The following is a 72,089-nucleotide window of genomic DNA, read 5'->3' as shown; positions in this document are numbered from 1 at the left end:
GTTTTTCCATTCCGTTTTTCCATATGCCATGTACAGTATACAGTAATTACATAGAAAAAATTGGGCTGGGCATAACATTTTCAATAGATGGCTCAGAAAAAACGGAACGGATACGGAAGACATACGGATGCATTTCTTTGCGGACCCATTGACTTGAATGGAGCCACGGAATGTGATTTGCGGGCAATAATAGGACTGTTCTATCTTTCAACGGAATGGAAAAACGGAAATACGGAGTACATTCCGTTTTTTTTGCGGAACCATTGCAATGAATGAAAAGAGTAGATTGTCCAGCTTCACCTCGCAGTGTGTATTTTATTAGGAAACGTGCTTAAAAACCAAACATCAGGCTCATTTCATCAACATGTTTCGGATCAACATATATTACAGATCCTTCCTCATGACACAGAGAATAAGACTGACAAATCTTATATAAAGAGTAAAAGCAGTGATTTAGCTGTGGATTATTAATTGGCAATTAGACTGCTTTCACCCCACCCACAGCATATACCACTGAGACACAGGAACAGAACTGCATGAGAAGAAAAATAATTTAATTTTCTCTTTTCTCTTCCTTCCATGCAAGAACTGTTCCTAAAGGACAAGAGAAGAGGATACATCTAATGCAATATTCAACCTTGTCTATGGTTAAGGCCCAAAGGTATACAGGACTGAAATCTAAAAATCCAATAAGCTTCTCTATTAAGAAGAGCTTTCCTATGGTCTCCGCCCCGTTTAGGAAAATTAACTTGTTCAATGCCCTGAACTTTCATGCCAGCAATATTGCCCTGATGGCAAGAGGCAAAATGCTGGCTGACTGCTGACACATTTTTTACAAAAGCATGAGATATATCTGAGATATGTCTGCATATCCGAACTTTGAGGGCATTGGACGTACATCCCACATATTGCAATTGACATGTAGAACAAGACACACAATACACCACATGTGTGGTATTACAGTTGATGTATTGTTGTATCTCAAATGACTGCTGGACTGCAACAGAGGCCACAAACCTTCCTGTTTGTACGACACTGCAACAAGTACAAATGCGGTGTCCGCATTTGAACATCCCTTTGGACCTAAGCCAACATTGTTCTGGTACCGTACCATCTGAAAACCGACTCGGACTGAGTTTTTGAGAAAGTGTTGGTGCCTTGCGGGCAACACATTTTATTTCCTTGTCCACAATCGGTTTCCAGGCGGCATCTGTTCGCAAAACTGTCAGATTCTTGCTGACAATCTTGCAGACATCCAGATATTCAAGACTATAGTTAGTTATAAAGAATGGCATTGCAGTCTGGCCCCCTTTTTAAACCTCTGTATTTTTAATGTTTAGGAAAAACCAAGTCTCGCTTGGGTAATGCAAGAGCTGTTTTTTTTTTTTTTTGCTGTGTCTATTAAAGACTGGCCGCAACCTCTGATCTGCAGCCGAGCAGTCAACTTTTCTGCCTCTCTAAGGAAGGTGGAATCATCTGAGCAGTTCCTCCTTCCTCCGACTGTGACAGATGCCACTGGAATGAACAAGGAGACTCCATTCCACTGGGAGAGGAAGTTGTCCCACATCAGTAAATCAGAAATGGCATTCTGATCCAGATGAACTGGGCTATCTTGGCATGGTGCTTGAGGAAGGAGCACCAGCAGTCTTTAAATAAATGATCTGCCCTGCGGAATGATCCGCATGGCAAAATTCAGCATGCCGAGAAGTGACTGAAGATCTGCCTTGGTGGTGACCCTAACTTGGGCTAGCTTGTGAACGACTGCCTTGATTCTGGCCAACTTGTCCTGTGGAAGACAGGCTTGCATGTCTACTGTGTCTAGGTGAATGCCTAGAAACGTGATCCCTGTGCTAGGGCCTTCACCCTTGTGTGGGGCTACTGGAACTTTGAGATCTTCAAATGCGTACTTCAATGTACTACAGGACCTGTAAATCTTGAGGCTCTTGATTTGGGGATTCTAACAGGAGAAAGTCGTCCAGGTAATGGATAACGTGATTCACCCTGAAGGTATTGGACAAGACCCAATGCAGTGCGCTGGCAAACTGGTCAAATAACCAGGGGCTGGATTTGGACCCGAAAGTCAATTTGTTCGCAAAATAATAAGATTCCTGCCATTTCATGCCATGCCACTGCCATAACTCTGGTTGGATGGGCAGTAACTTAAATGCGTCAGTAATATCTGCTTTTGACAACCAAGTACCCCTCCCCAATTTAATTATGACCTGGATAGCCTTGTCTATGGATTCATATCTCATGGAGAAGTCCTCTGAAGGAATTAACGAGTTCAAGCTTGGTGTTTGTAATGAATGTGGGGCCGACAAGTCATACATTTTTTATTATTGAACTTTCCAGTCACAATGCCTACTGAATTAACCCTCCAGCATGCAAAGGAAGGTTGGCTAAAAAGAACCTATTAGATAACCCCTCTCTAACTCTGTGCTGATTAGTTGTGTAACTGCCTCCGGGTCTCAGGCTGCTGACTGCTGACTGCAAATTTCTGCACTAGAATGTGGTCTGATTAATCAAAAAACACTGTGCCGCCATACTTATAACCTAATTCGACTACTTTGTACATGTATAAGTCTAGCTCAGCCCTCCTATGCGGGCTGTCTGTGCAAATGATGTCCCGGTACAAGCTGAATGCTAGCACGAACTTGGTGATATTAAGCTTCCTGTTTACCCTGGCATCCTTAGACTTCAGGATGACAGAAACCTCACTGCATGCTATGGTCTTATTGTCTGGGGCCTCATCTGTGGCAATAAGCAGGGATGCCAGATTGACGTCCCAACCCTCCAATATATCCTGCCTGATATTAGCAGGAATGAAGTGGGATGGATCGATTTTGGGAATCTGAGAAGACCCACCAGAAACGCTGGACTTCACCACCGCAGCTACCTCTGGTGTTGGTGCCACCAATGTTGCAGCAGACGAATTGGCTTCAAATGACTGCATCCTGGCCTGTAAGTCAGTCATGGATGATGCCATGCTGTTTATGACGACGTGTAGCTATGTGAGAGACATCAGTATGGTACCCATAGACACCTCATCTTGGCTCACAGGTGGTGCATCTGTCATAAGGAGACAATATAGCTCTGCTTTCCTTGCAGAGGCGGGAAAGGAGATGCCCCTCCTCCGCAGCTCGACGGATAATTTAGGAATAGTCCAGGATCGTAAGAATCGCCCCATGCTTTGCTTAGACTGTGTGTCCCCACTGTCCCGAGATGCGGATGAGCCTCCTGGAATGAATTCTTGCGACATCTTCCTACCGGCCAGTAAAAGAGAGCCATTAGTACCCCCCTAACCCGAACTATGAACTGCAAACATTATGCCCATGTGCCCGACAGCCATGACCACCAGAGGATCCCAACCAACTTGAACGATTTGCTGTGGCGGACCTTACTGTGCAACCGCCACCTGCTACCAAACTTGTAGGCGGGACGGAACTCATTTTCTTTTTGCCTGTTAAGTGTTGCCTACCACATAACTTGGGCTTCAATCTGCGACCTGATCGTAGTGGTCGTCTAGCCGTGTCCGTGACTGACGTGCCTGAAGACGTGACAGGACTTGGTGTCGAGTCTGTAGTTTTTGTTTTTTTAACAGAATGTGGAACGTAGCACCACCCACATGCAATTAGCAGCTAACCCATGCATAGGGCAGACAACAGCCCCCTATGACAACCTCAGGGAACCATCAGCTGCTATGTTTGTGACCAGCAGAGGGCGTCCTCACCCCATGCCGACCGCAGCAGCGATCTGATAGTTGGCGGGCATGCGAGTACCCCTGCTGTCATCAGGTGTGAGTGGCTTCGTTTCGCCACCTACACCCCCATCACGACCGCAGCCTGCCGTGGTCAGGTGTCCCCGGAAGTCTGCCCCTCATAATAACAAATACACTGTAGCCAGGTAAGTTTGTGTGCAACAACCCTAAGAAGGCCAAGACAACAGCCACGGAATGCTACATTAGAATATATTTGTAACCAGCTCAAATGTTAACTCCGTGCTATGGAACATATGCAAGTTAAGGACTGATAGAAGTTAATTTATTAGCAACATGTTCAACATGACCACTGACAAATATGCTCATTCACAGTGCCCTAACATATGACTTCTTACATAACGACGCATCGTTCCATTCCCACCAGACACCGGAGACCATAAGGCATGATCCTGCCAGTAACCACTAGGTGGCACTGTGCAGTGGAGCATGCCCACAGGACCAAGCGGCAGCGCCTGGACACCAGCTGACGTGGGCAACCAGCTCGTTCATGAGAGCCACCGTCGCCATGAGGATCGAAGTTGGGACCCGCTGCCCTCCCCTCTCATTGTGCTTGGCGCACCCCACGACCGCAGACCCCACCAGGGTCCCATGTAACAGCCCCCGTCTTACTTGAAGTCGAAGTGAAGAGCTCTATCACGCAAGACGCCCGACCTATGGAGCCGAAATAACCCGGAAGTGCTGGACTGACTGTCGACCCCAGAACTGACGTCGACCGTGCAGCAGGTAAAGGCTGCTGCCTTTGAACCGTACATAGTCCCGCCTCCCCTCGCACAAATACGGCAATGTTAACCATTGCATAACACATATTTCCATTAAACCCTAATTGTGTAATTTGTGTGAAATTGCAGCCTGATACTACATATTTTAGGGTGCTCAAATTCTCTTATATATAAGTATATCCATTTGTCCTGGTTTCGGGGTTGAAAAGGCTGCTAAATACTACAGATTTTAGGGTGCTCCAGTTCTATTATGCAAAAATATATCAGTTTTTCCCAAATTTTGTAATTGAAGTTAAATTGTAGCCTGATACTACAAATTTTAGGTTGCTCAGACTCTCTTATATATAAGTACATCCTTTTGTCCTTGTTTTGGGTTGATATTGCAGCTTGATACTACAAATTTTAGGCTGTTTATGTTTTTTTAATACATAAATATATTCATTAATTTCCTAATTGTGTAATTGGGGGGAAACTGCCGCCTGATACTACAGATTTTAGGGTGCTCACCTTCTATAATATACAAGTATATCCGTTAATCCCTAATTGTGTAATTGGGGTGAAATTGCAGCCTCATACAACAGGTTTTATGGTGCTCACATTCTCCTATATATAAGTACATCCATTCATCCTTGTTTCGGGGGTGAAATTGCGCACTGACACTACTGCTATTTTACCCTTACAGTTACTGATACAGTACAGTATGTTTGACAGACAGGTGTCAGGTAGTGTTGAGCGAACTTGGTTTCAAGTTCAGCGTACACGGTAGTTGGAATGGCCTTGGAACAAACTCTGTGGCCCCACCTGTCCTGAACCTGCTGCTTTCATTTTCTGCTCCTTCTGCTCGAGAAATATTGTATGCCATCGGCTTGGCTCCACTTTTCAGCGAGGACAAGCTGCTACAAGACAGTCAGCAGCTACTGCCCAACCAAGATATGAAGGAGAGATCCACTGCTTCCTCCAGTACGGGGCAAGTAACCTCGATGAGAATCGCATGAGAGCTGTTGTTGCGAGCGGTCAGGCACGCGGCCCTGAGACTGGTGAGGGTGTCATCAGTGACGTGCAGACAGTAGTGGATAATCATGTAGCCGATCGCATTTGGGAGCCGGGTGAACAGGGAGCTTCATCATCACCGTCAGACACATGAGGCAGCGCTGAGCCAGCAGGGTGGTAGCATGGCTGTGAGTCAACAGGGTGGCAGCAGTGTGAGGTCTGGAGCCAAATGTGCCCGGGTTAGACTGTTGGCTACTCAGGACCCTACCTGTCTGGAAAGAAGAACTAGGGGTGCACATGTTCATGGAGGCAGCGGCAACACGCAGTCAGCACGGAGTGGTGGGGGAAAAATGCCATACTGCTGGAGGACGTTAGTGTGGCTATTTGTAGAATCTGTGGCCAGAAATTAAAGCATTGCCAGGGTGCCAATATTAGCATGACAGCCCTGCGTCAACAAATGCAGCGTCACCATAAAGTAGCCGATGAAAACTGTGGCACTAATGCAGTGGTACAGTCTGAAGCACCAATTTCCCAGTGGCCCGCACCCCTTTTCCAGCAGTCAAGGCTCCACCACCTCAGCAAAACAGAGCTATGCTTCTGTCACGCTTCGGTGTGGGAGGGAAACACCACACCAAGCATAGTAGGGAAGAGGTAAACAGTGAATCAGGCCTGGAAACTAGGGAAGGAAGATGGACACCTCCTAGTGAAAACCCTAACCAAAAGGTGAATTGATACGACAGAATACCTACAGTCCTATCAAGCCCTATAGGACCCTAGTACTAATGGCAGGGGCAAGACTACCTGTTCCTCCAAAAGGAAGGACGAACAAGAGTCTCCTACAATCTTCTAATTTCTTTCAATGCAAAAACCGCGATGTAAAATTTGCTTACTGCGTATGCAAAAAAGGGACGTGGCCTGGTTTAGTAACTGTTTTCAAACTACCAGAATTTTGAGGAGATTGGAAAATATGTTTGGAAGCAATTTTTGCATGAGGAAGAACTCCTGATCACTGTAACTAATTTGACATTATAGCAGTGTATTTAATTACATTTCACATACATGTCAGAACAATCGCTTTATATGGATATAGAAATATTCGCAATTGCGAAAATCTCCACTTATGATGCAAATGTTTTTTTCGCAATACAGGCACTTTTACAGACACATTTTATCAGGTCTACGTAGGTAATACTGATTAGTGCATGAAATATTGTTGTATCATCACAGCACTATGTCTGTAGCATGTATGTATGGACAGCATAGAAATATCTCTCACATGCACATTGCACATCCATTTTCCTGCCACAACTATATACCCCCCCACACACACACACACACACAAACAGAGTCTATAGATTAGAGTTTGCGTCCTGTTGGTCAGGACTCAGGAGAAGCTTTCTTTGCATTACCACCAGTATTTGCTGGTTCATTTTGAGTTACCCAAGGTGCACCACAGGTAGGCGAACCAGTTTTACACCCCATACCGTACCATCACTTCACTAGACAGGTACATCTCTGTTCAGCTGGCTAATATCCGATTGCTCAGACCCCACACACATACAATCGCAATACAATCTGATCTTATAACGGTAACATTAAATTTAATATTTCCCCTTCAAAGACTTAAATACTTTTTGATGTTTTGTTGAGTACATTATTTTCAATACTTGTATTAAAAAATAATTGGGATTATATGCTTGCGTCTTTATCCTGCAGGCACCCTAGGATGGCCATATTAAAGAAATGGTCAGATTTGAAGAGGAGGAACTCTGAGGAGATCAGAGAGATGTTTGACAGAATATGCCCAGGTACAATGCTTACATTACTATTGTATCTCTCGCTAACACTCTGTAATGTGTATATACAGTTATGAAAATAAGTATTTCATCCCTTTACAAAGGATTACTTAGTACCTGATGTGACACATAGCAAATCAGCAGGTTACATCATACATCTCTACCTCGCCATGAGTGTATATATATATATGTATATATATATATATATATACACATATATATATATATATATATATATATATATATAAACGATGAAAAGAGGGCAGCACTCCGGTCTTGTGATGAAAATAAGGTGGAATTTATTACACCCAAACGCAATGCAGCATTTCAGCTCTGTCAATGTAGCCTTTGTCAAGCTAGTGAATACAGCGCTCTCAGCATATTTAAACAGGTAGATCTCATCAGTGTTACATAATTGGTCATCAATAAAAAAAATACAAATATACAGTGGAAAACCTGATTAAAAACATTGTTTCAATATGGTACATGTGCACAAAATGCAGTATTATAACATAGTGTTCATGTTTACAATGAATAATTATTCCATATCCATGATTCAGTGTTACATTCATAATAACCACTAATTCATACATAAAGTACATCTGTGCTAAATCATAAATCAATTAAAAAAGAGAGGACAAACCCACGTCATGAATTCTCACATGTGTAGCCAAACTTCAGCATCTCATGTCAGGTACTGTGCAGGCAACGGCATACATCCTAGGTACACATGAATCCCTCACGTCCCACGCATGTGCACCGCACACCCGCACTGGATATGTTGGCTTGTGTGGTATTCAGCCACTGCGCATGATCAGCAGATTGGGATCTGACGTTATTGTCATCCTGTGACCATAGTAACCATTATTGTGTGTGGCAAAAGAAAACAAGAGTCATATGAGACCGGAGGGTTTCCATAACGGGACACACACTAAGCGTCAACTTAAGTGCATAAACCCCACGTACCCTGAGCCAAGTTCACATAACATTGCCATACCAAATAATAGAAAATGTATATATCAATGTCAAATCCCCTTTTTCTCTGTGCATATTTTTAATATAGAGACAATAAATATAAGGAGAATAAAAAGAAACCTTGCAATGATTTCCATCAAGATATCCTGAAAAAAAAAAAAAAAAAAAAAAAAAGGGGGAGGAGGATGTTGTAGATAGGCTGACAGAGATGGGGACAAAATTTATTAGGAGATGTTACCCTAGGAAGCGTATACAACAACATACAGTGAGGGCCATGATGCAATCTAGAAAGTCTCTACTGGAAAAAGAGGTAGCTAAGGTGGATGATATGAAACGCATTCCCTTTGTTACACGGTTTTCACCTTTGAGTAATAGGATCAGTGGCATCCTGAAGAGACACTGGCCCATTCTGGGCAGTAATTTTAGACATATCCCCGAGTTTGTCAATCCTCCAATGATGTCCTATAGAGGCACATGTACAAACCGGATTCCCCAAAAATTGGGACACTATACAAATTGCCAACTTCGAATATTTTATTGAGAATAGAACATAAATCACGGAACAAAAGTTTAAATTGAGAAAATGTACCATTTTAAGGGAAAAATATGTTGAATCAGAATTTCATGGTGTCAACAAATCCCCAAAAAGTTGGGACAAGGCCAACAGACGTCTGGGGACCGAGGAGACCAGTTTCTCAAGTTTAGAAATAGGAATGCTCTCCCATTCTTGTCTAATACAGGCCTCTAACTATTCAATCGTCTTGGGCCTTCTTTGTTGCACCTTCCTCTTTATGATGCGCCAAATGTTCTCTATAGGTGAAAGATCTGGACTGCAGACTGGCCATTTCAGTACCCGGATCCTTCTCCTACGCAGCCATGATGTTGTGATTGATGCAGAATGTGGTCTGGCATTATCTTGTTGAAAAATGCAGGGTCTTCCCTGAAAGAGATGACGTCTGGATGGGAGCATATGTTGTTCTAGAACCTGAATATATTTTTCTGCATTGATGGTGCCTTTCCAGACATGTAAGCTGCCCATGCCACACGCACTCATGCAACCCCATACCCTCAGAGATGCAGGCTTCTGAACTGAGCGTTGATAACAACTTGGGTTGTCCTTGTCCTCTTTGGTCCGGATGACATGGCGTCCCAAGTTTCCAAAAAGAACTTCAAATCATGACTCGTCTGACCACAGAACAGTCTTCCATTTTGCCACACTCAATTTTAAATGATCCCTGGCCCAGTGAAAACGCCTGCGCTTGTGGATCTTGCTTAGAAATGGCTTCTTCTTTGCACTGTAGAGTTTCAGCTGGCAACGGCGGATGGCACGTGGATTGTGTTCACTGACAATGGTTTCTGGAAGTATTCCTGAGCCCATTCTGTGATTTCCTTTACAGTAGCATTCCTGTTTGTGGTGCAGTGTCGTTTAAGGGCCCGGAGATCACGGGCATCCAGTATGGTTATTACGGCCTTGAACCTTACGTACAGAGATTGTTCCAGATTCTCTGAATCTTTGGATGATGTTATGCACAGTTGATGATGATAGATGCAAAGTCTTTGCAATTTTTCGCTGGGTAGCACCTTTCTGATATTGCTCCACTATCTTTCTGCGCAACATTGTGGGAATTGGTGATCCTCTACCCATCTTGGCTTCTGAGAGACACTGCCACTCTGAGAAGCTCTTTTTATACCCAATCATGTTGCCAATTGACCTAATTAGTGTTAATTGGTCTTCCAGCTCTTCGTTATGCTCAAATTTACTTTTTCCAGCCTCTTATTGCTACTTGTCCCAACTTTTTGGGGATTTGTTGACACCGTGAAAATTTGAATCAACGTATTTTTCCTTTAAAATTATACATTTACTCGGATTAAAAGTTTGATCTGTCATCTACGTTCTATTACAAATAAAATATTGACATTTGCCATCTCCACATCATTGCATTCAGTTTTTATTCACAATTTGCTTAGTGTCCCAACTTTTTTGGAATACGGTTTGTAACATCAAGGACCAGTTGGTGCGAGCGGACATTGGTACAAATAAGATCTTGTTTAGTACATATTGTGGTGCGTTGATGAAAGGTTGCTTTCCCTGCCATGGATGTGTGAACTGCCCATTGATGTTAAGGGTGCCACTTTCTCACATCCACGGACAGGGGACGAATATATGATCAAACATTACCGGACTTGTGACTCCTTATACGTTGTGTATTTAATTAAATGCCTGTGTCATCTCTTCTATGTGGGCGAAACCACATGGGATGTTAAAACAAGATTGAACCAACATAGATATACTATTAGAAAAAAAAGATTAGACTTACCAGTGTTGAAACACTTTATGGAAGCGAAACACACTGTGAGAGATTTACGTTTCAGGATCATTGACCAGGTCGCCATGCCACGCCGGGGTAGTGACAGCTGCAGACTTTAAAACCCAATGGATTAAATGTTGAGGTGGTATGATCATGTGCTTGTGGGGTCCCAGACTCATATCTGGGTGTATATGTTAAGATTGGTGCTCTTTATTAACTGTTCTTTTTATTTCAGGATATCTTGATGGAAATCATTGTCTTGATCATGAGGACATCGCCCGACATTAAACCTCCATGTGATTATGTACCCATGCCATGTTTATTTTTTATTCTCCTTATATCTATTGTCTCTATATTAAAAATATGCAATTGACCACAGAACAAGGGGACACCTCAAATTTTTTTCCATGGAGACCAGATAGCCAGGAAGGAAGAACGTGAATGGACTTTCCAGTGGGAGAGTTCTTCTAACCTGTAGATCCACTTTTAGGATCCATTTGGCTTCCTCTGGGACTTCAGTGGAGAGCAAGGAGGATGCTACTAGAATTCTGGCTGCTGCGAGAAGTATGAGAAATAATGATCTTCTCCATTTGTTTAATTTTATTAAACCTAAACTAAGAAGGGTTAGGTCTGGGCAGCATAGGAGGGTTGTATTGCATATGTGGTTGCATTTTTTTTTATTATGTTGCACCACCAGTCATTAATAGACTGGCAACTCCACCATATATGGAAGAAGGTGCCTTCAGAGGCTTTGCATCTCCAGCATAAATCAGAATTACTTGGGAAATAAATAGCAATGGGTATCTGGTGTTTTGTACCACCTCGTCATGATTTTGTAACCATTTTCTTGAATTCGGACACATCTGGATTGAAAAGACCATCTTGATCTCTGTTTTCCCAGGTTCCAATTATTTCTGGTTTGATAAGTGATAAGGGAGTTTGCAACCGGTTGTATAGGGATGAAATGATTCTTCTTTGGGGTGGTTGTTTTGGCCCAATTAATGTGTCAAACCAAGAGGACAGGTGTTGCAAGGGGGATGTCTTGAACAGAGATGTAACCTCCAGATTGAGTAATTTTTGTATGAAAGAGAGAACTATGGATTTCCCCAGATCTCCAAAGAGGTATGGCAGGGGATGTACATTGCCCTCCTCAGTCAGTATATTTGAGATAGGTATATCTGAGTATTTAATCTGGGAAGGACACATCTCCTTCAAGTCTGTGGGAGCCAAGTCTATTAGATACTTAAGGGTAAAAAGGGGTAGGGGAGAGGTTAGCACTTTATTGTGTGAGGAGAACCAATCCCAGATTGTTAAAATGCATTTTATCAAAGGATTCGGAATTTGGTGGGGTAAGGGGAGGGGTTTGCCCGCTAATAATAGGGCTCTAGGTGAGGAAGGGAGGAAGAATTTTTCCATATGAACCCATACCTTCTGTGGAGGGGCTCTGATCCAGTCCACTACTCTGGCTAGATGTATGGCTCTCATATACATTTCTGGGTCAGGGAGATTAATTCCTCCTAGATGTTTGGGCTTAGTTAGGGTCTCAAAGAAGATTCTAGAATGTCATCCTTTCCAGATGAATTTGTGAACTGCTTTATTGAATTTATTAAAAAAGGATTTTGGTATTTTGATAGGGAGAGTTTGCATGACATAAGTCAGTCTGGGTAAGACCAATGCAGAGACCAAGTTTTTTCTGCCAAACCATGAGAGGTAAGGGAGGTCCAATGAGTCCATATGAGCAATTATAGAGTGCAGGAGCGGAATGAAGTTGAGCTTATATAGGTCTGTAATATTAGGGGAGATTTTTACACCCAGGTAGGTTAATAATTGGTGTGGACCAATTAAATGGTGATTGGGATTTGAGGGATTTAATTGCTGACAGGGAGAAGCCTCTATGAAGGAGTTGGGATTTGGCAGAATTTACTTTAAAGTTAGACAGGGAGCCAAAAACTTCTAATAGAGATAAAATGGATGGGAGGGATTTTTTCGGGTTAGTTGTGAGAATCAAAAGATCGTCAGCAAAGGCAGCCAATTTGATTTCTTGGTCCCCAACCCTGAGTCCCATAAAATCTATTTTTTTGGTCTAAGGGCCTGCAGTAGCGTTTCCATAATTTATATAAAGATAAGGGTGGAAAGTGGACAACCCCGTCTAGTGCCATTTTTAATGTGAAAGCTAGGGGATAAAGTGCCAAATACTGATGCCGAAGAAGAGTGGTACATAGCTGTGATCGCATTAGCAATTGTTCTGGGATGTTAAATTTAGTGAGTGTGAGGTTGATATAATACCAGTCAATTCTGTCAAAAGCTTTTTCAGCATCAGTACCTAGTAAGACTAGAGGAATATCTTTGAGAGAAGAGAAATATAAAGCATTTAATATTTTCATGACATTGTCCTTCCCCTCTCTACCTTTTACAAATCCCACCTGATCTGAATGAATTAAAGAGGGCAGGAATTTTTGTAGTCTGTTAGCTAACATTTTAGCTAATAATTTAAGGTTGGCGTTTAGTAAAGAGATGGGGCGGTAGTTTGAACATATTGAAGGGTCTTTGCCAGGTTTGGGGATGATCGTTATTGCGGCTCTAGACATATCAGTTGAAATAGGGGTGTTGAGGAGGGCATTATTGCATATTGGGAGAAATTGGGGAAGGAGGATATCAGAAAAAGATCTGTAGTAGGACAGAGGTAGGCCATCTGGGCCAGGGCATTTCCCTGTTGGAGAGGATTTTAGTGGATCTTGAATGTCAGACAGGGTGAAGGGAGCAGCAAGTGAATCATGTTATGAAGCTGAGAGGGTTGGGAGATCTAGTGTATTAACCCCTTAGGGACACAGCTTTATTTCACCTTAGGACCAGGCCATTTTTTGCAAATCTGATCAGTGTCACTTTAAGTGGTGATAACTTTAAAACGCTTTGACTTATCCAGGCCATTCTGAGATTGTTTTTCGTCACATATTGTACTTGATGACACTGGTAAAATGAAGTAAAAAATATATTTTTTTTTTGCATTAAAAAATACCTAATTTATAAAAAAATTTGCAAATTTCAAAGTTTCAGTTTCTCTACTTCTGTAATACATAGTAATACCCCTAAAAATCGTGATGACTTTACATTCCCCATATGTCTACTTCATGTTTAAATTATTTTGGGAATGATATTTTATTTTTTGGGGATTTTACAAGGCTTAGAAGTTTAGAAGCAAATCTTGAAATTTTTCAGAAATTTACAAAAACCCAATTTCTAGGGACCACTACAGCTCTGAAGTCACTTTGCGAGGCTTACATAATAGAAACCACCCAAACCACCCCATTCTATAAACTACACCCCTCAAGGTATTCAAAACTGATTTTACAAACTTTGTTAACCCTTTAGGTGTTGCACAAGACTTATTGGCAAATGGGGATGAAATTTGAGAATTCATTTTTTTGCCTAATTGTCCATTTTAACCAATTTTTTCCACTAACAAAGCAAGAGTTAACAACCAAAAAAGACTGTATCTTTATTGCCCTGACTCTGACGTTTATCGAAACACCCCATATGTGGCCGTAAACTACTGTACGGCCACACAGCGGGGCGTAGAGTGAAAGGTGCGCAGTTTGGTTTTTGAAAGGCAGGTTTTGCTGGACTGGTTTTTTGACACCATGTCCCATTTGAAGCCCCCCTGATGCAACCCTAGAGTAGAAACTCCATAAAAGTGACCCCATCTAAGAAACTACACCCCTCAAGGTATTCAAAGCTGATTTTACAAACTTTGTTAACCCTTTAGGTGTTGCACAATATTTAATGGAAAATAGAGATACAATTTCAAAATTTCACTTTTTGGCAAATTTTCCATTTTAATATTTTTTTTCCAGTTGCAAAGCACGGGTTAACAGCCAAACAAAACTCATTATTTATGGCCCTGATTCTGTAGTTTACAGAAACACCCCATATGTGGTCGTAAACTGCTGTACGGGCACACGGCAGGGCGCAGAAGGAAAGGAATGCCATACTGTTTTTGGAATGCAGATTTTGCTGGACTGGTTTATTTACACCATTGTGCCATTTGAAGCCCTCCTGATGCACCCCTAGAGTAGAAACTCCAAAAAAGTTACCCCATTTTAGAAACTACGGGATAGGGTGGCAGTTTTGTTGGTAGTAGTTTAGGTTACATATGATTTTTGATTGCTCTATATTACACTTTTTGTGTGGCAAGGTAACAAGAAATAGCTTTTTGGAACCATTTTTTTTGTTATTTACAACATTTATCTGACAGGTTACATAATGTGGTAATTTTATAGAGCAGGTTGTCACGGACACGGCGATACCTAATATGTATACAATTTGTTTTTATTTATGTAAGTTTTACACAATGAATTCATTTTTAAAACAAAAAAAGTTTTAGTGTCTCCATAGTCTAAGAGCCATAGTTTTTTCAGTTTTTGGGCGATTATCTTAAGTAGGGTCTAATTTTTTGCGGGATGAGATGACGGTTTGATTGGCACTATTTTGGGGTGCATATGAATTTTTGATTGCTTGCTATTACACTTTTTGAGATGCAAGATGACAAAAAATGGCTTTTTTTACACAGTTTTTATTTTTATTTTTTTACGGTGGTCATCTGAGGGGTTATGTCATGTGATATTTTTATGTCATGTGATACCTAATATGTATACTTTTTATTTTATTTATGTAAGTTTTATACAATGATTTCATTTTTGAATCAAAAAAAATCATGTTTTAGTGTTTCCATAGTTTTTTCAGTTTTTGGGCGATTATCTTGGGTAGGGTAAGATTTTTGCGGGATGAGATGACGGTTTGATTGTTAAAATTTTGGCGTACATGCAACTTTTTAATCACTTTTATTACCTTTTTTGGGAAGTAAGGTGGGTAATATTTAAATTTCATCATAGTTTTTTATTTTTTATTTTGATGGCGTTCACCGTTTAAGTAAAGTAACATGACCGTTTTATAGATCAGGTCGTTACAGACACGGCGATACTAAACATGTGTAGGGAATTTTATTTTTTTCATTTTTAATCAGTGATAAATGTGTTTTTTTATTTTTACCCAGACCTACTTGGTTCTTGAAGATCCAGTGGGTCTGATGTCTGTATAATACAGTACAGTACACTATAGAGGGTACTGTACTGTATTTTACTTACACTTTGTCTGAACAGATCTATGCCTTTAGCACAGATCTGTTCAGAACCATGGACAGCAGGATGCCTGAGAAGGCGTCCTGTTGCCATGGGAACCTTCCCCGTCTGCTCAGTAGTGGCCAGAACTGCGCAGACGGGGGAAGGGTAAGGATGGGGCTGTCGGGGGGCTGTCTGGGGGCTCTATCCCTCTTCATCGGGGGGCTGCAAAGGCACAGCAGCCCCCCGATGGGAGAGGGAGGGAGCTCCCTGAGCTGTTAACCTTTTCCATACAGCGGTCCATACGTACCGCGGTATGAAAAGGGTTAAACGGCTGACATCGCGGCACAGATGTCAGCCATTTATACCAGGGTGTCAGCAATGTGCTGACACCCTGGTATACCCACTGTCCACCAACGATTATTCAATGGGAGGCGGGCGGGGGATCGCGATCCTGCATGCCGCACCGCCCGCCTCCCGCACCGCCCACAACCCTCCCCCTGTACCCCCCACCAGGCTCAAATCACTCAGGGGTGCAGGGGAGGAGATACAGGAATATTTTTGGAATGCTGAAGTTTCTGATCAAAAGTTTCTGATCAGAAACTGCAGAAATCGTAGCAAACCGCAGGTCTGAATTGACCTGCGGTTTGCTGCCATCACCGACATGGGGGGTCATGGGACCCCTCCGCGCATTTAGCCTAGGTGCCTTTACCGGGTTCCGATCACTGCCAGCCGCACGGCAGTGATCGAAAATACACAGGGCGTACATGTACGCCCTGTGTCCTTAAGTACCAGGACACAAGGGCGTACCTGTACGCCCTATGTCCTTAAAAGGTTAAGGAAGGAGGATATATTATACTTTTTGTCGTATTGAGGGTTTGGGAGGGGTGGGGAGGGGAGGTTGTAAAGGGATTCATAGTAAAGTTTAAATTGTTCTGCTATCTCTTCGGTTCGAAATTGTGTGGAACCAGAAGGGGAAGTGATGTTTTGCACATAACTTGCCATCTTTCTACGTTTAATTCTCTGCATTTGGTACTTTGTAGCTTTATCACCATGGGCGAAAAATGTTTGTTGTGAGGATAAGAAAAACTTAGCAGAGCGTTTTTTAATATCTGATAACAACTCAGATAAGTGAAGTTGTAGCAAGGATATTTTGTGGGTTTTTTCTAAGGAGTTGATCTTGGACAGGAGGGAATTTAGCTTTTTATCAGATTCTTTTCTCAGGTATGAGCCAAGACTGATTAATTGACCCCTTATATATGCTTTGTGAGCATCCCACAAGGTGTTAGGAGAGGTATCAGGTGTTTGGTTAATGAGGGTTACTATGCGGTTTTTATGAGTAACATTATTCAGAATGGACTCATTGAACCTCCAGACAGATTTCTTACCCGATTCCTGAGGAAGGCGGAGAGTGCAGAAGACTGGTGAATGATCAGAGAGCGTCATAGACCCTATTCGTGCTGAGGAACAGAATTGTAGGTGTAAACCAAAACAAACAAGTGGAAGTAATGTATCAAAATGTCATTTATTAATAAAATACAACATATGGGGAGACGACAGGATGGTGTACAGTATACGGAGAAGCACAGGGCCAATAGCACCAAAAAACCACCAAGATGTCTGTGCAATATAAAGCACAGATAAGTACAGCCTATAAATCGAAGCGTGAAGCTCAAGGGTGACCGAGGCAGTGTGACACAAAAAGGTCGCCCTCATAAGGCTATGTACACAAGGTACAAAAAGACTGTGCCAGGTAACCCATGAGTATTCTTTGTACTATGGATGTTGCTATGGAAATATTTTGCTTTCTCCCTGTTGGGGTTTTTGGGGGGACTTCCCGCCGCCCTGATGTTGCCCCGTTATTTTTAACTTATATTTCTGTCATTTTGGACAGTGCCATTTATATCAGTTCTTGGGGTACTTACCATGTGATTTTTACAAGCACAGTGATATTGTCTTCACTTACGTAGTAGGACGAATGTCCTTACACTTTATGAATTGTCACTTCACCCATCACTTTTTATGTCCATATGATACGCCTTTTTTCCATCATGAATACATGATTTGGGGTTTCTCTAAAACTATAGAGACCATGTTTGGCTGAACAGTTATACCATTATGTCCCTTTCTAGCATTATACGTATGTCCAATTATTGATCCATTTATTATGTTTAACTATGTGGACACCACTATATTGAGGGTATTTCCATTATAGATGGTAAGATTTTATCTATTGTAGATTGATATAGATTGCGCCTTAATCATGTGTTAAATTGTTCTGTAATAGACATTATACTGTTAATTATGAACATTCTAATTATGTCCTATTGATCATGGATTTTATTGATTATATACATATTATTTGATTATGTGGAGATTTCTGTATTGAGTATATACCTATTATAACTAAAATCCAGGTAAGGGCGAGCACTCAACACTTGGACTCCAAGTAGTAGTGAATTAAAAATTTAATTAAATCACAATGTATCACACATGTAAATTTATACCATAAAATCTAAAATCTGAAAATAAAATGAGTAAAATACATAAAAATCAATACCACATATGGGGATGGTTGAGTAATAACAGTCTTTTGTATTCAGAACCACTAATAATAACTGAAACCAAGAGGTTATTAGTGATAATGCGCTTGACTGTCCCGTGCGCACACTTGAATAGTCAGTAAGTTAGCCGACTCATAAGCGCTTGATCCAATGCTAGTAGCGCAATTGAGTAGGTAAGCCGAACACTTCCTGCTCTCATGTAGGTACGTGTCTCCATGTCCTTAGGTATCAGTGTTATAGTAAGGTTTCCGTACACATTCAGATGGTTTACTGATGGTTTACTGGATTAAATCTCGGCAACAAGGAATCGCATTCCTTGTTGCCGAGATTTAATCCAGTAATCCAGTGATGCAGGATTTTGTGTAAGTTGTGGATATAAAAGGCGGAGGAAGACAGGTGTTGCTGTACCACTGGCGAAGGGAAGGAGTTCCCGAAACACGTCTGGGCCGCACACCTGTGAAAGAAGCACCTCCGCACCATATGCATGGCCATGCAAATATCACTATAACGGAAGAATTTGGATTTCCAGGACGCTGAGTACAGAATCAGCCAAGCAGCACTAACTATCAGTCCGGAGACACATCACTTCCGAAATCCTGCGAGATCCGGTATCAGCAAGCTACAGGAGCTACAAGCCGGACGCCGGAATTGTTCCACGCTGCCTATCTACCGCACACGTCCATAGAGGCGTCCACGAGATACACTGGGTGGAAGGTAGGAACATTGTTTATATGAACCGCATATGATGAGGTTCACCATCTGAATGTGTACGGAAACCTTACTATAACACTGATACCTAAGGACACGGAGACACGTACCTACATGAGAGCAGGAAGTGTTCGGCTTACCTACTCAATTGCGCTACTAGCATTGGATCAAGCGCTTATGAGTCGGCTAACTCACTGACTATTCAAGTGTGCGCACGGGACAGTCAAGCGCATTATCACTAATAACCACTTGGTTTCAGTTATTATTAGTGGTTCTGAATACAAAAGACTGTTATTACTCAACCATCCCCATATGTGGTATTGATTTTTATGTATTTTACTCATTTTATTTTCAGATTTTAGATTTTATGGTATAAATTTACACGTGTGATACATTGTGATTTAATTGTGCTCGCCCTTACCTGGATTTTAGTTACATTTATTACTTGAGGAGGGGTGTTCCTCTATACTGGGCTAGAAGCACCTAATCCAGAAGCCCGCCTGAGGTGAGCCACCATTTTGAGTCTTTAGATATATACCTATTATAGATGGTAGTATTTTATCTATTGTAGATTGATTTGGATTGCTCTGTAATCATGTGTTAAATTGTTCGGCAGTATAAATTGTTTGGCAGTATATATTATATTGTTAATCATGTACATTGTAATCATGTCCTGTTGATCATGGACTTTATCAATCATATACATATCATAGATGGTACATATTTTTAAAGGGGTATTCCCATCTTCATGATCAGGTTTCAAATGTTTACACTGATCCCATACTTCATTTTTCTAAATTGCTTCTATTATTTATAATGCACCCATTTAGCTAAATTGCCTTCCCACCGATCCATTGTTTACACTTGGCAACCCATAGATACGGCCACCGCTCCAGGGCCGCATCTATGTGCCGAGCTGGCGCAGACCGCACTTACTTTTCACCCAGGCAGCCGATCATTCCCACGAGAGCGTGCACGTCTGCTACAGAGCCACGCATGCGCTCCCCATCTTTCTTCAGGGGAGAGAATTGAGAAAAATTAGCGGAGGAGCAGGGGCTTTGTGATCTATTGGCAGCTCCCAGCGCAGCCCTGATGTCCTCTGTGAGTGGTGAAGAGATCGGAGGTGCGCTCCTGTTTATAACTAGGAACTTTGTATGGGGTGAGGCGGGGGAGGGTAGTGCAGAGAGGAGATCCCGGGGAGAGAAGTCGTGCTGCTGCCGCTGCTGCCACAGTCCAGGATTTTGACCCTGAAACACAGGTGTCAGTGACAAACAATCATGATAATGGGCAGGAGAGGCTGTGAGTAATGGACTGTTTATATTTATGAGGTCTCCGTACAGATAGCGAACTCAGTCAATGCAGCAAGAACCCCCCCCCCCCCCATAAGGATTATAAAAGTGCAGTTTAACCCCTTAAAGGGTTTCTACCACCTCATTTGGACCTGCTAGTGTCTGCTCTACCTAACCATGCTATTCTAAGACCTCTGTTTTCCGCCCCGCTCGTCCGTCAAGCCCGTCCATCTCCTTTAGATTGCCAGCCTCCATCTCATTCGTTCGCCGAATTCTCGCGCCTGCGTCTGTATTCAGCGCAGGCGCAGTGACTGTCTGAACGCTCCATGCACCGACATCTCCACTGCGCCGATTACGTCCGAGTGCTCCGAGGAACAGACGGCGCAGACGCAGTGGAGATGCTGGCGCAGGGAGCATTCAGACAGTCACTGCGCCTGCGCTGAATACAGACGCACACGGCGCAGGCGCGAGAATTCGGCGAATGAATGAGATGGAGGCTGGCAAACTAAAGGAGATGGGCGGCTTGACGGACGAGCGGGGCGGAATACAGGGTGAGTAGACAGAGCCTCTAGGTGCTGAAAAGACGCCCCCATAGCACCCAGAGGCTCAATTGCATAGCAATAAAAGTAGTTTTTTTTTTGTGTAACGGCTGCACACAAAGGTCTTAGAATAGCATGGTTAGGCCCCATGCACACGGCCGTTGTTCACAGCCGTGTGCGGGCCGTGGAACCGCGGCCTGGATCCCTCCTGAGAGCAGGAGCGCACGGCGTCACTGGTTGCTATGACGCCGTGCGCTCCCTGCTGCCGGCACAGTACAGTAATACACTGGTATAGATCATACCAGTGTATTGCTGTATAGCGGCGGCAGCAGGGAGCGCACGGCGTCATAGCAACCAGTGACGCCGTGCGCTCCTGCTCTCAGGAGGGATCCAGGCCGCGGTTCCACGGCCCGCACACGGCTGTGAACAACGGCCGTGTGCATGGGGCCTTAGGTAGAGCAGACATAGGTCCAAATGAGGTGGTAGAAACCCTTTAACCACCGACACGCCAGTGAAGACTAGAACCAGTAATAATTAATCGGGCCCAACAGTGCGGCTATAGGCTGAACACTGTGTATAGGGGAGGCCGCAGGATCCTCGCCATGGGATCCAACTACAGATTAGGGGATTGCATTCTAAGCAATTTCCTTGTATAATAAGGGTGGAGGAGTAATAGCAGAGCAGCTGGCAGAGCCGTCCTGCCGGCCATTTACAGAATACAGGCTGCCCTAAACAGCACTCGCTAGACGGTGAAGGGCACAATGCCACCCGGTTCTGTGCTGGTATTATTCCTGCGTGTAAAGGGGCCACTCTGATAATAATGTTCTATGAGGCAACTACTCAGAAACAGGTTTTTTTTTTTATTTGGGTTGGGGGGGAGGCATTTTTATAATTCTTGGTGCGTTTTTTTGAGTCCATGCCATTTTTTTCAAGCCTTTTCCCATAAACTTTCCTACTAGAATAAAATGACTAAAAGAAAAGTATAAAAAAAATGTGAACAAAAACTGCGGCAACAATAAGCTGCTGTTCAGCCACAGTACTAATGGTGAAGGAAATGGACGGAATTAGCAGAGATGTGTATGTGGCGGTTTAGAATCAATGCATGTGAAAGATAGAATCAGATGTAGCAGAGCTGAATGAGCTGCTGTTCAGCCACAGTACTAATGGTGAAGGAAATAGACGGAATTAGCAGAGATGTGTATGTGGCGGTTTAGAATCAATGCTGGTGAAAGAGACACAGATGAAGCAGAGCTGTATATGTCGCAGGTCAGCATCAATGCTGGTGAAAGAGAAACAGATGTAGCAGAGCTGAATATGCGGGTGTTCTGACATAGTGCTGTTTGAAGAGAGAAACAGATGTAGTAGAGCTGAATATGCTGCTGTTCTAACGCAGTGCTGGTTGAATAGAAAAACAGATGTAACAAAGCTGTATATGTGGCAGGTCAGCATCAATGCTGGTGAAAGAGAAACAGATGTAGTAGAGCTGAATATTCGGCTGTTCTGATACAGTGCTGTTTGAAGAGAGAAACAGATGTAGTAGAGCTGAATATGCGGCTGTTCTGATACAGTGCTGTTTGAAGAGAGAAACAGATGTAGTAGAGCTGAATATGCGGCTGTTCTGATACAGTGCTGTTTGAAGAGAGAAACAGATGTAGTAGAGCTGAATATGCGGCTGTTCTGATACAGTGCTGTTTGAAGAGAGAAACAGATGTAGTAGAGCTGAATATGCGGCTGTTCTGATACAGTGCTGTTTGAAGAGAGAAACAGATGTAGTAGAGCTGAATATGCGACTGTTCTGATACAGTGCTGTTTGAAGAGAGAAACAGATGTAGTAGAGCTGAATATGCGGCTGTTCTGATACAGTGCTGTTTGAAGAGAGAAACAGATGTAGTAGAGCTGAATATGCGGCTGTTCTGATACAGTGCTGTTTGAAGAGAGAAACAGATGTAGTAGAGCTGACTATGCGGCTGTTCTGATACAGTGCTGTTTGAAGAGAGAAACAGATGTAGTAGAGCTGACTATGCGGCTGTTCTGATACAGTGCTGGTTGAAGAGATAAACAGACAGATGTAGCAGAGCTGTATATGAAGCTTTTCAGACACTGGAGAAGACACATGTAGCTGAGCTGTATATGCATCTATAAAGATACATAGTGTGAGGTTTATACACAACTGGAGCACAGCTGTAATGGAAACAAATCTGCATCAGTGCTGGTGGCAGGGCCGTTTGAAGGAATTTGGGGGCCCCAAGCAAAATAGACATGGAGGCCCCCCCTCCCCCTCCACACCTTACGCACGCAAAGCCTACAGGAACCACAGTATAGCCATACAGTTTAAGTTCACCCACACTTTATATAAATAAAAAAGGAGGTTTACAGTGCAAATACTGCTGTTGCATTTAATGTGCATGAAATTTGAACAGTGCCATCCACAGATCCCCCTCCCCTAAACAGTGCCATCCACAGATCCCCCTCCCCTAAACAGTGCCATCCACAGATCCCCCCTAAACAGTGCCATCCACAGATCTCCCCTCCCCTAAACAGTGCCATCCACAGATCCCCCTCCCCTAAACAGTGCCATCCACAGATCTCCCCCTAAACAGTGCCATCCACAGATCCCCCCTAAACAGTGCCTTCCACAGATCCCCCCCTCCCCTAAACAGTGCCTTCCACAGATCCCCCCTCCCCTAAACAGTGCCATCCACAGATCCCTCCTCCCCTAAACAGTGCCATCCACAGATCCCTCCTCCCCTAAACAGTGCCATCCACAGATCCCCCTCCCCTAAACAGTGCCATCCACAGATCTCCCCCCTAAACAGTGCCATCCACAGATCCCCCCTAAACAATGCCACCCACAGATCCCCCCTAAACAGTGCCTTCCACAGATCCCCCTCCCCTAAACAGTGCCATCCACAGATCCCCCCTAAACAGTGCCATCCACAGATCTCCCCCCCCCCCTAAACAGTGCCATCCACAGATCCCCCCTCACCTAAACAGTGCCATCCACAGATCTCCCCCTAAACAGTGCCATCCACAGATCCCCCCTAAATAGTGCCTTCCACAGATCCCCCTCCCCTAAACAGTGCCTTCCACAGATCCCCCCTCCCCTAAACAGTGCCATCCACAGATCCCTCCTCCCCTAAACAGTGCCATCCACAGATCCCTCCTCCCCTAAACAGTGCCATCCACAGATCCCCCCTCCCCTAAAAGTGCCATCCACAGATCTCCCCCCTAAACAGTGCCATCCACAGATCCCCCCTAAACAATGCCACCCACAGATCCCCCCTAAACAGTGCCTTCCACAGATCCCCCTCCCCTAAACAGTGCCATCCACAGATCCCCCCTCACCTAAACAGTGCCATCCACAGATCTCCCCTCCCCTAAACAGGGCCATCCACAGATCCCCCCTCACCTAAACAGTGCCATCCACAGATCTCCCCCTAAACAGTGCCTTCCACAGATCCCCCCTCCCCTAAACAGTGCCTTCCACAGATCCCCCCTCCCCTAAACAGTGCCACCCACAGATCCCTCCACCCCTAAACAGTGCCATCCACAGATCCCTCCTCCCCTAAACAGTGCCATCCACAGATCCCTCCTCCCCTAAACAGTGCCATCCACAGATCCCCCCTCCCCTAAACAGTGCCATCCACAGATCTCCCCCCTAAACAGTGCCATCCACAGATCCCCCCTAAACAATGCCACCCACAGATCCCCCCCTAAACAATGCCACCCACAGATCCCCCTCCCCTAAACAGTGCCATCCACAGATCTCCCCCCTAAACAGTGCCATCCACAGATCCCTCCTCCCCTAAACAGTGCCATCCACAGATCTCCCCCCTAAACAGTGCCATCCACAGACCCCCCCTAAACAATGCCATCCACAGATCCCCCTAAACAGTGCCATCCACAGATCTCCCCCCTCCCCTAAACAGTGCCATCCACAGATCTCCCCCTAAACAGTGCCATCCACAGATCTCCCCCCTAAACAGTGCCATCCACAGATCTCCCCCCTAAACAGTGCCATCCACAGATCTCCCCCTCCTAAACAGGGCCATCCACAGATCTCCCCCCTAAACAGTGCCATCCACAGATCTCCCCCCTAAACAGTGCCATCCACAGATCCCCCCTAAACAGTGCCATCCACAGATCCCCCTAAACAGTGCCTTCCACAGATCCCCCCTCCCCTAAACAGTGCCATGATGGGGGGGATCTGTGGATGGCACTGTTTAGGGGAGGGTGGATCTGTGGATGGCACTGTTTAGGGGGGATCTGTGGATGGCACTGTTTAGGGGAGGGGGAATCTGTGGATGGCACTGTAGGGGGATCTGTGGATGGCACTGTAGGGGGATCTGTGGATGGCACTGTAGGGGGATCTGTGGATGGCACTGTTTAGGGGGGGATCTGTGGATGGCACTGTTTAGGGGAGGGGGATCTGTGGATGGCACTGTAGGGGGATCTGTGGATGGCACTGTAGGGGGATCTGTGGATGGCACTGTAGGGGGATCTGTGGATGGCACGGTAGGGGGATCTGTGGATGGCACTGTAGGGGGATCTGTGGATGGCACTGTAGGGGGATCTGTGGATGGCACTGTTTAGGGGAGGGGGGATCTGTGGATGGCACTGTAGGGGGATCTGTGGATGGCACTGCCATCCACAGATCTCCCTACAGTGCCATCCACAGATCCCCCTCCCCGACGCTCACAGCAGTATATTTATAAACTAATCATTAACTACTTTAACTTTAATCATTGCTCATTGCTGAGCTCTTTACTTGGATTATTTGGATATCTTACTTTGTCTTAGCTCCGGTAACACAGCAGGCAGTGCAGGTGGCGCTCACTCACTGACGTCACGCACCTGCGCCGCCTAGTGGGAGGAGCAGGCGCGTGACGTCGGTCAGTGAGTGAGCGCCGCCCCCCGCACTGCCTGCTATTACCGGAGCTAAGACAAAGTAAGAGATATCCAAATAATCCAAGTAAAGAGCTCAGCAATGAGCAATGATTAAAGTTAAAGTAGTTACTGATTAGTTTATAAATATACTGCTGTGAGCGGCGTGGCCCTGTATATTCTAACCCCCAGGCAAGCATCCCCGTCACCATGGGAACGCCCGGGGGTTAGAATATACCATCGGATTTGAGCTTTTACGATCTCACTGAGCTCGTAAAACTCAGATCCGATGGTATATCCTGGGGGTTAGAATATACCATTCGATCTTCTGAGTTACTCTGCTCTGCTTGGCCCCGGGCCAGCTCGGGGCCCCAAGCAATTGCTTGTTTTGCCTGTTGGGTAGCGACGGGCCTGGCTGGTGGGTGGGGGTTGGTCAAGCTTTTGGGCTAATGTATAATATGGAATTATAGTTTTTAATGCACAGAATGGGTTTGTAAAAGATCAGACAGATATTTTATGTGTAAAACTGTGCACTGAGCTCACTTCACATGGCTCTCTGAGTGACCATTCCCCTCAGACACTGCAGACTGATGAGTCATACTCTTCACATGAACTAGTACGCAGGACTCAGCTCTCAGTGTGATGTCATAAGGAGGCGTGGCCGTCCTTCGCTGTAGCTGCCTAAGCCCGCCCAGCCTTATCAGCACAAAAGCAGGAAGTTACCAGCTAGCTGGCAGCAATTGAGAATGAAGTAGCAAGATGGGAATACCCCTTTAATCACTCTATTCACTTAGGATGGTTATTATGTACTTTATATATATATATTTTTATAGATTCAAGTCTTAGCACTTTGTTTTTATCTTTTTATTTTTATGGTTTCTCTTTATATTAATTTTTGTAACATCGCCTTCCTTTCAGGGGATGGCCCACTATGTGGACGGGCTTTAGCCCCATCTGATATATAGTGATATAAAGGGAGTCATTCCATACATATATATATATATATATATATATATATAGACAACTTATTTCACATTTGCACTTTTTTATCACTGATGTCATGCGCTCCGGATCACAGGGGACCCAATGTGGAGATGGAGAATATCTTCTGCTGTAGTATTGAGCAGGTCCTTCCAAAGTGTTCCATCTATTGCTGTGAGGTGCGGGTCACCTGCGTTCCACGAGGTCGCGGGGTGCACATGTGCTGCACGACGTCATCTCGATGCGCTCCGTGACGTCGGCAAGTCCGCGCATGCGCGGTATGCGGGCGTGGATGCACTGATAGATGACGCCGTGGATCATGGTGCTCTCCGCGCCCGAGTGTGTGGACCGCAGGTGAGTCGTATCCTGATAATATTTCTCCATCATCCCTCCCCTTCTCTAGCCTATTTATACCCTGCTGACTTATCACTCAGTACCTCCTGACGAAGCCGTGTAGGTAAAACGCGCGTCGAGGTCTCGCGCTCAGGGTCTGACATCCACCTCACCACCATGTCTTCAGATACGTTCTGTCATTAGTACAGCCCCACATTCCTTATAGGGTACCCCCATATATATCCACAGTGGGTCCCTTTGATCCAGGCGCATGACATCTTGGTGATTTAGATAGTGATTCTTACTTGGGACTGTTTATTATATCTGTACTCCAGGCGCTTAGACATTTCGGTATGTGGGTGATTGCTCATGGGTTACCTGGCACGGTCTTTTTGTACCTTGTGTACATAGCCTTATGAGGGCGACCTTTTTGTGTCACACTGCCTCGGTCACCCTTGAGCTTCACGCTTCGATTTATAGGCTGTACTTATCTGTGCTTTATATTGCACAGACATCTTGGTGGTTTTTTGGTGCTATTGTGTCACAACCAGACAGCTGAGAAGCTCTGACAGAAGCCTTTCAGAACCTCCTCCTTGAGTTTTCTTTGTGCTGTTCAGTTCCTCATCTCGTTAACCTCTCTCAGCTGTCATGTAGTTGGACTGATTGCTTCCCTTTAAATTCCTCCTCATAATGCATTACTGGGCGGCTTATACTACTTCCTGGAGTGTGTGTGTATGCTGATCCTGTTTTCCAGTCTGCTACAAAGTTAAGTGCTGAACATTTATCTGTTATTTTCTGTTTGCTGGATCCTAGGTGACCTTGACTCCCTCCGTGTCTGGTGTAGGGAGCCGGTGGTCGTGTCCCCTCACTATTGTAGGGTGTTCAGGGGTTATATAGTCGAGGTACGTGGATATGCAACCATCCACCTCTGGGATCTTTGCATAGGCTGAGCAGCCAGGGAAAGTCTCAGGTCTTGTGCAGGGGTCTCCCTTTTGGTTCCTTAGCTTTGGATGCAGTGAGTCATATATGCATGTTGCTTTGTCTTGTTTCCTGTACACCGTCCGTGACATTATAAGCCGCCAAAACCGTCTCAAGCATGGATCCGGTTTCACTTTTGGCTGAACGCTTCCAGGGTCTTTCATTGGAGGTAGCTGATCTCCATAAGACTTTTTCTCAGCTTCAAGTGACCAGTTCAGCTTGCGTTCATGGAGTTTGTTCTGAGCCTAAGATCTCGCTCCCAGATACGTTCTCCGGGGGTAGTGAGAATTTTGTGCGTTTTAGAGAGGCTTTCAAACTCCATTTTCGCCTTCTTCCCCATTCCTCTGGTGATGAGGAACGGAGGGTGGGGATCATTATATCGCTGCTCAGGGGTAACGCTCAGTCTTGGGCCTTTTCGCTGCCGGTGGGGGCACGGCCTCTCCGTTCAGTGGATGAATTCTTTTTAGCCCTGGGTCAGATATATGATGATCTGGACTACGTCTATTATGCCAGGGTAAACAATCCGCAGAAATATACTGTTCAGAATTTCGGAGATTGGCAGCTGATACTGGTTGGAATGATGCTGCACTCCGAAGTCAATTTTGCCATGGTCTTTCAGAGGGATTGAAAGATGCATTTGCCTTTCATGAGAGGCTTATTTCTTTGGACTCTGCTATGTCTCAGGCCGTTCGTATTGACAGGCGTCTTAGAGAGAGAGGAGAGATGTCCCCTTCCTGTCATACTCAGTCCCAGGACAGTGCAGCGGTCTCATTCTGTGCGCAGGGGTCTCGGTCGCTGTCAGCCCCTTCTAAGCAGGAGCCCATGCAGCTGGGGTTGATTGCTTCTGACAATAGAAGATTCAGCTCGCATGGGAGGGTTTGTTTTTGTTGTGGAGGTATAAATCATTTGGCAAATATTTGTCCCTCTAGGAGATCCAGGCAGTTTTCTGGGAGTAATAAAGAAACAAACAGGAAAAAATCTTTTAAAAATGTACCATCTGTTACTATTGGCAGGGTTGAGGCGGAAATAGAAGGTTTTCCGTTTGCTTGTAGTTCCCATTTTGTCCTGCCGCTAGAGAGCAAGAACATTTTTTGTGAGATTTTTGGGGATAGTCGAGGAGCTGTCAATTTCATTGATAATCATTTTGCAATAACTCATGGTTTCCAGGTGCGCATTTTGGGAAAGGATATTCCTGTTTTTGCTATTGATTCCGCTCCACTTTCTCAGAAATCATTAAAGGGCATAGTTCACAATATCCGTTTAATTGTGAGTGATGCTCATGTTGAGGATGTGTCATGTTTCGTCCTTAGCGGTTTGCCTACTCCTCTAGTGTTGGGGCTACCCTGGCTCACTAAACATAACCCCACCATTGATTGGCAAGCGAGGCAAATAAATGGTTGGAGTGACTTTTGCAGAGAGAATTGCCTCACGACATCTGTTTCTGAGGTTTCTACTAAGACTGTACCATCTTTTCTCTCTGAATTTTCGGATGTCTTCTCTGAGAGTGGAGTTCAGGATTTGCCCCCGCACAGGGAGTATGATTGCCCTATTAATCTCATCCCAGGCGCCAAACTGCCTAAATCTCGTTTATACAATCTTTCCCAACCTGAGAGGATCGCTATGCGTGCTTATATCTCTGAGAGTCTGAGAAAAGGACACATACGACCCTCGAAGTTACCTGTTGCTGCTGGTTTTTTCTTTGTTAAGAAAAAAGATGGTTCTTTAAGACCTTGTCTGGATTTCAGGGAGCTGAACAGTATCACTATTTGTGACCCTTATCCGCTTCCTCTGTTCCCGGACCTGTTTAACCAGGTTGTTGGGGCTAAAGTATTTTCCAAATTAGATCTAAGAGGGGCATACAACCTGGTCAGGGTCAGAGAGGAAGACGAATGGAAGACGGCCTTCAATACCCCTGAGGGCCATTTTGAGAATTTGGTTATGCCTTTTGGTTTGATGTATGCCCCAGCCGTTTTTCAGCATTTCGTGAACAGCATTTTTTATCATTTGATGGGAAAATTTGTATTAGTGTATTTGGATGACATTTTGATTTTTTCTCCTCATTTCAAAACTCATAAGGAACATTTACGTCAGGTCTTGCTCATCCTGCGGGAGAATAAATTATATGCGAAACTGGAAAAATGTGTGTTTGCGGTTCCAGAAATTCTTTTTCTGGGGTTTCTTCTCTCCGCTTCTGGTTTTCGCATGGACCCCGAGAAGGTCCGCGCTGTGCTTGAGTGGGAGCTTCCTGAGAATCAGAAGGCGCTGATGCGTTTTTTGGACTTTGCCAATTATTACAGGAAGTTTATTTTGAATTATTCCTCTATTGTTAAACCACTCACTGATATGACCAGAAAGGGGGTAGATTTTTCTTCTTGGTCAGTAGAGGCGCATAAGGCTTTTTCTAATATCAAGGAGAGTTTTGCTTCCTCTCCCATCTTGGTGCAACCTGATATTTCTTTACCCTTCATAGTTGAGGTTGATGCTTCTGAGGTGGGTGTGGGGGCGGTCTTGTCTCAGGGTTCCTCTCCTGCCAAATGGCGACCGTGTGCCTTTTTCTCGAAAAAACTGTCCTCCGCAGAGAGAAATTACGATGTGGGAGATAGGGAATTGTTGGCCATCAAGTTGGCTTTAGAGGAATGGCGCCATTGGCTAGAGGGAGCCAGACACCCTATTACTGTATTTACTGACCATAAAAATCTGGCCTACTTGGAGTCAGCCAAGCGTCTGAACCCGAGACAGGCCAGATGGTCTTTGTTCTTTTCTAGGTTTAATTTTGTTGTCACGTTCCGCCCTGGAGTTAAGAATGTGAAGGAAGATGCCCTGTCACGTTGTTTTCCGGGAGGCGGGAATTTTGAAGACACGGGTGCCATATTGGCTGAAGGTGTGGTGGTCTCTGCTCTTTTTTCTGAATTGGAGGCAGAGGTGCAGGCAGCCCAGTCAGAGGCTCCTGATGTTTGTCCTCCTGGGAGGTTGTTTGTGCCTCTCGCTTTAAGACACAAGATTTTTAAGGAACACCACGATACGGTCCTTGCTGGGCACCCGGGGGCAAGAGCCATACTGGATCTCATCGCTCGGAGATTCTGGTGGCCTGCGCTTCGTAAGTCGGTTGAGGGTTTTGTGGCAGCCTGTGAGACTTGCGCTTGTGCCAAAGTCCCTCATTCACGGCCATCAGGTCCTCTCCTTCCCTTACCCATTCCTTCCCGTCCTTGGACACATCTGTCCATGGACTTTATAACGGACCTGCCTCGTTCCTCGGGGAAGACTGTGATTCTGGTGGTGGTGGACCGTTTTAGCAAAATGGTGCATTTCATCCCTTTTCCTGGTTTGCCCAATGCTAAGACGCTGGCGCAGGCATTTATTGATCAGATTGTCAAATTGCACGGTATTCCTTCAGACATAGTCTCTGATAGGGGCACGCAGTTTGTTTCCAGATTCTGGAAGGCTTTCTGTTCTCGCTTGGGGGTTCGGTGTAATTCTCTTCTGCTTTCCACTGGCAGTCAAATGGCCAGACAGAGCGCGTCAATCAGAATCTGGAGACATATCTGCGCTGTTTTGTGGCGGAGAATCAAAAGGATTGGTGTTCTTTTTTGTCCCTTGCTGAGTTTGTTTTAAATAACCGTCGTCAGGAGTCCTCTGATAAGTCACCATTTTTTGGTGCATATGGGTTTCATCCGCAGTTTGGGACTTTCTCGGGAGAGGGGTCTTCTGGTTTACCTGATGAGGACAGATTCTCTTAGTCTTTGTCATCTATTTGGCAAAAGATTCAGGATAATGTAAAGAGCATGAGTGAGAGATATAAGCGTGTGGCAGATAAGAGACGTGTGCTTGGTCCGGACCTGAATGTTGGTGATCTGGTGTGGTTGTCTACCAAGAATATCAAATTGAAGGTACCCTCCTGGAAGTTGGGTCCTAGGTTTATTGGGCCTTACAAAATCCTGTCTGTCATCAATCCTGTTGCCTACTGTCTTGATCTTCCTCAGACTTGGAAGATCCATAATGTTTTTCATAAGTACTTATTGATACCTTATGTTCAACCCATTGTACCCTCGCCTTTGCCTCCTTCTCCGATTATGGTTGATGGGAATCTTGAATTTCAGGTCTCTAGGATTGTGGATTCTCGTCTTGTCCGCGGTTCTCTTCAGTATATTGTTCATTGGGAGGGTTATGGTCCTGAGGAGAGGATGTGGGTCCCAGTGACGGACATTAAGGCCTCTCGTCTCATCAGGGCTTTCCATAGGTCCCATCCTGAGAAGGGGTCCACTCGTAGAGGGAGGGGTACTGTCACAACCAGACAGCTGAAAAGCTCTGACAGAAGCCTTTCAGAACCTCCTCCTTGAGTTTTCTTTGTGCTGTTCAGTTCCTCATCTCGTTAACCTCTCTCAGCTGTCATGTAGTTGGACTGATTGCTTCCCTTTAAAGTCCTCCCCATAATGCATTACTGGGCGGCTTATACTACTTCCTGGAGTGTGTGTGCATGCTGATCCTGTTTTCCAGTCTGCTACAAAGTTAAGTGCTGAACATTTATCTGTTATTTTCTGTTTGCTGGATCCCAGGTGACCCTGACTCCCTCCGTGTCTGGTGTAGGGAGCCGGTGGTCGTGTCCCCTCACTATTGTAGGGTGTTCAGGGGTTATATAGTCGAGGTACGTGGATATGCAACCATCCACCTCTGGGATCTTTGCATAGGCTGAGCAGCCAGGGAAAGTCTCAGGTCTTGTGCAGGGGTCACCCTTTTGGTTCCTTAGCTTTGGATCCAGTGAGTCATATATGCATGTTGCTTTGTCTTGTTTCCTGTACACCGTCTGTGACATATTGGCCCTGTGCTTCTCCGTATACTGTACACCATCCTGTCGTCTCCCCATATGTTGTATTTTATTAATAAATGACATTTTGATACATTACTTCCACTAGTTTGTTTTGGTCTATTCTGGTTGTTGTACTAGTGGAAATTGTAGCTGTCTAGTTGACAGAACAGCCTTTGTGTAGGTAATAGAATTGTAGGTGTTCCTTTGAGATTAGTATATATTCTGCTGTAAGAATTGTTGGCTGAGGAAAAAAATGAGTAGTCAATTACATTGGGGTTCAGGTATCTCCAAACATCAATAAGCCCTAAATTAAACAATCTAGCCAGAGTAGCTCGGATTGCCCTAGATGATAAAGCAGATTTTTTTGAGGAGGTATCTATCAGGGGGTTGAAAGTCATGTTTAAATCACCAGCTAAAATTAGTATGCCTTTACTGTGTGTCTCCACTAGGGAAAGAAGTTTAGCAATCCATCTAGATTGGTCAGCATTGGGGGCATAGGCGTTAACGAAGGTATACAGCATTTGCCCTATTTTACCTTTCAGGATGATGTAGCGACCCTCTGGGTCTTGAATATGTTTTAAATAAGTGAAGGGGTACCTCTGTGGAAACCAATGCTGACCCCTCTAGAGGCCGCTCCATTAGCGCCACTGTGGTACCATATTGGAAATTTAGAGAAGGAGACATTAGGGTAGTTATTATGCTGGTAATGGGTCTCTTGCAGGAATACCACTGAACTTCTTTCCTTCCATAGAAGAGAGATGATTTGGTTGTGTTTAGAGGGGGATCTTAGACCCTTTACATTGTAGGAAACGATATTCAAGTCTGACATGACTTGGTTTCATTAAAGCTGAGGATGAAGCTAAGAGTAGTTAATGTGGCAATTGCAGAGAGCCCAACAGTAAAACAATGGAAAATAAGAACTAAAACTTGAAACCACAATGAGTAGATAAACATCATACTGTATGGTTTGTATGGTTAGTAACCAAGGACAGTTAGGGGGAGTGTGAATATTAATTCACTTGTAGCCTGCAGCAAGGTGGGGGGAGGCAAGAATAAAAATAAAGAGGCAAAAGACACTAGAGCACAAAATGGGGGTTAGCAAGAAAAGCAATAATAATAAAAATAAAGGTGAGGGAGAGCTTATTGGGAGGGGACAGATGTAAAGATGGGGTGAGGGGAGGAATGAAGATTATAGTAGGAAGACCCCTAGTATATCTATTTGCGGCATATAGGGGAAGTGAACAGAGCTAAAGATAGGACAGATAAGAGAGTCCTGATACTGAAGATTATTTGCTCTTATGAAGGATCTTCAGGAGCCATCTTGGGAAGAGTGTAATTTCTTAGGCGTTGTTGAATCTTTGCTCTTCTTGGATCTTTGTTTCTTTGGTGTTGTAGAAAGTTCTCAAGGTTGAAGGATTAATAGAGGAGGTAGAGATGATATATCCTGTACTTTGTGCCAGTCAGGAATGTTCAATGGAGGAGTGTCCAGAGCAATGTAGGCCTCTGACAGATCTGAAAAAAGAGGATATGGTGATCCTTTTTCCAGAGACCATAAAAGAGATCCCAAACGGGAAGGCCCATCTGTATAGGATCTTCTTTTCCTTAAGGAGTGATGTGAGAGGCTTTAAATATCTGCAATTTTGCAGAGTGAATGGAGATAGGTCCTGATATATTTGAATAGGGGCCTCATCCAGGAGAATAGACGGCGCAATCCTAGCCGCTTTTAGGATCGCTTCTTTGTCCTGGAAATTCAGGAAACAGCATATAATGTCTCTTGGAGGATCGTTTTCTTTAAGACGAGGGCGTAATGCTCTATGAGCCCGTTCAATTATAAGCATAGAAGGATCAAAGTCTCCTAAAAGAGAGGCAACTATCTTCATGATAGCGCTTAGAATGTCAGATGCAGAGACCGATTCTGGGATCCCTCTAAACCGGAGGTTGTAACGCCTGCCACGATTCTCCTGGTCTTCCAGGGATGCATGAAGTTGATTTATATGAGTCTGGCAAATTGATAGGGATTGCGTGACTGCAGCGCTGTGATCTAAGGCCACCACCTGTGTGGTTTCCAACGAGTTCACTCTGTGGCCTATCTGTTGGACTTCATGGGCTACCTCCTGTAACTTGGAGTAAATGGGGTGTGAAGCGTTCTCCAGGGCTTGTTTGATGAAGCGACGGGAGATCGGGAGGTTTTGTGACTCACCAGCTTCACCCAGTTCATCTTCACAGTCGGATTGGCTCGATGCGCGGCAGCTTGCAATGCTGTTAGGAGCCGCGGCCATCTTGGGATCTTTGGCCAGACCGACTACTTGCTGTTTTTTAAAATATTTAGTCATATCTGACACAGCGGAGGATGGTTGAGTTTGCGGAGCAGGGTCCCCATGCTTTGGTCCACCGTATTTGACCATTTTGCGACTTTTAGGCTCAAGATTGCCGTCTCCACAGCAGGTTGTAAGCAGGAGCTTCAGCTGGATGCAGCCATTCAGCACAGGCGCTAGCTCCTTTCTTTTTTAATAGATTTATGATTTAGCACAGATGCACTTTATGTATGAATTAGTGGTAATTATGAATGTAACACTGAATCATGGATATGGAATAATTATTCATTGTAATCACAAACACTATGTTATAATACTGCGTTTTTTGCACACATACCATATTGAAACAATGTTTTTAATCATGTTTTCCACTGTATATTTGTATTTATTTATTGATGACCAATTATGTAACACTGATGAGATCTACCTGTTTAAATACGTTGAGAGCGCTGTATTCACTAGCTAGACCAAGGCTCCATTGAGAGAGTGTAATAAATTCCACCTTATTTTAACCACTTGGCGCCGCGCTAACGCCGAAAGGCGTCATTGCGGCGGCTCTCCCAGGCTACGCTAACGCCAATTGGCGTCATCTCGCGTGAGCCGAGATTTCCTGTGAACGCGCGCACACAGGCGCGCGCGCTCACAGGAACGGAAGGTAAGCGAGTGGATCTCCAGCCTGCCAGCGGTGATCGCTCGCTGGCAGGCTGGAGATGTGATTTTTTTAACCCCTAACAGGTATATTAGACGCTGTTTTGATAACAGCGTCTAATATACCTGCTACCTGGTCCTCTGGTGGTCCCTTTTGTTAGGATCGACCACCAGAGGACTCAGGTAGGTCAGTAAAGTAGCACCAAACACCACTACACTACACCCCCCCCTGTCACTTATTAACCCTTTATAAACCACTGATCAGCCCATATAGACTCCCTGATCACCCCCCTGTCATTGATCACCCCCATGTCATTGATCACCCCCCTGTAAGGCTCCATTCAGAGGTCCGTATGATTTTTACGGATCCACGGATACTTGGATCGGATCCGCAAAACGCATACGGACGTCTGAATGGAGCCTTACAGGGGGGTGATCAATGACAAGGGGGTGATCACGCATATAGATTTCCTGATCACTTCCCTGTCATTGATCACCCCCCTGTCATTGATCGCCCCCCAGTAAGGCTCCATTCAGACGTCCGTATGATTTTTACGGATCCACTGATACATGGATCGGATCCGCAAAACACATGCGGACGTCTGAATGGAGCCTTACAGGGGGGTGATCAATGACAGGAGTGATCACCAATATAGACTCCCTGATCACCTCCGTCATTGATCACCCCCCTGTAAGGCTCCATTCAGACGTCCGTATGATTTTTACGGATCCACGGATGCATGGATCGGATCCGCAAAACACATACGGACGTCTGAATGGAGCCTTACAGGGGGGGAATCAATGACAGGCGGGTGATCACCCATATACACTCCCTGATCACCCCCTGTCATTGATCACCCCACTGTAAGGCTCCATTCAGATGTCCGTATGTGTTTTACGGATCCACGCATCTATGAATCGGATCCGCAAAACACATACGGACGTCTGAATGGAGCCTTACAGAGGGGTGATCAGTGACAGGGGGGTGATCACCCCATATAGACTTCCTGATCACCCCCCGGTCATTGATCACCCCCTGTCAGGCTCCATTCAGACGTCTGCATGTGTTTTACGGATCCACGCATCCATGGATCAGATCCGTAAAACGCATACGGACGTCTGAATGGAGCCTTACAGGGGGGTGATCAGGGAGTCTATATGGGATGATCACCCCCGTGTAAGGCTCCATTCAGACGTCTGCATGTGTTTTACGGATTCACGCATCCATGGATCGGATCCGCAAAACGCATACGGACGTCTGGATGTGTTTTACGGATTCACGCATCCATGGATCGGATCCGCAAAACGCAAACGGACGTCTGAATGGAGCCTTACAGGGGGGTGATCAGTGACAGGGGGGTGATCACCCCATATACACTCCCTGATCACTCCCCTGTCATTGATCGCCCCCCTGTAAGGCTCCATTCAGACATTTTTTTGGCCCAAGTTAGCGGAAATATATATATTTTTTGTTAGTTTTTTCTTACAAAGTCTCATATTCCACTAACTTGTGTCAAAAAATAAACTCTCACATGAACTCACCATACCCCTCACGGAATCCAAATGCGTAAACATTTTTAGACATTTATATTCCAGACTTCTTCTCACTCTTTAGGGCCCCTAAAAAGCCAGGGCAGTATAAATACCCCACATGTGACCCCATTTCGGAAAGAAAACACCCCAAGGTATTCCGTGAGGGGCATATTGAGTCCATGAAAAATTGAAATTTTTGTCCCAAGTTAGGCCCCATGCACACGGCCGTTGTTCACAGCCGTGTGCGGGCCGTGGAACCGCGGCCTGGATCCCTTCCTGTGAGCTGGAGCGCACGGCGTCACTGGTTGCTATGACGCCGTGCGCTCCCTGCTGCCGCCGCAATACAGGTCTACACTGGTATGATCTATACCAGTGTATTACTGTACTGTGCCGGCAGCAGGGGGCGCACGGCGTCATAGCAACCAGTGACGCCGTGCGCTCCAGCTCACAGGAAGGGATCCAGGCCGCGGTTCCACGGCCCGCACACGGCTGTGAACAACGGCCGTGTGCATGGGGCCTTAGCGGAAAGGGAGACTTTGTGAGAAAAAAAAATAAAAAATAAATTTCCGCTAACTTGTGCCCAAAAATTTTTTGGGGATGATCTCGCCATGCCCCTCATTGAATACCTTGGGGTGTCTTCTTTCCAAAATGGGGTCACATGTGGGGTATTTATACTGCCCTGGCTTTTTAGGGGCCTGAAACCGTGAGAAGAAGTCTGGGATCCAAATGTCTAAAAATGCCCCCCTAAAAGGAATTTGGGCCCCTTTGCGCATCTAGGCTGCAAAAAAGTGTCACACATCTGGTATCGCCGTACTCAGGAGAAGTTGGGGAATGTGTTTTGGGGTGTCATTTTACATATACCCATGCTGGGTGAGAAAAATATCTTGGTCAAATGCCAACTTTGTATAAAAAAAAATGGGAAAAGTTGTCTTTTGCAGAGATATTTCTCTCACCCAGCATGGTTATATGTAAAATGACACCCCAAAACACATTCCCCAACTTCTCCTGAGTATGGCGATACCACATGTGTGACACTTTTTTGCAGCCAAGGTGGGCAAAGGGGCACATATTCCAAAGAGCACCTTTCGGATTTCACAGGTCCTTTTTACACATTTTGATTTCAAACTACTTACCACACATTAGGGCCCCTAGAATGCCAGGGCAGTATAACTACCCCACAAGTGACCCCATTTTGGAAAGAAGACACCCCAAGGTATTCCGTGAGGGGCAAGGCGAGTTCCTAGAATTTTTTATTTTTTGTCACAAGTTAGCGGAAAATTATGATTTTTTTTTTTTTTTTTTTTTTCTTACAAAGTCTCATATTCCACTAACTTGTGACAAAAAATTAAAAATTCCAGGAACTCGCCATGCCCCTCATGGAATACCTTGGGGTGTCTTCTTTCCAAAATGGGGTCACTTGTGGGGTAGTTATACTGCCCTGGCAATTTAGAGGCCCTAATGTGTGCGAAGTAGTTTGAAATCAAAATCTGTAAAAAATGGCCCTGTGAAATCCTAAAGGTGCATTTTGGAATATGTGCCCCTTTGCCCACCTAGGCTGCAAAAAAGTGTGACACATCTGGTATCGCCGTACTCAGGAGAAGTTGGGCTAACTTGTGACAAAAAATAAAAAGTTCTGTGAACTCACTATGCCCATCAGCGAATACCTTAGGGTGTCTACTTTCCGAAATGGGGTCATTTGTGGGGTTTTTCTACTGTTTGGGCATTGTAGAACCTCAGGAATCATGACAGGTGCTCAGAAAGTCAGAGCTGCTTCAAAAAGCGGAAATTCACATTTTTGTACCATAGTTTGTAAACGCTATAACTTTTACCCAAACCATTTTTTTTTTTACCCAAACATTTTTTTTTAAATCAAAGACATGTAGAACTATAAATTTAGCGAAAAATTTATATATGGATGTCGTTTTTTTTGCAAAATTTTACAACTGAAAGTGAAAAATTTCATTTTTTTGCAAAAAAATCGTTAAATTTCGATTAATAACAAAAAAAGTAAAAGAAAAAATTAAATACCACCAAATGAAAGCTCTATTAGTGAGAAGAAAAGGAGGTAAAATTCATTTGGGTGGTAAGTTGCATGACCGAGCAATAAACCGCTAAAGTTGTGGAGTGCCGAAGTGTAAAAAAGGGCCTGGTCACTAGGGGGGTATAAACCTGTGGTCCTTAAGTGGTTAATCACAAGACCAGAGTGCTGCCCTCTTTTCATTGTTTCTAGTCTACTGTTCCTGGTCTAGGAATTATTGTGGGGTTTGCACCTGGCCAGGAGCGTAGCTATAGACTCATGGGCCCTGGTGCAAGAGTTTAATTCGGGCCCACCCTACCCTCAATACCGTTTCCTACACCACCAGACCCCTGCACGCCCACCATGCCCAATGGCAGAACTAAAATCTCACAGACAAAATACATTTTAATCCAATAAGTGCATCATAATAATGATGATAAGGATGCCATCGAAAAGTAGTACTTTTTTTATTTTATTGAAAATAAAAAAACTGAGCTAGATAAAATGTAGATGTAGTAGCCCGGTTATGCATAGTGGCAGACCTAGGAGTAGGAAAAATGTTTGTAGTTAGTATTGTTAATAGTATTTTAAAGTGCTCTCTTTAATGTATGATATACAAAACCCTCTCTCTAAGACCACCCCTTGTGCTGACCAGATTTCCTCAAATAAATGTTCAGTGCAATCATCTAAAGTACTAAAGTAAAGATCAAACCAAAAACTTACCGTCAATAAATCTGTAAATTCAATAGACAGCAGTCTGTGATGTTCAACATTCTTAATCTTCAAAAAACAACCATTAACTGGAAACCAAATTCACCTGCAAAATGGAGAATTATTATCATATGGATCAATGTTCATAAGGCATTTTGTTGATTCAAAAAAAGTTATACTTACTGGTAACTTGAACAAGATGAACAGCGTTGTTGCCATGATCTATCAACCATTGATGACGAACTCCAAAACAGTCAGCAAAACAGGGAAACTGAGCACGTAAAGTTGAATGGTCATTCTATGAAAAGAAGAGTTACAATGAATACTGGAATATATATTAGACAATTCAAACTTTGTAAGCATCTGCCATAGCTTTCACTACACACAGAACCAATCAACAATGTATGTGACTCTATAAGAGTGTTTTATAAATGCTATATTGTTTAAATATTATTTTTAATCTAGTCATCTCTGTGAAATACACATCTATGTTCAGGGTTTTGATCCTGTGGATTCGAGCTAAGCAGATGCTATACAAATGTATCTCTCTGAACCATGCAATCGGTTAATGAACCAGAACCATGTAACGTAATGTAGAAGTCCACAAGAACTGAAAACAAATTAGTATGAACCAAACTAGTTGAAACTGAAAACGTAAAAACCAAAAGAGCACTGGTAACTCTGAACTAGGAAACTTTATACTCACAATCCTACTAAAATGTTTGTCTCCGTGCTTTTGCCTCAGAAAATGTCATGGATGGTGTTGCAGAAAACTAGAAGACAACATATGAAGATCCGAATGACTTGATCCTAAACTAAGGAACATAAGGGTGAGCCCTGTAAAAGCCCTATCACTCTCCCTGACTTCTCAGCCCATGCAAAGATCTCTATGATAGATAATTGCATGCCCTCGTGCCTCGACTGTATGGCACCTGAACACCCTATAATAGTGAGGGGACACGACCACCGGCTCCCTACACTTAATACGGAGGGAGTCAGGGTCACCTAGGATCAAGCCAACAGGAAAACACAAATAAAGGAACAGACTAATCTGTAGAAGCATCAGTTGCAGCAACCAGCATGAGCACACTCCAGGAAGTTGTATAAACCGCAAAGTGATGCAGTATGGGAGGGAATTTAAAGGCATGCAATCAGTGCAACTAGATGACAGCTGAGAGTGGGAAACGAGATGACAAAACGAAAGCAAAACAAAAGAACCTCAAGCAGGAGGTTCTGAAGAACGTCTGTCAGAGCTTCTCAGATATCTGGCGGTGACAGTACCCCTCCTTCTACGAGTGGACTCCGGACACTCAAAGCCCACCGTCTCAGGATGGGACCTATGGAAAGCCCTGATGAGACGAGTGGCCTTAATGTCCGTCACTGGGACCCACATCATCTCCTCGGACCATAACCCTCCCAATGAACGAGGTACTGGAGAGAACCGCGGACAATACGAGAATCCACAATCCTAGAGACCTGAAATTCAAGATTACCATCAACCACAATCAGAGGAGGAGGCAAAAAGGAGGGTACAGTGGGTTGGACATAAAGTTTTAATAGGGACATAAGGTTTTAATTTTGGATCTTCCAAGTCTGAGGAAGATCAAGACGGTAGGCAACGGGATTGATGACGGACAAGATTTTGTAAGGCCCTATAAACTTAGGACCCAACTTCCAGGAGGGAACCTTCAATTTGATATTCTTAGTAGACAACCACACCAGATCACCAACATTCAGGTCCGGACCAGGCACACATATCTTATCCGCCACACGCTTATATCTCTCACTCATTCTCTTTAGATTATCCTGAATCTTTTGCCAAATAGATGACAAAGACGAAGAGAATCTCTCCTCATCAGGTAAACCAGAAGACCACTCTCCAGAGAATGTCCCAACCTGTGGATGAAACCCATATGCACCAAAAAATGGTGACTTATCAGAGGACTACGGTTATTTAAAGCAAACTCAGCAAGCGACAAAAAAGAACACCAATCCTCCTGATTCTCCGCCACAAAACAGCGCAGATATGTCTTCAGATTCTGATTGACGTGCTCCGTCTCACTATTCAACTGCTGGTGGAAAGCAGAAGAGAATGACGACCGAACCCCCAAGCGAGAACAGAAAGCCTTCCAGAATCTGGAAACAAATTGTGTGCCCCTATCAGAGACTATGTCTGAAGGAATACCATGCAATTTGATAATGTGATCAATAAATGCCTGCACCAGCATTTTAGCATTGGGCAACCCAGGAAAAGGAATGAAATGCGCCATTTTGCTAAAACCGTCCACCACCACCAGTCTTCCCCGAGGAACAAGGCAGGTTCGTAATGAAGTCCATGGACAGATGTGTCCAAGGACGGGAAGGAATGGGTAACAGGAGGAAAGGACCTGATGGCCGTGAATGAGGGACTTTGGCACAAGCGCAGGTCTCGCAGGCTGCCACAAAACCCTCAACCGACTTACGAAGCGCCGGCCACCAGAATCTCAGAGCAATGAGATCCACTGTGGCTCTGCCCCCCGGGTGCCCAGCAAGGACAGTATCGTGGTGCTCCTTAAAAACCTTGTGTCGTAAAGCGAGAGGCACAAACAACCTCCCAGGAGGACAAAGATCAGGAGGCTCTGCCTGGGCTGCCTGAACTTCTGCCTCCAATTCAGGATAAAGAGCAGAGACCACCACCCCTTCAGCCAAAATGGGACCCAGGTCTTCAAAGTTCCCCCCTCCCGGAAAACAATGTGACAGAGCATCCGCCTTCACATTCTTTTTTTTTTTTTTTTTTTTTTTTTTTTTTATTTATAAAAAGTAACGTAACAAGGTACATTATAAGCATCTCATTCGGCAAGCATGACGTAAGTTTTGTACATCTGAATACAATCCATGTTAATAGGACTAGAAAGCGAAATCAGGTATCACATTTGTTAGCAGACAGTCAGGAAGGCAATAGTCTTAAGTACAATATGTCGTAAATCAAATCCCTGGTGAAAGCAATGTAAATTTTTAAAGTCGTGACAGAATGGAACTCTAGGTCTACTTTCCCAAATGAAAGGAAGATTGGGGGTGTCTATATTCAGCCCACACTTCCACTGTTTATTGAACATGTTGTGATTGCGTGCTTCCTAGGAGGAGAAGTCCTCAGACCTGAATAACAGATCGACCTTCAATTTCTATTGTTGTACAGATGGGACTGAGGTTGATAACCAAAAATTAGGCACTAACAGGCAAGCAGCAGTCAGTAGTTGTCTGAAGAGAAATGTGGGGAGAGGGGATGTTGTATGACAGATCAACTTATTGAAATCGGGTATAGTTTTCAACCCAGACTGATGGTCTAAGCTGAACGCCACTCGAAATGTGTAGTGTTATACAACAGGAGAAAGCTCTATGTGAACTTAACGTTAGCACTCATATATAAAGCCACAGCAAATGAAGGCAACTTCTTATTTGGGGTGCCTGTATTCTGCCCAAAGTTTCCAGCGTCTACAGAAAGTACTATGGGTGCGTGTTTCCCAAGAGGAAATCTCCTCAAACCTGTATAGCTGGTCAACCTTCAATTTCCACTGCTCTAATGGAGGGACATCAGTCGACAGCCAAAGCCTAGGGACCAACAATCTGGCGGCAATTAGGAGTTGTCTGAAGAGCGGTGAAGGATAAGGAGGGGTTGTTTGAGTATTCATATCAATCAATGCCAACGAAGAGGACATCGGGATATTAGTGTGACAGATTTGGTTGCAAAGGTCAAAAATGTTGTTCCACCAATTATTGATTAAAGGACAGGACCACCATATATGGAAGAATGTCCCCCTATCTCCCAGACATCTCCAGCATTCATCAGACGATGTGCTTGAGTAAAGGGAGGTCACATCTGGGGTTTTGTACCATCTTGTTAAAAGTTTGTACCCATTTTCTTGAATGCGAACACAGCGGGAGGATTTGTGTGGGGCCAACAATAAACTGGGCAAATCAGCTAATGAGATATTTATAGCTAGGTCTTTTTCCCATTTGCCTATGAAAGCGGGTTTAACAAGTAATGGGAGGGTGTGGATTTTACAATAGAGCTGTGAGATTAGCTTTTTAGGGGGAGTGGGATGATTGATGAGAGATTCCGCCCAAACCAGGGGACGAAGTAAATCGCCATTATTGATATGTTGCGATATGAATGAGTGTAAATATCTTACAGTAGGCGAAAGTACGTGATGGAAATTCAATTTTGATTGAATCTCCCTAATAGTGGGAGGATGGTTTTCTTGTTGGAGAAGAGTGAAGATAGATATATTTGAATCCCTGATGACGCGAGGGGTGCAGTCTCTTATCTCCGGGCGGGAGGTGCCTATAACATCTCCTACCGAGAGAAGTGTTGATGGGAAGGGTATTCCACAATGTGTGGATTGAAAGTATTTCCACGCCTGGAGGGTGGCCTGAATTAACGGAAACGAGGAGGAAGGGATATTTTCTATTTTAGGGGTACCCAGCAGCAGTGAGCGGAATGGTTGTATCATCAATTCCTGTTCCATTGCAACCCATGGTTTCAAGTTAGAGGTTCTAAGCCATTCCACTGCTCTCGACAGCAGGATAGCTCTGCCGTAGAGCTCAGGGTCCGGAAATGCTATGCCTCCTAAGTGCTTGGGTTGGGACAGAAGGGAGTAGGAGATTCTCGGTTTTTTCTGGTTCCAGATGAAAGAGCTGAAGAGTTTCCTAATGGAAATATAATACTGTTTAGGGACTGGGATAGGTAAGACCTGCTGAAGGTAGGTGAGGCGAGGGAGTATCAAAGAAACCAGAAGGTTTTTACGTCCAAACCATGAAATAGTGGGGATGTTCAACCTTTTTATTTCAGTAGTTATGGATTGCAATAGAGGGAGATAGTTGAGAGCAAAAAGATCAGAAGGGTTGGCGCTGATTTTAATTCCTAGATAAGAGATGTGGGGAGATGACCAATCGAATGGAGATTGCTTTTTAAGGCTTAGCTAATTATGTTGTGAAATCTTTATACATTTTACTAGTGACTTTTGCTTATTTATCTTAAAGTTAGATAAAAGACTATATGTGTCTAGGTACTTTTGGATTATGGGGAGTGAAGTGCTTGGGTTAGAGGTCATGATCATAATGTCATCAGCAAAGGCCGCAAGTTTATGATCACAACCTCCCAGTGTTACACCGCGAATATCCCGATCTGCTCTCAGTCTGAGGAGGAGAGGTTCCAGCGCTAATACGAACAGCAGGGGCGATAAGGGGCATCCCTGACGAGTACCATTTTTTATCTTGAAAGGGTCAGTTAGGTCTCCGTTGATCAGAACCGAGGCTGATGCTTGGGCATACATTGCAAAGGTGGCTTGTGCAAAGGGACCAGGCAGGCCGAACCCAGATAGTATTTGCTTCAGATAGACCCGCATTCACATTCTTAACCCCAGGGCAGAATGTGACAACAAAATTAAACCTTGAAAAGAACAAAGACCATCTGGCCTGTCTCGGGTTCAGACGCTTGGCTGATTCCAAGTAGGCCAGATTCTTATGGTCGGTAAACACGGTAATATAGTGTCTGGCTCCCTCTAGCCAATGGCGCCATTTCTCAAAAGCTAACTTGATGGCCAACAACTCCCTATCTCCCACATCATAATTTCTCTCTGTGGAGGAGAGTTTCTTAGAGAAAAAGGCACACGGATGCCATTTGGCAGGAGAGGGACCCTGAGACAAGACCGCACCCACACCCACCTCAGAAGCGTCCATCTCAACAATGAAGGGCAGAGAGACATCAGGTTGTACCAAGATGGGAGCGAAAGCAAAACTCTCTTTGATACTAGAAAAGGCCTTACCCGCCTCTACCGACCAGGAGGAAAAATCTACCCCCTTTCTAGTCATATCAGTGAGTGGCTTAACAACAGAGGAATAATTCAAAATGAACTTCCTGTAATAATTGGCAAAACCCAAAAAGCACATCAGCGCCTTCTGATTCTCAGGAAGCTCCCAATCAAGAACAGCGCGGACCTTCTCCGGGTTCATGTGAAAACCAGAAGCGGAAAGTAGAAAACCCAGAAATTGAATTTCTGGAACCGCAAACACACATTTTTCCAGTTTAGCGTACAATTTATTCTCCCGCAGAATGAGCAAGACCTGACGTAGGTGGTCCCTATGAGTCTTGAAATCAGGAGAAAAAATCGAAATGTCATCTAGATACACTAGTACAAATTTCCCCATTAAATGATAGAAAAATACTGTTCACAAAATGTTGGAAAACGGCTGGAGCATTCATCAAACCAAAAGGCATAACAAAATTCTCAAAATGGCTCTCAGGGGTATTGAAGGCCATCTTCAATTCGTCCCCTTCTCTGACCCTAACCAGGTTGTACGCCCCTCTCAAATCCAACCTGGAAAAAACTTTAGCCCCAACAATCTGGTTAAAGAGATCCGGGATCAGAGGAAGCGGATAAGGGTCACGAATTGTGATATTGTTCAGCTCCCTGAAATCCAGACATGGTCTTAAAGAACCATCTTTTTTCTTGACAAAAAAAAAAAACTGCAGCAACAGGTGACTTCGAGGGTCAGATGTCTCCCTTTCTCAGGCTCTGAGAGATATAAGTACGCATAGCGACCCTTTCAGGTTGGGAGAGATTGTATAAACGAGATTTAGGCAGCTTGATGCCTGGGATGAGATTAATAGGGCAATCATACTCCCGGTGAGGGGGCAGCTCCTGAACACCACTCTCAGAAAACACATCCAAAAATTCTGAGAGAAAAGATGGTACAGTCTTAGTAGAAACCTCTGAAAGAGACGTTGAGAGGCATTTCTCTCTGCAGAAGTCACTCCAACCATTTATTTGCCTCGCTTGCCAATCAATGGTGGGGTTATGTTTAGTGAGCCAGGGTAACCCCAACACCAGAGGAGTAGGTAATCCGCTTAGGACAAAACATGACACATCCTCAACATGAGCATCACCCACAGTCAAACGGATATTGTGAACTATGCCCTTTAACGATTTTTGAGAAAGTGGAGCAGAATCAATAGCAAAAACAGGTATGTCTTTTCCCAAAGTGCATACTTGGAAACCATGTGTTATAGCAAATTGATTATCAATGAGATTAACAGCCACTCCACTATCTACAAAAATCTCACAAACAATATTCTTGCTCTCTAGCGCCACCCTGGCAGGTAGGACAAAACCGGAACTACAAGCAAATGGAAAACCTTCAGTTTCCGCATTAGCCTTGCCAATAGTAACAGATGGAACGTTTTTAGAGGACTTTTTTCTTTTTGTTTCTTTATTACCCTCAAAAAACTCCCTGAATCTCCTAGAGGGACAAACATTTGCCAAATGATGTATACCTCCACAACAGAAACAAACCCTCCTCTGAGAGCTGAATCCTGCATGGGCTCCTGCTCAGAGAGGATTGAGAGAGACTGAGGTCCCTGCGCACTGAATGAGACCGTCCCACTGTCCTTGGACTGAGTATGACAGGAAGGAGTGATCTCTCCTCTCTCTCTAAGACGCCTGTCAATACAAACAGCCCGAGACATGGCAGACTCCAAGGAGGTAGGTCTCTCATGAAAGGCAAATGCATCTTTCAATCCTTCTGAAAGACCATGGCAAAATTGACTTCAGAGTGCAGCATCATTCCAACCAGTATCAGCTGCCCATCTCTGAAATTCTGAACAGTATATCTCTGCGGATTGTTTACCCTGGCATAAAAGATGCAGTTTAGATTCTGCCAGAGAAATACGATCCGGATCATCATATATCTGACCCAGGGCTAAAAAAAATTAATCCACTGAACGGAGGGGCCTTGCCCCCACCGGCAGCGAAAAGGCCCAGGACTGAGCGTTATCCCTGAGTAGCGAGATGATGATCCCCACCCTCCGCTCCTTATCACCAGAGGAATGGGGAAGTAGGCGAAAATGGAGTTTGCAAGCCTCTCTAAAACGAACAAAATTCTCACTACCCCCGGAGAACGTATCCGGTAGAGAGATTTTAGGCTCAGAACAAATTCCATGAACACAAGCAGAAGCGGTCACCTCAAACTGAGAGACAGTTTTCCGGAGATCTGCTACCTCCAGTGAAAGACCCTGCATGTGGTCAATCAAGGTTGAAACCAGATTCATGCTTAAGACGGTTTTGGCGGTTTATAATGTCACGGATGGTGTTGCAGAAAACTAGAAGACAACAAACGAAGATCCCAAACTAAGGAACATAAGGGTGAGCCATGTAAAAGCCCTAGAACTCTCCCTGACTTCTCAGCCCATGCAAAGATCTCTATGATAGATAATTGCATGCCCTCATACCTCAACTGTATGACACCTGAACACCCTATAATAGTGAGGGGACATGACCACCGGCTCCCTACACTTAATACAGAGGGAGTCAGGGTCACCTAGGATCAAGCCAACAGGAAAACACAAATAAAGGAGCAGACTTATCAGTAGACGCATCAGTTGCAGCAACCAGCATGAGCACACTCCAGGAAGTTGTATAAACCGCAAAGTTATGCAGTATGGGAGGGAATTTAAAGGGAGGCAATCAGTGCAACTAGATGACAGCTGAGAGAGGGAAACGAGATGACAAAACGAAAGCAAAACAAAAGAACCTCAAGCAGGAGGTTCTGAAAAACGTCTGTCAGAGCTTCTCAGATATCTGGCGGTGACAGAAAACTTTCTTGGCCCTCTCATTTCCAACGCTTAGTATGGCTAGATGACTTAGTCTCTGTTGAGACATTGTGCTCCTGAGATAATTTTGGATTAATTTCAACTTTGAAAATGATCTCTCTGCTGATGCTACTGTAACTGGTAGTGTAAGAAAGAGAAGAAGAGCTATGCAGACTTCCGGCAGAGTGGAAGATAATCGAGAGTTGTCAACCATCAGAAGTATGGCTAGATCTCTAACAGATGAAGATTTTTTGATATCTTGTAGAAGTGCAGACCGGAAACTTAACAGCTGTCCAGGAAAATCATTAGATAAATCATCCTGGTACAAGTCTTGCAATGTTGTTGCTTCTATAAAGGGAACCTGTCACCTGGATTTTGGCTATAGAGCTGAGGACATGGGTTGCTAGATGACCGCTAGCACATCCGCAATACCCAGTCCCCATAGCTCTGTGTGCTTTTATTGTGTAAAAAAATGATTTGATACATATGTAAATTAACCTGAGATGAGTCAGAGCTTAAAAATGTGACTCTTCTCTGGTCACACAAGTAAGATATGACTCTTTTATGTTAATTTTCATAAAAGGCGGGAAGTACACAAATGCATAATACTTATTGAATTCGTCTGCAAATGAAATTAAAAGTGTAATTTATATGTTTAGGATAACACAATGAACATTTAGAAACATTCCATGAGGGTAGCATAGTAGAGGTGACGGGTTCCTTTTAAAGACGGCATCAGCTGATTCGATTGAAAGTGTTGCAGGCTGAAGAATTCTGAATCTTTGCAGAACAGTATTCATGGCAGTAAACCGATTTTTTAGCTGACTCATGGCAATATCCAAACACCTGTAAAAGACTGCGTTTTTGAATCTTTCCTCTGGGTCTTGTAGCCTTTCATCCAAACACAGCTCATCAAAGTGTCGCGTCACTTTCCTCACTCTTTTATTTTCAAATTTCGCTTGAATGCCCCATTTGTCCGCTAGAGAAACTGCTGTCCTTTTTGCCTCTTCATAATTATTTCGGAAGCTGCTGAGAACTTGAGCAGCATTGTGTAGTAGTTTGGTTGCATTAGAGAGATCCATGTCTTTTGACTGCAGCATTTTATAAACTGAATTAATATTTTCCAAAATTTTTGGCTTGCAGGACAAGTGTTAAAATAAAGTAAAAGGATTCCAGTTTTGATTTTAATGCACTAGCCTCATCTCTATCTTTTGGCTTGGTGGAAATAATAATTATTTTTTACAAAGCCTGTAAAATATCTGAATAGCTAAACCGTAGTGCTAGCACTGAGTCATAACGAGGGGCCCATCTTGTTGGGCAAAGATGTTTTAAAGTTAGGGAGGATTTGCAATGAACAGGACACCGGTACCATGGGTCAGCTATGCAGTGGGTCAGTATATAAGTGTAATAGTTTGTGATACCAATTGCAGCTTGCGCAGGTACTGTAGCAGGGCCCTTTAAGATGTTATAACTCACGTACCAGGTGAGGAAGGCCAGAGGGGGATTGTAACGTGGTTCCAAAGGTGCACTCGGTCTCCCATTAGCCGCAGACCTGCTGCTTAGCTTCAGGAGCGAGGATCTGTGCTTTACCTCGTTCCCAGGGTGGCTTTGCTAGCTGGGAGGTTCCCTGCTCCTAAGTCTGCCTTGAGTGCCGAGCAGATCCCTCGGTGATCGACTGGTTGGCCTGTCGGTCATGTGACGCTGGCCAAGTCACATGACCCTCACTCCCCACTATAAATACAGGCAGCCTGATGGCCACAGATTGCCTGTTAATTTAGGTTCCACCTGTGATGTTGTATTTCCTGGCGTACTTACCTCCTGCTGTTTCCTGACGATCCTCTGCCTTCTCCTTGTGTACTTTGCTGCTCTCCTGGTATTCTGACCCCGGCCTCCTCCTGACAATCCTCTGCTTACTCCTTTAGTACTCCACGACTCTCCTGGGATTTATGACCCCAACTTCTCCTGACTATTCTTTGCTTGCTCAATTTGTACTTTGTAGCTTTCCTGGTATTGACTCGGTTCGTTCACGTTCTGTTGCTTGTCTGTCTGTCATCCCTGCACTTAGTTCAAGCTAAGGATTGCCGTCCAGTTGTCCCCTGTCATTAGGACTCGCGAGGCAAGTAGGCAGGGCCAGGGGTATGGGTGGAGCGCAGTGGTCACTTCCCTTCCCCCTGTGTGTATGTGTACGCGACCGTTACAGGGATAACTACTCTGTTTAGTGTCAGCGGTGTCTCCCACTTGCAATACATTGAGTGTGGTCAGTAGGAGTTATTGCGGAACTTTGGTAGCAGTAAATAAAATCCAAAACAGGTAATATAATCCAACTTGTCTTTACTGAATGGCAGCTTTAAATCCATACAAGTTACAGCTTTAGTCTTGGGTCCTAGCAGGTATTGGCAATATGTGGCAGGAATTTATCTATTCTACTTCTTGTCATATGCCTAGTAGATCTGGCAGGTATATGTCTTCTGCTCTGTCTGTAGTCTGCTTATAATGGGCCTGACTAGCTGAGGAGGAATTTGGCTTCTCCTGGTCTTTGAATCTGTACTCACAGGACTGCTCGCAGGGTATGATGTCTTCTTCCTGGAGATCTATAGTTCTGTGGATGGCTGCTTCCTTGTTGACCAGCTGAGATAGGTGACTCAGACTGGGAAGATGGATCTTTACTTCAGCCGAGGCTGGATCCAGGGTTGGGATCCCTGTTTCTGGGAGCTCCTACCAACCCAACCTACCCCAGCAGGGGGTGGCTGGTACACTCACTAGAACTTTCCTTCCTCCCTCTGAGGTAGGATGTGAGAATGTTCCACTCCTCCTCAGAAAGGGGGGAGCTAACCTGGAATGGACTATTCCAGGCTAAAGATACTATCTATGACCTGCTACATATTTCTGCCACCTGCTGGTGTACATTGAAATGACAGCTAATACATAATTCAGGCCTAAAAATACATATATTGGTAATGCACAGTTGGATAACACAAGCTGGAACTACACATATACACCTAACATTATGAAGCAGGGTGACAGAAGTTTAGTGACATACTTCAGGATGTTACAGATTCAGAAGTAAAGAATGCTAAAAATGCCCATCTCTTCACACTGTCACCAAAGAAGGTATACAAAGACTGAACAGTGTCAAAAAGAAATTGAAATTTCTGTTATATTTGAAGTGGCATCCTGCAAAACTAAATTAAGATTATGGGCAGCACAATGTATGTAAAGAGCATTTTTTTCTTTCTTGAGAATGCGAGTCTGAACACCTGTGTAAATGCCACTCATGGTGGCAGCTCCATTATAGCCCTGGCCCCGGCATTTTGATAAATCTAGACCTCTCTTTTCTATGGTTTCTATAATTGTTCTTTTCAAGGCCAGCCGCTGATTGATCTTCAGCAGATTTGAAACCTAGAAATGCTTCCTCTATTTTAATACCAGTTGGCCTTACGTTTTCATCTCTGTCAATAATCACATATCTAAATACTTGACTTAATTAATCAATTTTCTCAATGTCTTGGGTTGTATGCATAATTATAGAATAAAACTGTGCTTTCTCGATTTCAGAAACAATCTCTTCCTCCACTTTGTTTGCAAAAAGACTTATCAGTTAATTCTGTATTTGTAGACTGAGATATTTAACTGTTCCTTGGGGCCTTTGTAAAAGTTCCTTTAGTACAGTATCATACTCTGCAAGCAATTTAATTATGGTGAGAAAATTGCCATTGTTTACCTCCCCTAGTTGTTCCCTGTGACCACAAAAAGCAAGGTTGGCCATAGCCATTGTTAACGTAAAATTAACAATTCTGTGTAAAGCTGGTCTCCAAAATGTAGTCTCTCTTCTTATTTGTCTTTCATTTTCCTCATCTATGGTTTTATGACGTCTCCATTGGTCATAAATAATACAGGCTTCTATGTGGGATTGACTGGTTTCATGTATCCGGATTTTCAATGACGACCGTTGCCACTTTTGAATACCTTTTGCCCATGCTGGTGAAAATCCCTGTTTCTTGTGATCTCCAACCAGCAAGGCTCACAATAGGCTGCATTAAGTTTTGGCGAATAACATAGCCAAGTAACAGATATTTTAAAGCTTGTTTTAGTGACTCTCTCATAGAAACTTGCTGAGAAACACCTTTGGTATTTTTCATCTCGAGGAAATGGCCCTTTAGGTCTACATTACTTATAATAAATCTTTTTAGATTTCCATCTTGAACGGTAATAGGGCAATGGCCTCTGTCTGTAACATGCTCCTCTGCTAGACAAAGTTCTATAAGGCTGGACTGTGTCATTGACTCTGACACAGGCTGACTTTCTATCTGTTCCTCTGTTACACTTATGCTACAGCCCGTATCTAGACTTGATACACTCTCATGCAATGGTGCCTGCACACTACTGCCAGGACTTACATTTACATTTGTTGTTAATAAAGTTTCTTTATTTGTACTGTGAGAGGCAGAGGATGTACTTGTTTCTCCAGGTATTTTAAAGAAATTACTTATTTTAGTAAGCTTGGCAGATTTCTCTTCTTCCTCCCTTTTTCTTTTTGTGTTTTTGAGCACCACTCCTATGGTGAGACATGATGCAGATGTAGATATAATTGTTTTGTCAAAAAATACACATCATTTTACATTCACTATGTGACAACAACCACATCTCTGGTGCAATAATACCTATACAATCTATAATAAAGTGTCATATGTACAGTCCAAAAGTTTTGAGAATTACATAAATATTGGAAATTGAAAAAGTTGCTGCTTAAGTTTTTATAATAGCAATTTGCATATACTCCAGAATGTTGTGTAGAGTGATCAGATGAATTGCATAGTCCTTCTTTGCCATGAAAATTAACTTAATCCCAAAAAAACCTTTCCACTGCATTTCATTGCTATCATTAAAGGACCTGCTGAGATCATTTCAGTAATCGTCTTGTTAACTCAGGTGAGAATGTTGACGAGCACAAGGCTGGAGATCATTATGTCAGGCTGATTGGGTTAAAATGGCAGACTTGACCAGTTAAAAGGAGGGTGATGCTTGAAATCATTGTTCTTCCATTGCTAACCATGGTGACCTGCAAAGAAACGCGTGCAGCCATCATTGCGTTGCATAAAAATGGCTTCACAGGCAAGGATATTGTGGCTACTAAGATTGCACCTCAATCAACAATTTATAGGATCATCAAGAACTTCAAGGAAAGAGGTTCAATTCTTGTTAAGAAGGCTTCAGGGCGTCCAAGAAAGTCCAGCAAGCACCAGGATCGTCTCCTAAAGAGGATTCAGCTGCGGGATCGGAGTGCCACCAGTGCAGAGCTTGCTCAGGAATGGCAGCAAGCATTAGTGAGCGCATCTGCATGCACAGTGAGGCGAAGACTTTTGGAAGATGGCCTGGTGTCAAGAAGGGCAGCAAAGAAGCCACTTCTCTCCAAAAAAAACATCAGGGACAAATTGATCTTCTGCAGAAAATATGGTGAATGGACTGCTGAGGACTGGGGAATAGTCATATTCTCAGACAAAGCCTCTTTCCGATTGTTTGGGGCATCATGAAAAAGGCTTGTCTGGAGAAGAAAAGGTGAGTGCTACCATCAGTCCTGTGTCATGCCAACAGTAAAGCACCCTGAGACCATTCGTGTGTGGGGTTGCTTCTCATCCAAGAGTGGGCTCACTCACAATTTTGCCCAAAAACACAGCCATAAATAAAGAATGGTACCAAAACACCCTCCAACAGCAACTTCTTCCAACAATCCAACAACAGTTTGGTGAAGAACAATGCATTTTCCAGCACAATGGAGCACCGTGCCATAAGGCAAAAGTGATAACTAAGTGGCTCGGGGACCAAAACGTTGAGAACTTGTTGTCAAGAGGTGGGTGGACAAACAAAAACCCAGTAATTCTGACAAACTCCAAGAAGTGATTATGAAAGAATGGGTTGCTATCAGTCAGGAATTGGCCCAGAAGTTAATTGAGAGCATGCCCAGTCGAATTGCAGAGGTCCTGAAAAAGAAGGGCCAACACTGCAAATACTGACTCTTTGCATAAATGTCATGTAATTGTCGATAAAAGCCTTTGAAACGTATGAAGTGCGTGTAATTATATTTCACTACCTCACAGAAACAACTGAAACAAAGATCTAAAAGCAGTTTAGCACCAAACTTTGTGAAAACTAATATTTGTGTCATTCTCAAAACTTTTGACCACGACTGTAAAATTATACTACATAATGACCAAATAAGATATTACAGTCACAGAATACACATAGATTTCCGTTCACATTTAGTGATGTGAAGGAGACTACCCTACAGTAACATACCCACTCAGTGTACATAAAAATACACAGACAGAAGATGAACTGAGACTAGATGGGTTAAGTAGCAAAATATAAATATACTTTATTCAATAATTCATTAAAAAAAGTATCTGATGTAATAAATCAGATAAAAAGGTTGACTACACCTGAGGGGACATGACAGTCACACAACGATTGAAGGAAAAGGGCAGTGAGGCAACCACAATATACTAGAGTATACAACAAATGCACTGACATATAAAACTATAACATATAGTTATCACAGATGTCTAAATTTTGACAAAAGTGCAGATGTGCATCTCTAGGGATATATATATATATATATATATATATATATATATATATATAGCAAACCAGCCCTTGGTGTTTTTAAATCAGAGTGAAAATGGAGCTGGACCCTCCATGTTAGAGTAGGTCCCACCTGATAAGAAGCAACCTTGTCGCCGTGTAGGTGGGCCCGACATATTTTTGATCAATAATATGCGCTAATAGCTTCTTTACTGCATTTGCAGTAAATAATAATAATAATAATGGCGTCATGTATTTGACCCTGTTCACATATTCACCTGTATACTCAGTCTTAGTGCATTTAGTGGTGTGCTGCTACTTTATTTGTTTGCTGTATTATTGCCGGGTAGCTTGCACCTGCGATTAGTCTCAGGAGGTGCTGTTCCGTTTTTTGCTTATATGTATATTATAGAGGACTAGGCATCCTCTTTGGAACTTAGCACTCCTCGCCCATCCCCCAGCCCTTGGTGTTTTTAAATCAGAGTGAAAATGGAGCTGGACCCTCCATGTTAGAGTAGGTCCCACCTGATAAGAAGCAACCTTGTCACCAGGTAGGTGGGCCCGACATATTTGTGATCAATAATATGCACTAATAGCTTCTTTACTGCATTTGCAGTAAATAATAATAATAATAATAATAATAATAATGGCGTCATGTATTTGACCCTGTTCACATATTCACCTGTATACTCAGTCTTAGTGCATTTAGTGGTGTGCTGCTACTTTATTTGTTTGCTGTATTATTGCCGGGTAGCTTGCACCTGCGATTAGTCTCAGGAGGTGCTGTTCCGTTTTTTGCTTATATGTATATTATAGAGGACTAGGCATCCTCTTTGGAACTTAGCACTCCTCGCCCATCCCCCAGCCCTTGGTGTTTTTAAATCAGAGTGAAAATGGAGCTGGACCCTCCATGTTAGAGTAGGTCCCACCTGATAAGAAGCAACCTTGTCACCAGGTAGGTGGGCCCGACATATTTGTGATCAATAATATGCACTAATAGCTTCTTTACTGCATTTGCAGTAAATAATAATAATAATAATAATAATAATAATAGCGTCATGTATTTGACCCTGTTCACATATTCACCTGTATACTCAGTCTTAGTGCATTTAGTGGTGTGCTGCTACTTTATTTGTTTGCTGCATTATTGCCGGGTAGCTTGCACCTGCGATTAGTCTCAGGAGGTGCTGTTCCGTTTTTTGCTTATATATATATATATATATATATATATATATATATATACACAGTACAGACCAAAAGTTTTGACACACCTTCTCATTCAAAGAGTTTTCTTTATTTTCATGACTATGAATATTGTAGATTCACACGGAAGGCATCAAAACTATGAATTAACACATGTGGAATTATATACATAACAAAAAAGTGTGAAACAGCTAAAAATGTGTCATTCTAGGTTCTTCAAAGTACCCAGCTTTTGCTTTGATTACTGCTTTGCACACTCTTGGCATTCTCTTGATGAGCTTCAAGAGGTAGTCACCTGAAATGGTCTTCCAACAGTCTTGAAGGAGTTCCCAGAGATGCTTTGCACTTGTTGGCCCTTTTGCCTTCACTCTGCGGTCCAGCTCACCCCAAACCATCTCGATTGGGTTTAGGTCCGGTGACTGTGGAGGCCAGGTCATCTGGTGCAGCACCCCATCACTCTCATTCATGGTCAAATAGCCCTTACACAGCCTGGAGGTGTGTTTGGGGTCATTGTCCTGTTGAAAAATAAATGATGATCCAACTAAATGCAAACTGGATGGAATAGCATGCCGCTGCAAGATGCTGTGGTAGCCATGCTGGTTCAGTATGCCTTTAATTTTGAATAAATCCCCAACAGTGTCACCAGCAAAGCACCTCCACACCATCACACTAGTGTTGAGCGCGAATATTCTAATATAAAATTTTTTGCGTGAATATTGGCACTTCGCTAATTCGCGAATATTTCGAATATAGTGATATAAATTCGATATTTCGAATATTCTTTTTTTTTATTTTTATATTTTTTTCTTTCCCACTTCCCTAAGGCCTCATTCACACTACAGTGTTTGGTCAGTGATTTCCATCAGTGATTTGTGAGCCAAAACCCGAAGTGGATCCTCCACAGACATGAGGTGAAAGGGAAAGATCTGCTCCTGTTCTGTGTTTAGAGTTGCACCTGGTTTTGGCTCACAAATCACTGATGGAAATCACTGACCAAACACTGAAGTGTGAACGAGGCCTAAAGTTGTTCTTACCTGTCCTTTGGATTCCTGGCTTCCTGGCTGCTCCAGTCAGTGCCCGTTGCCGCTTCTGCCGACTTGCGTGCTCATGGAGCGTCCCCATCACCATGGGAACGCCTCCATATACTAGAATGTACTGTCGGATTTGAGAATTATGTTGAAATCGCAATTCGATTATTTCAAGTTATAATAATCAAATTTCGATTTTAACTTAAAGGCTACTCTCCTATTGAAATAGCAATGCAATTATTTCAAGTTATAATAATCGAATTTCGATTTTAACTTAGCACTGCTATATTCCATATTCGTTAATTCTAGCCTAATATGGAATATAGCAGTGCTAAGTTAAAATCGAAATTAGATTATTATAACTTGAATTAATCGAATTGCGATTTCAACTTGGACCTGGTTTACTATGGTTGGCTTGGTAGAATTAGCGAATATGACGAATATATTCGTTATATTCCACAAAACGAATATGGCGAATGTATTCGTTATATTCCACAAAACGAAGATAACGAAATATTCTCCATCTTCGTTTTAGCTACCTATTCATCAACTTCGCTAATTCTAGCAATCATATAGGAAAGTTTACTATAGAGACAGCTAAGTTTAATTCGCTATGCGATTATATGACTGCTTTTAAAAAAAAAAAAAAATGGAATAATTATAATACCTGATAATTATTATAATTATTCTATTTATAAAAAAAAGCAAAGTAATATAATCGCATAGAGAATTAAACTTAGCTGTCTCTATAGTAAACTTTCCTATATGATTGCTAGAATTAGCGAAGTTGATGAATAGGTAGCTAAAACGAAGATGCAGAATACTTAGTTATCTTCGTTTTGTGGAATATGACAAATACATTCGTTATCTTCGTTTTGTGGAATATAACTAATACATTCGTCATATTCGCTAATTCTACCAAGCCAACCATAGTAAACCAGGTCCAAGTTGAAATCGCCATGCGATTAATATAACTCGAAGTAATCGCATTGCGATTTCAACTAGGTAATTACATTCCTCCGCTCTCACACTCCTTCATCCAGCATAGGGCTGCTTCCCCAGGCTGCCAATCCAAGTCACCTCCTCCTCCTAACCCTACTATCCACAGCAAAGACAAAGACATATACTACCGGCACATACTGCAGCACAGTGTCCGGCTTCACGTCTCACTCTGCCGATTCGGCTGTGTGCAGAGCAGTAGTTATGATTGCGATATTATGTCCCAGTTGTATATTCAGATTGTTACACCAGGGTGGAGGGGGGGGGAGAGCTTGGACATAATATCGCTATCATAACTACTGCTCTGCACGCAGCCTGTTCACGAAAGATAGCCTAATCCCTAATTAAATAAATAAAAATACATACAGTACAAATATATATTACTGCATATGGTGTTACTTTACTTTCTCAATAAAAATGAATAATTTACATACATGTATATGTGTGTGTATATAAATATATATTATAATTATTATTATTTATATTATAATATAACTTGTAATATATTTTTATATTTGTAAAAAAATGCATTGCTAGTTATCAATAATATCAGTATTTACATTTGTATGCAGTCATGCATTGCGATTGGTAGTGGAACTATGTATATACACAATATACTGCTGCACTGGATATAAATATAACATAAAAAACTTCTGGGGACTTAAGCTTATATTAGCAAATGAATATCAAATGAACTTTACTGAGGCTCTGAATAAGGTTGCACCCCCCCCCCCTCCCCCTACAGGCAGTCTGTGAATGAGATTGCACGCTATCTCTCTACACACTGATGCCCTGCCCTCCCATTCACTGAAAGCCCGTAGACAAAAGGAACTCCCTGTTTGGGGGAAGGGGGGTATTGTCTGCAGGCTGAAAGTGCAGGTTATTTTCTGGCTGGAGACCTTTTCACTGCGCTTCTGGTGGAGTACGTGTAGCTAAAATAATGACCAGCAATAAAAAATAGCAATACATATAAATAAGTGATAGATCCAGGAGCATACACCAACAAATAAATTAATATCCCATAAATACTGTAGGTCCTTCACTAACTGCCTGCTGTCTCTGTTATATGGCAAATTCCATTAAAAGGTTGAAGCGCTAAAATTGATAGTTACTTACCAACTACTGACACCTTGTCTATGCTGCAACAAATTGCTGTGAACTTTGATACATATATATATATTCTCTATTCTCCTATTCTATGCTGCTACAATTATATTAGAATATGGAAGTGTCTTATTCCCCTCTGTGAATTGGAACACTATCTAACTCTGCTACATAAACTATGATATTTATGGGATATTAATTTATTTGTTTGTGTATGCTCCTGGATCTATCACTATTTTAAATCTATTGCTATTTTTTATTCATTGCTATATTTTATTGCTGGTCATTACTTTAGCTGCTATATTGATTTATTATATGTAAATTTATTTTATATATTTATATTATATATACATTTACATATAGTATAATTAGTGTAATTATGTATAATTATTTTTTTTAATACAGAGGTTATCTATATATGTCCATTATACTGTACAATACATTATATCTAAATCACCATACCTCATATGGATCATGGAATAAATAATTATACAATATTACACTAATTATACTATATGTAAATTTACATATAATATAAATACTGTATTAACATTCAGCCACTATAGGAACATAGCTAATAAATACACTCTGTATCCACTACTTCAGAGAAAAACAAATAAATAAAAATAAATATGGAAAACTCCATCAAGATACAAAACAATATACACTTGAAGGATAAAAAAAAAACAGATGAATGCAATAATATTGATTGTGTATCTGACATAATTGAAGCAAACTATCTCATTACTTGAAATTGGGACATTCTCTAATAACTTTCCTACCCCCCACTCTCAGTATGGCTACAATAGGATCTAAGGCCCCTTTCACATGGGTGAGCAGGAGGGGTTAAAAATAGGGCTGGAGGAATTAAAAATAGGGCTGGAGAGGTTAATAAGGGGTATAATACTCAAGTATGTCAGATACACAATAAATATTATTGCATTCATCTGTTTCCTACCCCCCCCCCACCACTCTCAGTATGGCTACAATAGGATCTAAGGCCCCTTTCACATGGGTGAGAATGGGCTGGAGGGGTTAAAATAGGCTGGAGGGGTTAATAAGGGGTATAATACTCAAGTATGTCTGATACACAATCAATTTTATTGTATTCATCTGTTTCCTCCTCCCCCCCCCCCCACTCTCAGTATGGCTACAATAGAATCTAAAGCCCCTTTCACACGGGGAGGAGGGGCTGGAGGGGTTAAAAATTAATTTAAAAAAATAATTTAACTCACCTTAATCCACTTGTTCGCGCAGCCCATCTTCTCTTCTGTCTTCAGGACCTGGGTGAAAGGCCTGATAATAATATTGATTGTGTATCTGACATGCTTGAAGCAAACTATCTTATTATCTTACTATCTATTAAAAATAGGGCTGGAGGGTTAAAAATAGGGCTGGAGGGGTTAATAAGGGGTATAATACTCAAGTATGTCTGATACACAATCAATATTATTGTATTCATCTGTTTCCTACCCCCACTCTCAGTATGGCTACAATAGGATCTAAGGCCCCTTTCACACGGGCGAGGAGGGGCTGGATGGGTTAAAAATTAATAAAAAATAATTTAACTCACCTTAATCCACTTTTTCGTGCAGCCCGTCTTCTCTTCTGTCTTCTTTCTTGAGGAGCTGGGTAAAAGACCAGTGGTGACATCACTACGCTCATCACATGGTCCGTCACATGATCCATCACCATGATGATAAGCGCAGTGACGTCACCGCAGGTCTTTTACCCAGGTCCTGAAGAAAGAAGACAGAAGAGAAGACGGGCTGCGCGAACAAGTGGATTAAGGTGAGTTAAATTATTTTTTATTAATTTTTAACCCATCCAGCCCCTCCTTGCCCGTGTGAAAGGGGCCTTAGATCCTATTGTAGCCATACTGAGAGTGGGGGTAGGAAAGTTATTAGAGAATGTCACAATTTCAAGTAATGAGATAGTTTGCTTCAAGTATATCAGATACACAATCTATATTATTGCATTCATCTGTTTTTTTTTTATCCTTTAAGTGTATATTGTTTTGTATCTTGATGGAGTTTTCCATATTTATTTTTATTTATTTGTTTTTCTCTGAAGTAGTGGATACAGAGTGTATTTATTAGCTATGTTCCTATAGTGGCTGAATGTTAATACAGTATTTATATTATATATAAATTTACATATAGTATAATTAGTCTAATATTGTATAATTATTTATTCCATGATCCATATGAGGTATGGTGATTTAGATATAATGTATTGTACAGTACAATGGACATATATAGATATAGATAGATAGTAAGATAGATAACCTCTGTATTAAAAAATAATTATACAATATTACACTAATTATACTATATGTAAATGTATATATAATATAAATATATAAAATATATTTATATATAATAAATCAATATAGCAGCAACACTGTATATATTGGTCTATTTTTGCCTGTAAACTTTTGGTGTATTTTAAAACTTACCCAGCGCTGGAGCTGTATTAATTTATTTATTTTTGTTTTTCATGTAACAATATTATTTGTTTTAATGGTGTCAGTGTTAACATCATAATTCATATTAGGTTTCCATTGCGCAATTGTGGAGAAAGAGATCCAACATTAAGAATAGCAAGAATAGGTGTGGGAATTGTCCTGGCAGAAGGGGGGGGCTGCCGTCAAGGAGGAAATGTTCAAAAGGCTTTGCTAAATACAAATGTATCCATACTGTACATGTTGTTTTTTGATACTGTAATAACATTCAGCCACTATAGGAACATAGCTAATAAATACACTCTGTATCCACTACATTATATATCTGTATACTGTTCACTGCTCCATTACATATCTGTATACAACACTTCGTTATATATCTGTACACACCGCTCTATTATATATCTGTATGCAGTAGACCGCACAAAATCCGGTACAATGTATAACCAGGTGTTATCCAAATCTAATCCACTTGTATCACAGATCTAAAGACATAATGGAGCGGTGTATACAGATATATTATAGAGCTGCATATGCAAATATATAGTCTAATATTCTAGATGTACTGAATCATAATTGTGATTCAGTACATAAATATATGAATGTATAGTTAGTCCATTGTACAGTAGTTTATTATTTTTTATTTATTCTTAACCCCATGAGCCCTATTTTTAACCCTTCCAGCCCCTCCTCGCCCGTGTAGGGGCCTTAGATCCTATTGTAGCCATACTGAGAGTGGGGGGTAGGAAAGTTATTAGAGAATGTCACAATTTCAAGTAATAAGATAGTTTGCTTCCAGGCAGTGTAGTCAGCGATACTGAGGTATAATACTGCAATGTACACCATTAGTCGATCCTTTTGTATGTACTTGCAACCTTAATGAAGGGCGGCATTAGCATATTAATCGCGATTTGCATGTAAATACCTTCAGTGTTTAGGGGATAAGAAAGTTATTAGAGAATGTCCCAATTTCAAGTAATAAGATAGTTTGCTTCAAGTATGTCAGATACACAATCAATATTATTGCATTCATCTGGGGTTTTTTATCCTTCAAGTGTATATTGTTTTGTATCTTGATGGAGTTTTCCATATTTATTTTTATTTATTTGTTTTTCTCTGAAGTAGTGGATACAGTGTATTTAATAACTACCGTATTTATCGGCGTATAACACGCACAGGCGTATAACACGCACCTTCATTTTAAGAGAGAAATTTCAGGATTTTTTTTTTTATTTCAAATAAAGAACTTTGAAGCAAAATAAGGGTAGCTCAGAACTTTTTTTTATTAATATTATTACCACTTATAAGGTAAATAATGTAAAAGGACAGTAAAACCAACTGTTTTAACAAAGAAACTTGGATATTCTGTTTTTACAAAAGTTTACTCGAAATCGCTATCTGGGAAACCAAGAAACTCTTCATCTTCACTGCTATCTTCAAAATCGCAATGAACACTGCTGCTTTCACTGCTACCATCTTCATAAATCAGCTCATCTTCTTCACCATCCAAAGCATTACTTATGCCACATTTCTTAAAAGATTTGATAACAATATCTTCTTTAACTGCGTCCCACGAAGTCTTTATCCACTGACAAACTTTTGAAATGCCAGGTCTTTTCATTCGCCCAGAATTCGTAACTTCATGTTGGTTTTCATCACACATGTATTTATTCCATTCTTCACGCATTAAGGCTTTGAAGGGCTTGTTAATGCAAACATCCAATGGCTGCAATTGTGATGTAAGTCCTCCTGGAATGACTGCTATTTCTGTTTTGCACATTTGAAATTCTCTCTTTGTTGGTTCTGTAAGATGAGATCTAAATGAGTCCAGTACTAACAAGGATGGCTTCTTTAACAAAGCACCTGGGCGCTTCTCCCACACATTTCTAATCCAAAGCTTCATGCCTTCTTCATCCATCCAACCTTTGGGATGAACATGCACCTGTATGCCACTTGGAATTTTCTCCTTAGGCATAGTTTTCCTTTTAAAAATGACCAATGGTGGCAGCTTGTTTCCATCTGCAGTGACAGCAAGGACCACAGTATAATGATTTTTTTCATGACCTGAAGTCTTAATTGTTACTGTCTTGGCACCTTTTGCTTCCACGGTTTTGTTTGAAGGAACATCGAAGGTGAGTGGTACTTCATCCATGTTGCCTATTTGACCAATTTCAAAATTTTGTCTTTTCCTTTGTTTGATAATAAAGTTATGAAAATTTATTATCTTCTCTTCATAATCATCTGGCATACGCTGGGCAATCCTGGTTCTTGTTCTCATCCGAAGCTCATGCCTCTTCATAAATCTTTGGCACCATGATGCTGTTCCTTTGAAATCATGTATTTGCAACTCTTTGCTGATTTTCACTGCTTGAATAATGATCATTTTTGTTGATAAAGCAATACCAGCTTTTCTATGATTAAGTACAAATTCCTTCACCTGTTCTTCTAATTTTGGCCATTTAGCAATACCGCTACGAAAATTGCATTTTGTTTTTGATAATGTCTTCAGTTTTTCTTCCATTTTTCGCCACTCTCGTATTGTGCATTCTGTTGGTGGCTCTCCAAAATGCCTTGCTGCAGCCCTATTTCCATGTTGCTTGGCATATTCCACAACCTTCAACTTGAAAGCAGCTGTATATGCTGCACGCTTTTGTTTTAATGCCATTAGGGATACCAGTAGTAGGGAAATACGGTACGGTTATGAATGCAGTTTTTTTCAGCGTCAGAGTGTCAGGAGAGTCACACTGCAGTGGTATACTTTTTACCTAAGTTTAAAAAGAGTAAGGTAGTATCAGGGGTGTGTAAATTTACATTCTGCACAACGCCAATCATAAGTAGTGAGGCATTTCCCAAACGTCAGCTTCACATACACACGCTACCTATGATTGATGATGTGCAGCGCTGGATCCTGTGTGATCCTTTGCAGGGATGTCTCTTAGATCCCATCCCCCTGTCAAACAGTACCGTATTTCTTTGCCCGCCCCCTCCGCCCCCTCCGCGAGCAGATTTATTTTGTCAATCTGGTCCCCTTAGGCTACTTTCACACTAGCGTTCGATCGGATCCGTTCTGAACGGATCCGATCGTAATAATGCAGACGGAGGCTCCAGAACGGATCCGTCTGCATTATATTAGCTAAAAAAAGCTACGGTAAGTGTGAAAATAGCCTCGTACGGATCCGTCCAGACTTTCAATGTAAAGTCAATGGGGGACGGATCTGCCTGAAGATTGAGCCATATTGTGGCATCTTCAAACGGATCCGTCCCCATTGACTTACATTGTAAGTCTGGACGGATCCGCACGCTTCCGCACGGCCAGGCGGACACCCGAACGCTGCAAGCAGCGTTCAGCTGTCCGCCTGTCTGTGCGGAGGCGAGCGGAGCGGAGGCTGAACGCCGCCAGACTGATGCAGTCTGAGCGGATCCGCTCCATTCAGACTGCATCAGGGCTGGACGGCTGCGTTCGGGTCCGCTCGTGAGCTCCTTCAAACGGAGCTCACGAGCGGACCAGCGAACTGCTGCACAGCATCTATGGTATGTGATGCACTAGCACTTTTATATATTTTATAGAAATAACCCCTCCAGTTTCCACTTCAACACTTATAGTTGTACCTGACGGGTACAAGTTCTCCTGCCTCAGACAGCAAACTCTCGCGAGTCTGCAAACTCTCGCAGTGCAGAGCGTTACCGTAGTTACGCTCCGACGGCCGCGAGAATTAGTCATGAGGAAGGCGCGGGTTTCCTGGGCTGAGCCGCTGCTACTGATCCACTCGCTGCTGTGCGGTATGTACGGTACATCGGCGGTGTATATGGTGTCCCGACGGCCGCGAGAATTAGACAGGAGGAAGGCGCGGGTTGCCTGGCTGAGCCTGCTACTGATCCACTCGCTGCTGTGTACATTATATCGGCGGTGTATACTGTAAAAACATGGCTTTTTAACTTTATATCGGCGTATAACACGCATACATCATTTGCCCCCTATTTTCAGGGAAAAAAAGTGCGTGTTATACGCCGATAAATACGGTATGTTCCTATAGTGGCTGAATGTTAATACAGTATTTATATTATATGTAAATTTACATATAGTATAATTAGTGTAATATTGTATAATTATTTATTCCATGATCCATATGAGGTATGGTGATTTAGATATAATGTATTGTACAGTATAATGGACATATATAGATAACCTCTGTATTAAAAAAATAATTATACAATATTACACTAATTATACTATATGTAAATGTATATATAATATAAATATATAAAATATATTTACATATAATAAATCAATATAGCAGCTAAAATAATGACCAGCAATAAAATATAGCAATGAATTAAAAATAGCAATAGATTTAAAATAGTGATAGATCCAGGAGCATACACAAACAAATAAATTAATATCCCATAAATATCATAGTTTATGTAGCAGAGTTAGATAGTGTTCCAATTCACAGAGGGGAATAAGACACTTCCATATTCTAATATAATGGTAGCAGCATAGAATAGGAGAATAGAATATATATATATATATATATATATATGTATCAAAGTTCACAGCAATTTGTTGCAGTATAGACAAGGTGTCAGTAGTTGGTAAGTAACTATCAATGTCAGCGCTTCAACCTTTTAATGGAATTTGCCATATAACAGAGACAGCAGGCAGTTAGTGAAGGACCTACAGTATTTATGGGATATTAATTTATTTGTTGGTGTATGCTCCTGGATCTATCACTTATTTATTGCTATTTTTTATTGCTGGTCATTATTTTAGCTATTGTGCTGATTTTAGTTAATAAACACGTACTCCACCAGAAGCGCAGTGAAAGGGTCTCCAGCCAGAAAATAACCTGCACTTTCAGCCTGCAGACAATACCCCCCTTCCCCCAAACAGGGAGTTCCTTTTGTCTAGGGCTTTCAGTGAATGGGAGGGCAGGGCACCAGTGTGTAGAGAGATAGCGTGCGATCTCATTCACAGACTGCCTGTAGGGGGAGGGGGGGTGGGGTGCAACCTTATTCAGAGCCTCAGTAAAGTTTATTTGATATACATTTGCTAATATAAGCTTAAGTCCCCAGAAGTTTTTTATGTTATATTTATATCCAGTGCAGCAGTATATTGTGTATATACATAGTTCCACTACCAATCGCAATGCATGACTGCATACAAATGTAAATACTGATATTATTGATAACTAGCAATGCATTTTTTACAAATATAAAAATATATTACAAGTTATATTATAATATAAATAATAATAATTATAATATATATTTATATACACGCACATATACATGTATATAAATTATTCATTTTTATTCAGAAAGTAAAGTAACACCATATGCAGTAATATATATTTGTACTGTATGTATTTTTATTTATTTAATTAGGGATTAGGCTATCTTTCTATGCTAATTTTTGTCTCACTCTGCCGATTTGGCTGCGTGCAGAGCAGTAGTTATGATAGCGATATTATGTCCAAGCTCTCTCCCCTCCCCCCTCCACCCTGGTGTAACAATCTGAATATACAACTGGGACATAATATCGCAATCATAACTACTGCTCTGCACACAGCCGAATCGGCAGAGTGAAACGTGAAGCCGGACATATAGGAGAGTTTACTATAGAGACAGCTAAGTTTAATTCGCTATGCGATTATATTACTTTGCTTTTTTTTATAAATAGAATATTTATAATAATTATCAGGTATTATAATTATTCCATTTCTTCTTTTTTTTAAAAAGCAATCATATAATCGCATAGCGAATTAAACTTAACTGTCTCTATAGTAAACTTTCCTATATGATTGCTAGAATTAGCGAAGTTGATGAATAGGTAGCTAAAACGAAGATGGAGAATATTTTGTTATCTTCGTTTTGTGGAATATAACGAATACATTCGCCATATTCGTTTTGTGGAATATAACGAATATATTTGTCATATTCGCAAATTCTACCAAGCCAACCATAGTAAACCAGGTCCAAGTTGAAATCGCAATTCGATTAATTCAAGTTATAATAATCTAATTTCGATTTTAACTTAGCACTGCTATATTCCATATTAGGCTAGAATTAACGAATATGGAATATAGCAGTGCTAAGTTAACGGTTCCCTCCCCTCCCCACGTCATAGTGTACCTTATAGAAATGCCCCATCCTTCTTCCTGTCTGCGGCCAGAAAACTTGCGCAGGCGCAGAACTGCCTGCGGCCTGCGTGATCATCAACGTCCTGAGGGCAATAGCGCTCAGGTCACATCACTGGGCTCGGCGCATGCCCAGTGATAATTTTGAGGCTGTTGCCCTCAGGAGGTTGATGATCGCGCAGGCGCAGGCCGCAGGCGGTTCTGCGCCTGCGCAAGTTTTCTAGCCGCAGACATGAAGAAGGACGGGGCATTTCTAAAAGGCACACTATGACGTGGGGAGGGGGCAGAACCGTTTGCCGGGCTGTGGGAGGTTATTTGATGATCAGGAGGCATCACTGGGCACTGCAGGGGGGCGTCACTGGGCACCGGAGAGTGAGAAAAACTCCCCTCTGGGCACCTTGGACCCTAATTAGCATAACATAAAAATCGCTTTTACATCAAAGCTACTAAATGAAATAAAGTAAAAAGAAGAGTCCTGGAAATAATCTACTTAAGTCAACATAGCGATGGTGCCAGCTTAAAATTGTAACAGGAGTTGACAGAATCCCTTTAAAGTAATGATGGCCACTCGTTTTTCTTTACTTAGCTGCTTTTTTCTTGCCATAATACAAATTCTAACAGTCTATTCAGTAGGACTATCAGCTGTGTATCCATCTGACTTCTCCACAACGCAACTGATGGTCCCAACCCCATTTATAAGGCAAGAAATCCCACTTATTAAACCTGACAGGGCACACCTGTGAAGTGAAAACCATTTCAGGTGACTACCTCTTGAAGCTCATCAAGAGAATGCCAAGAGTGTGCAAAGCAGTAATCAAAGCAAAAGGTGGCTACTTTGAAGAACCTAGAATATGACATATTTTCAGTTGTTTCCCACTTTTTTATTATGTATATAATTCCACGTGTTAATTCATAGTTTTGATGCCTTCAGTGTGAATCTACAATTTTCATAGTCATGAAAATAAAGAAAACTCTTTGAATGAGATGGTGTGTCCAAACTTTTGGTCTGTACTGTATATATCTGCACTTTTTTCAAAATTTTGACATGTTTGATAACTATATGTGACAGTTTTATATGTCAGTGCATTTGTTGTATACCCTAGTATACTGTGGTTGCCTCACTGCCCTCTTCCTTCAATCGTTGTGTGACTATGTTATGTCCCCTCAGGTGAAGTCCACCTTTTTTATCTGATGTATTACATCAGATACTTTTTTTAAAAATGAATTATTGAATAAAGTATATTTATATTTTGCTACTTAACCCGTCTAGTCTCAGTTCATCTTCTGTTTGTGTACATAATGAGCAAACCTTATTGTGCATGCAAGAAGGGGGGGCATGGTGTCATGAACCCTCAATTTGCATGTGCAATTTACTGGTGTGTTGGATTACAGGGTTACAAATACAGTTGGAGCAGTCTGAAATCCTCGAGGTGCTGAAGAGGATTTTGATTGGAGAATCGATTGCCTGACAGCACAAGATGCCTGTTAAAAGAAAATCAGTGGTAATGTTGCGTAATTATGTAAGGCCCAGCAAAGAAACTCCCCACCCCTTTATATGTCATAGTGTTTGTATGGGGTAATAGTCGCTCTACTAGCGGACTAAGTATCAAATTATTAATTTGTTGTTGGTAAAGTGATGGGTAGTTGGTGAAGTGAATAGTATACATTAATAAATTGGTGGATTGACATTAGTTTATGTAACATAAAACACTGAAGCCAAATATTACCAATAAATAATAAAATGTATTTCTTAATTAAAGTGTGGTTATCTTATTAAATTATTTAAATATGGGTAAATATGACACCAAGAGACGGATATCACATTTAAAATAACATGCCTAACCATCAATATAGGCACAGACATGGAGAGGGAGAGTCAGCTCTGCAGCCAAAGGAGGACATAAACCTATGCACTATATGATCTAGATCCCATCAGTACAGCTGTAAACATGTCAGCTCTGCAGTCAAGTTAATGTCAGCTCATGCCCATCTGCACTGGGACAAGCAGGAACAGGACTGTCAGCTCTGCAGACAAGAGGACAAAACTAGTATGTTATTAACCCTTCTCTGCCCATCATAAAAGCATGATCATAAGACCCCCTGCCCCCAGGAGATGGTGCTGTGGCTGCCCCTTCACAGCAGAGTGTGCCAAACGATCGGCTCAGTAGCTGTTCCATGCCTGCCATACTACCAGTGTCCTATGTTGTGGAAATTTTATTAGGATGTATTGTCATCATGTCTCTCAGTGTCAGGGTAAACCATTGGAGTGGACTTCTTACTGTGGATGTAGAGACACAGCCGCCGGACACAGAGGTCTCTATTGGCAAACAGTCCATGTGCTATGCGCTGGGCTGTGGGGAGACTGATGTGCAGCAGAGCAGTGTTTTCTTGGTGAATGTATGGACGCCAGCTAGGGCCCCCACCCAAAGTGCGGATTTATTGGCTTGGCGTGGATGCATTTGTTAAGAGAACAATATACAAAAGGGATGTGCGTTTGTTGTTTCCAGTGTGCCTGATCAGCCGCTGGAGATAATGGTGCAATTCCTGTACATAAGCACACATGAGAATCCTAGTGAACTTAGTTGGACATTGATCACTGAGCAAGGCTTAACAAGGTTCACTCTAGTGTTAATTGGGAGACATGTGGTGGTTTCTTCCTGTGTGTCATCACTTCCTGTATGATTGTACTGTACGTGAAGGAAGTGGTCAGTTGTTGGGCCTGCCCCATTCCTATTGTTACCCCCTAATAGTCTGGGTGAGGGAGGAGTCTTATCTGACTCCTGGAAGAGTGTGCCTTTCCTTACACAAAAGAGCTTGTAAGCATGGGAGAAGGACATTTCTACAATACCTACCATGCCAATAAACACAACCACCAGCCTGCTGCCTGATCCAGGTAAACTGCCAGGCACCAGCTCCTACCCCTTGAGGTGGGAAATGATGGTCTGTGCCCACCCACAGCTAGCCCTGCAGTATGCAGAACACAGCAGTACAGATGCTGGCCTGGCTGGTACCCACCAGCAGAGAAGGTAAGGGAGCAGCTGGGCACTTTGAACACTGACTTTAGAGAGAGTACCCATCAGCAGATCTATATATTAGAACAAGCTTTCTTCTCTTGCAGAAAGAGTGACATCTGTATGCTAGTTAGAGATTCCGCATAAATTGTCTTTTGGAAATGTGAAATGATATACAGTATGTAGGTTGCACTGCGGGGAAGGTGAAGATCCATGTTGCAGAATATATCTCAGATATATAAAAGAAATCCACTGTACATTTCATATATATAATATGGCGGCATGTCATCACCAGTTGTGGCGCACAATCCTGTTTAGTTTAGCTTTATGACAGTGAGAGACATATGATAGGACTGTGTATGCAGCACGCCAGACCTGCAGGGTATTGCGAAGTGAGGTCACGGTTATGGGCAATCGGGGATTACTCACTGTTTGTAGGAGAACCCTGGGCAGGCATGCGGCAGTGAAGGAGAGGCTGGCACAAAGTTCCTCTGGGGCACACTCTGTATGTAGGGACCAGGCCTGATGGTGGATGAGGTGCCCTGGATGTTGCAGGTGTTTTGAGTGCCTTGGGAGAGGTCCCTTTAAGAATCGTGATGCCAGTGCCTGTAACGGTAGCACACCGGTTTCCAGTGGCAATAAATGAGGTACGCAGATGATATGGTGAATCAAATGTTGCTTTACTTATAACAGTCCAACTTTGTACATCAAGATGGTAATACAGTCCCTTATGTCATATGCTTCACAAGCAGGCTTATTTGAATAATGGCAGGTATAATCTTGCAAGATACTCGGAGGGTAAAAATAATGCACACACTCAGACCAGGTTGTACTTCTCCTCAGAAATAGTGCACACTGTTCCTTTTGAACTCCTGGCTGGCTTTCTATCCCAAGGACCGGACGCCTAAATGCTGGCTTTTATCCTTGGCAAGTAATCTTCCTCCCGTATTGAC

The sequence above is a fragment of the Bufo gargarizans genome, chromosome 9 (assembly GCF_014858855.1).
Source record: "Bufo gargarizans isolate SCDJY-AF-19 chromosome 9, ASM1485885v1, whole genome shotgun sequence".
NCBI classification, from domain to species: domain Eukaryota; kingdom Metazoa; phylum Chordata; class Amphibia; order Anura; family Bufonidae; genus Bufo; species Bufo gargarizans.
This window is presented reverse-complemented; position numbering follows the sequence as displayed.